This window comes from Tauraco erythrolophus, chromosome 4 (assembly GCF_009769465.1).
Source record: "Tauraco erythrolophus isolate bTauEry1 chromosome 4, bTauEry1.pri, whole genome shotgun sequence".
NCBI lineage: Eukaryota > Metazoa > Chordata > Aves > Musophagiformes > Musophagidae > Tauraco > Tauraco erythrolophus.
Genome location: NC_141468.1, coordinates 41232586 through 41303886, shown reverse-complemented (window position 1 = coordinate 41303886; position 71301 = coordinate 41232586). Strand labels below are relative to the sequence as shown.

Below are 71301 nucleotides of genomic sequence, written 5' to 3'. Positions count from 1 at the left end.
ATTGAGCTGTTCACTGCAACTCTCTGAGTGTGACCATCCAGTTAATTCCTTATCTACTGAGTGGTCCATCCATCAAATCCATGTCTCTCCAATCTAGAGACAAAGACGTTGTGCAGGACAGTGTCAAATGCCTTGGACAAGTCCACGTAGATGATGTCAGTTGCTCTTCCCTTATTCGCCAAGGCTGTAACCTCATCATAGAAGGCCACCAAATTAGTCAGGCAGGATTTGCTCTTAGTAAAACTATGTTGACTATCACCAATCACCTCCTTTTTCTCACATGCCTTAGCATAGCTGCTGGAGGATCTGCTCCATCATCTTGCCAGGCACAGAGGTGAGATTGATTGGTCTGTAGTTTGCTGGGTCTTCCTTTCTATCCTTTTTAAAAATGGGGGCTATGTTTCCCCTTTTCCAGTCAGTGGGAACTTCAACAGACTGCCAGGACTTTTCAAATATGATGGATAGTGGCTTAGCAACTTCATCCGCCAGCTCCCTCAGGACCCACAGATGCAGCTCATCAGGTCCCATGGACTTGTGCATCTTCAGGTTCCTTAGATGGTCTTGAATCTGGTCTTCTCCTACAGTGGGCAGTTCTTCATTCTCCCAGTCCCTGCCTTTGCCTTCTGCAACTTGGGCAGTGTGACTAGAGCACTTGCCAGTGAAGACTGAGGCAAAGAAGTCATTGAGTACCTCAGCCTTCTCCATATCCTGGGTAACCAGGTACCCCATTTCCTTCCGGAGAGGGCCTACATTTTCCCTTGTCCTCTTTTTATCACTACAGAAGTTTTTCTTGTTGCTCTTGATGTCCCTGGCCAGATTTAATTCTATCAGGGCTTTAGCTTTCCTAACCTGATCCCTGGTTGCTCAGTTTCTCTGTATTCTTCCCAGGCTGCATGTCCTTGCTTCCACCCTCTGCAGACTTTCTTCTTATGTTTGAATTGCTCCAGGAGCTAATTGTTCATCCCTTCAGGCCTCCTGGTGTTTTTGCCTGACTTCCTCTTTGTTGGGATGCATTGCTCCTGAGCTCGGAGGAGGTGATCCTTGAATATTAACCAGCTATCTTGGGCCCCTCTTCCCTCTAGGGCTTCATCCCATTGTACTCTACCAAGGATATCCCTGAAGAGGCCAAAGTCTGTTCTCCTGAAACCCAGGGTAGTGAGATTGCTGTGCTGCTTCCTTGCTGCCTGAAGCATCTTGAACCATTTCATGGTCACTGCAGCCAAGGCTGCCCTTAAGCTTTATATTCCCCACTAGCTCCATCTTGTTGGTGAGAACAAGGTCCAGCATAGTACCTCTCCTCATTGTTTCCTCTATCACTTAGAGAAGGAAGTTATCATCAACACATTTCAGGAACCTCCTGGATTGCTTATGCCCTGCTGTGTTGTCCCTCCAATAGATGTTGGGGTTGTTGAAGTCCTCCATGAGGGCCAGGGCTCGTGAACGTGAGGCTGCTCCTGTCTGTCTATAGAGGGCCTCATCTGCTTGGTTGGGTGGCTTGTAGCAGACCCCCACTACAACGTCACCTGTCCCTGTCCTCTATTTAATCCTGACCCATAAGCTCTCAGTTGGTTCCTCATCCATCCCCAGGTGGAGTTCCATGCACTCCAGCTAGTCACTGACATAGAGGGTGACATCTCCTCCTTGCCTTTGCGTGCCTGTCCTTCCTAAAGAGTCTGTATGCTTCCATTCCAACACTCCAGTCAAAGGAGCTATCCCACTATGTCTCCGTGATGCCAATAACAGTATGGCCCTGCAGGCGTGCACACATCTCTAACTCCTCTTGTTTATTCCCCATGAGACTTGCATTTACATAGAGGCATTTAAGTTGGGCCCCCAGTGAAGCTGACTTAGTGGCTGGAGTAACATAATTTAAACGTAAACTTATTCTGTGCTCATGTTTTTCATTGCACTTGCAAAAACGTGTGAAGAAAATAATTTTCAGGCAGGCCTACTTGAATATTGGTGGCTGAAGTGATGAAGGTACCAATAATAGTGTAACCCGTTGCTTCTGCCTTGGGATCTAAGTGATTGAGCTGTGAGACATCTCCTTTCTTCTCACAGGACCATTATTTTGTTTCATTGTGTTCTCTATTTCTATTATGATGCTCCACTTCCTCATCTGGGAAGCAGTTAGGAATGAGCTGGTAGGGGTAATGGGTGAAGGGCAGATGTTTTTTATCGGATCCTTTGCAACAGCATGGCTTCTTCTGAAGTATTTTTATCTGGATGGAGCACTGTATAGGGTTTACTAGCAGAAAGGGACTTTCAGTGTGAAACCGTGAAGCAGAAGTAGTGTATGCCTATCTCCTTCACCTTGGTCTTAATCTACATCTTCAAGGTCTGATCTTGTCCACATGAAGATGGCTGCTGTTGACTTCAGTGGGATTAAGTATTAGAAACATGCAGAGGGGATAATACAAGAAACTGCTTTACAGCCTGTCTGCACGGAAAGAATTGGAAATACCAGGTGCAAGTTCAGGGAGAAGAAAGATGCAGATCTTGCATTTTCTCCATTTAGAAGTAGGCATCCAAAAAATCAATATTCTTTATTCATAGCTCTGAAATATGCTGCCTAAGGTGACTTGGACTCCACAGTGATGTGTGTCCTAGAAATCTGATCAATACAACATCTGCTCCAAAGGTCTTCTTTAGTCAAAACAGGTATAACTCCTGACTCCTCAGAACATGAGCAGCTCCTGCAGAAAGTAAGCACAGACCTTGTCTCCAATCAAGTGTGCTTACTTGGAATAACATTTCAGGTACAGTTTGCCTGGTAACCCACTTACTACAGTAAGTTCTGCGAAGATCAGATCTGTCTGGGAGATTTTCTGTAAGTAGAAAATATATGCTTAATGCAGCAAACTTTGATGATAAATGTATGTTATATTGCTTCATTCAAATGTATATGTTTGTTCTTTTCCTCCTCGAAACCTAAATTCGTTGTATAGATATATGTAACAAATACACCAATTTAATATGGTATCTTTCCTAGTACCTCTTGTTTTCTAATATGGCCTTACAAATTTTTCAAATTGAAATACAGTGGGAAGCAGTGAGGCAGAGTTTACAGATTAACTGTTACGAGGGCAATGGAAAATTTCTCAGGCATTCCCCAAAATATTTCCATGTTCAAAGGAATTCCTTTTATCTTGAAGCTGATACTGTACAAGAACATTCACCATTTTATGCCATTTTTATTTATGTTCATCCAATCACCAGCTTTCCCACGAAACCCACATTTAACACTCGGGGCTAGGTTTGCTAGAACCACAGAAATCATGGAGACTGAACCTGTAGGAGGACACTCATGTGTAAAGCCTTTCTGGCCCCTTGTGTTTTGGGTGAAGTGGACTAAAACAGATATTCTCATCTTCCTATGCCAAAGAAAGAAAAATATGCTAGAAATTCACATAATTGTCGCAATTGTCCGAAAGAAGCAGAAGAGGAATTTCAAAATTTGCCATCAATCCCAACTGGAAGTACACAACCCTCAATTATTTCTACACTACTCTTTCCTTTTTAAAAGATATTTACATCTGAACTCAATTAAAACCAAATCTGATCAGAACACTCAGTTCAAAGGTAGGATTCCTTTACCATCAGTTGTATTTATGGCAACTGATTACAAGTGTTCCAGGTATGCTTGGGATCTCCTTTCAGTTTGTCGTGGTTTTTGGACTGAGGGTCGAGACAAGAACCGAGCGGGAGCACCCACCAAACATGGTCTCGGGCAAAACATGACTCATGCTTTCTTCATAAAAACAAAAACAATTTATTAACAGTTACTAAACAAAAGACAAAAGGGAACGAAACCGGTTACTTGAGAGGAGAAAGAGAAAACAAGGCCCGATCTTAAAACAACACCTCCCCACCCCCTATTTTCCTTTCGTTCCTGGCTCTGTCTTCCCCCCAGCGGCGCAGGGAGACAGGGAATGGGGGAGTACAGGTCAGTTCATCCATGTTGTTCACTGCCGCTCCTTTCTTAAAGGAGGAGGAGTCTTTACACCATTTTTCCCTTGCTTCGGTGGATCCCCTACTCACAAAGAAAAAGTCCCCAAACTTTTCCAAAGTAAGTCCTGCCCGCAGGATTGCAATCCTCCCCATGGATCGCACCAGTTCGGGCTTTACCAGTCTCGGCCTCTTAGGGAGCTGCTGCCACTCGCGTCGGCGTGGGTCGTCCCACGGTCTCCAGATGCCTCCACGACCTCGTCGTGCATTCCATGCCCCATTATCAACAGTACCTGGTCGCGCATCCCCTGCTCCACGACCTCTCCTGGGCTCAGGCATCTCCTTCCCGACGTGGGTTTCTCCACAGGCCACGAGTGGGTCGCTGCTCCGCCGAGTACACCCTGGCTGCAGGGGGGCCGCCTGCCATCTCACACCGATTTGCAAGGGAAGCCTCAGCTCCAGTACACCTCCTCCTGCTCCATCTTTGCTGACCCGGTCGTTGTGGTTGTCTTCTCTTAGATATTAATCCTCTCTGGGGAAGCTCGGCCCGGCGGGCACCCCGGTAGTGGGGCGCTTACCGAGTCCCCCATGCGGCTCCCCTGGCGCCATCTTGAGCACATGGCGCCGGCCCGGGCCCGAGCGGCCGCTCGGCCGGGAGCCGGGAGCGAGGGCAGCGCCCTCCTGCTCTCTCCTCGCTCCTGAGCAAAAAGCCCTTTCCCGCCCCTTTGTCCCAACTTAAATAGGGCAATTCGCAGAGGCGCCGCCTTGGCTCAACCTCCCCCGGGGGGGATGGGACTCAGATCTGGTGGCACAGGGAGCAAATCCCCTCCCCTGCCACCAGAACACCCCCCCACACATCAAACTATCACACAGTTCAATATCTGCTTTCTTTAATTCAGACCTTTCATTCCAGGTCTTGGCACTACCAGCATGCTGTGTAGTGACAGTCCCACACCAGCAAACCCCAAGCCTTGGTACTGAAGGGAATGTCTGGTAGAAAGGAGACATTTTCTGTTAAAAAATTTGGTTTTAGATGTTTTTTTTTTTTGAGGAGGTGGAGAAATGGCCTGTTCAAAGGCACCATTCAAATGCAGCATGATGCCATCTAATACCTCTATATAACAGATCAGCAAGATGGAATAGTTTGAAAGGAGTAACTGTGACTTTAAAGAGTCATTCTACTCTCAGGAACTAAGGCAAATGCATTTGCTTTTTAAAAAAGGTTGCCCTTAACAAGGCGGCAAGGAAGCTGTTTCTGAGAGGGGCATATTTGAGTGCAGCGTTATTATTCCTAACAAATTAATCATATTGCATCATCAACACAAAACAATGAAACTGAAGAGCCAGGGCCCTAATTTGCTCTCACGCACACTGGTGTAACTCCACTGGGCCTGACTTTCTGGCACGCTCAAGCTGGGAAGAGATATATCGTAAAATCCAGTTATAGCCCGAAGACTGCTCCACTCTCCCGAGTCAGAGTAGGTGTCCCTATGGACTGGGTAGCAGTTGGGGAGGGGATGGGAGCACGGTGGGCTCGGCCACCTCCCTCCATGGCTTTCCTCTTCCTGTGCGCTGAGGGGTACGTGGCAGCTCGGTGCCAGTTGGGAGCTCCCTGGGGAGAGGGCAGCCAGCTCAGGAGACTGGCCGTTTCCCACCTCCCTTTGTACTATCGGGATGATGCAAAGGTGGGAAGTAAATATTAAATCAGATGGAATCACTCCCCTTTCCTGGCATAGAAGAGCTGCAGAAGCCCATCATTTCTTACGCCTGTTGAAAAGTAAGAAAAAAATCAGTAGAGTTTGGAGAAGGATGCCTTTCTACTCTGTTTAAATAATACAATGGTCTGTGTCCTGATTGACCTTTGCAGTATTAACATTTTTAAAACATATTTTTTAATTAAAATGGGCTGGAACAAATTTCCATTCTTGGTCCTGGATTGAGCCAGAGTTCACAAGTGGGTTTCTTTCGCAACTCAAATCAAAACATTGAAGACCAAATACACGCACTTTGATTCAAGCTGTGCTCTCAGTGAGGTATCCAACAAAATATTGCATTTGACAAAATGTGGAGCTCCTTCAGATTTTCACGCAGAGAATTAAGATCAAAGTCTGCCCTAGACATTTGAGCGTGCCTCCAGTTTAGATCAGGAGTTTTGACTTGGATCCATATTTAAGACTAGAATTTCAGTCTATTTCTGCTATCAAAAAAGCCTCTACTGTGCTCTTTTTAGCATCTTTGCAACTTTATGCTTGTGTACAAACTGTGGAGTAAAAAAGTAAAACTAGTAACTAAAATAGCAGGAATACGATCTACTAAGCATCATCATCTGAGCAGTTCTTTCCCGTTCCCCCGACATGCCGGCTTGTTCCCAAGTATTAAATCACATCATGAAGCCTGCCCTACAAAAAAGCACCCGAGGAAAGCAGCTGTAGTACTCCAGGGCCAGTTTCATCTTTAGGTGTGTATTTGTAACCGTGGTGGATGAGGGTGAGAAAGCTACGTGGGCAGGGAAGTAATTGGAAGTAATCACAAAACAGACTTACATAAGTGAAACGATGCATACCAGTAGTCTTCGGAGATTAAAGGTATTTGGGTTGGGAGAGGAGCTTTAATTGGAATTGACCTTGTAAAACATGCTCCCTTATGTTCAGGCTTATAATCATGGGTGGGCCGGCTGATCTATTTAAAAATGCCTGGTTCACATTAACCACCCAGTTTTCAGAGACAGTTTTCAGATGCTTGGTGGTATCGCAGAGAACAAATGACCGCGTTGGAATATCGATCCAGCGCTCTAGCAGTTAATGGAAACGAGTACGGATGTTTCGCGTAGCACCTCAGACAGCACTATCGTGTAATTCTTTGATACAAGAAAACACTTTCCTTCAGGAAAATAAAATACTAATAATTCAACTGCTGCTACTAGGACAACAGATTTCCACTTGCTGATCTCTAGATATATTTTTAGAAGGAACAGACATTAGAGAAAAAGCTCTAATAAGCCGAGAGATTCTCCCAGGAAGATTTGGTCAAAATTAGTTCCTTTGTAACAGAGATCCAAACGTTAACAGGCCCAGCAATAACAGACAAGCTGTTCTGCTCAGGAAGGCTGTGCAGAAAAGAAATGCTGTTATCTTTTTGCACTCTGTGTAGGGGCATGTGAAGGGCTGGGCTAGAAAGGGGTAAAGCAGATTTTTATGAAGAAGTCCAGGGCTGCGATTTTTGGGCTCTAGCTGCAGCGATGCGTGCCTCTCCTTGACTTTCTTTTGGCCTCTGAAACAGCACACACCAATTGTGTGCGAAATAGCCCGAATTCCAGGCTCTCTTTAGAAAGGAAGAGCGTGACTACTGCGTGTTTTGAATTTGCAGAGTTTTGATCGTACGTCCCTGATGTGAGCTGGTAAGCTCATTCTTTTATTTATTTATTTATTTATTTTTATTTATTTATTTTGGAAAATACCGAGTCCCATTAATTCACTCTCTGGCTTCGCAGGCACTATTTCAAGGTTTGCTCCCTCAGCTGTTCCCTTGCATCGGCTGTTCCCCCGTAAGAGCCCGGTGCCTCGCAAGGGCTGAGCGCTGCCAATGGGAAATAGGGTGATACCAAGTTCTGGCTCCAGAGAACAGGGGAAAAGGATGGTGAAGCGTCTCTGCCTAAGCAGAAAGCCCGCTCCAAGCAAAGATCCTCCAGCAAGCTCCTGCCCCTGTGCAACCTTCAAGCTTCAGGGCTTCTGTGGCTATTATCATGTGTTTCTAAGCGCTGTCCACAATAAATCTGTAGTTAAATTGCTTCTGATTGACAAGTGCAAGTAAATCGCAGTCCTTCTCAGGCAAGGGACTTACAGTGCGAGAATTCACGTACATACTTTAGAAATGTTTGAAAATTGTTGACTTACTTAAACTTGTGCTGATAAAAAATCGGGTTTTGGCAAAATGAAGATTTTCTCAAAAATAGTTTGTATTCCTCTATGTTATATAAAAAAGAACACTTCCCCCTTTTTTTAACTCATTGGCCAAAATTGAGAACTGTCTTTGTTTTCTGCCAAAAATTAAGTTTCCTGTTAGGAAACTCTTTCCTACCCCTGCACGCAGTTTCTGACTGGCTTCGTGTGTATAGCGTCCGTCACTGTAGTGTCTGGGCGTAGCATCACACTTCCAGGAAACCAAACCAAATTCACATTTGACATGAATGACTCAGGAACTTCTGTAAGAATCATGTATTAAAATATGCTGTCTGTATAAGAAATAGGAATTGTTAAAAGTATTTTTAAAGAAGTAGTCTCTGATCTTTTGCTTCCTGCAACCTCAGACTCCCTTAAAATCCTCTGACATGCCTCGATTTATTTTCAACCAATCTTCTATTGCTAACCTCTGTGCAGGCTTTCAAAGTGGATGCTGTCCAGAAATCCTATTACAATAAATTTACTGTATTAAAAAAATCTGAGGAGGAAATAAGATATGGTCATGTTATTAAGTCTGACTGTTCACCATTGCCAGCCTTTCACCCAGCCCTTTGTTTATTGTCATCTTATCCTGCACTTAATCTCATTTAAAGCATAGGTGCTTTAGTACAAGAACCTTCCATTTTCTCTATTTCAAGTGCCTTCTGCATATATGATAGCACATTTAAAGCACATATTCTCTCTTTAAAGTGCTTTCCACATCTATGATGCTGTAGAAATAAAATTCTGTTATATGAGCTTAACCAAGAGTTCTAAGGCTATCCAGAGCATATTTCTGTAGCTCTCAGTCTCCTGTGTTGTAAACAGCAAGGCCAACTTTCAGATATTTTAAGAGAGATCGATTACCATATTTATCTAAAAATGCTGCTTAAACTAATAGATTAGATATTAGCAAATCTGAATAAAAAAATCAGCAATATAGTAGAGTGCATATCCCTAAAGAAATCTTGAGAATTACTTGCTTTAACTGGAAGTATCTTGGGATTTCTAATACCTATTTAGAGAGACATTCAAGGCTTCCAGATTGACATCCCGCTCAGAGGGCACAGTGAAAGCGGCTGTCCCCAGAGCTGCAGTGCAGTGTCAGCGCTGGCCTGGAGGCTGAGCAGTGCTGAGACACTTCAATTGGCAACCTTGAGGTCTAAAAGCAAGGTTGCACCAAGCCAGCTGTGAGGCCATGGCCAGAGGGAATGGGACAGCAATGGCAGCTAGCTAGACCCATTTTTATGACGCAGTCCTAGCTGTCCACATCACTGGGGGGAATAAAAAGAAAAAAAAGTGTGTGCTTTAAACACCTGGCTGCAGAAATACAGAAAAAAACTTATTAATACTAATGGATTTTCATTTTGCCTGGGAGGAGGAGGCAACACAGTGGTTCTGTTCCAAACACAACCTCCCTCCCCTGCTATCTAGAAGACTGCTGTGCAAACCACAACGAAGTGGAGTTTCCGGGTAAGCCCTGTGCTGACGGCTAGTGCAGCGGTGATAGTCTTTTCACTTACAGGATGGCAGCTGTTCAGCAAAACATTAAATGTTTCAGCATTTTTTTTTTCAGATGTTTTCTGCTGCATCAGGTTCGTGCCACCTAGTGGTGACAGTCCCACCGTGCCGCGTCCCAACGTGGGCTTTCACATCTTTTCATGAAAAACAATAATAATCAGAGTATACTCTCAAACGATAAAGCACAATGCCCTAGGTTATTAATCTGTACCCTGGACGCTCAGGTAAGTTTTGTCTTTCGCCTCCAAACTGCACATCAGCCCTCAGAAGACTGCAGATTATATCCTGGGCTTCGGTGAAAGCTAATGCCAAAGGCAAGCGTTAACATCTGTAACATTTGTAAATTTGCCTGCCCACTCCAGATGGCCTCTGCCTGGGTCTTGAAGCCAGAGGCAATGAAGTAATAAAACAGAAGAACAGAGAAGCGCTTCACTTGGGTGGTTCTCACCCATTGCCACTTCTTCATCTCCCGAAGTCGTCATATGGTTGTCAACAATCCATGAGTTATCTGGAAGCCCTGAAAGGTATATCTTAAGAAATGAATGTTTCTAAATAGCTTTATTTAACTGATCTCGTATTTCACTTTGATTTATGATTGTCTAAACTTAACCTGGAACAGATTGGCTTAACAACCAGTTGTCAGCAAACCTGTGGCAAATTTTAAATTAAAATTCCTCCATTTGTCTTTGTTCAATAACACTTTCAGCCTTGCTTAAGCAAAGTACTTTTGAAGATTTCTCATCTCTTTGATTGTACAATTTAATTCAGAGAGGGAGAAAAAGACAACATCTATCCACACTGCGGCACTGGAGCTGTACCAGGAATGAATCTGGACCAGCAGATTTATTGACCAAAATACAACACGAGAAATTCTTGACTTCCATCTTTCCATGCTGAGCAAGCCACAGAACAGACTGCAGTTTTAATGAACAGACTGCAGCGGAAAATTTCTAGTATTGTGCATTCATGTGCAGTTTAATGGATTCAGGCCAATATTGAAAAGAAAGTCAGCACTTGAGTCTTCAGAGAAACCATCGTGCCATAAAATCTGCATTGTCCCCACTCAGAGATCAAAGAGTCGACTTGCCCTGGTGAGGAGGTTGGAAGGAATCTGAAAGCCTGAGCTGCTTCACAAGTCACCCCCTGCAAGGTGGACATAAAAATACGGCGCTTCTGCCACTCTTTTCTGGAAAGTATTAGGAGATTAGCTTTAAATTAATATTGGGATTCCCTATGAGTTCTTCCAACAAAAACTGTTGATGAAAGCTCTTGTTAATACATAACCTTCACTCCGGCACCTCAGTAGCTGGTCCTGCTCTCTGCATGGTGTGTGATCCCCGGTCTCTGTTTCTGCAGTGCATCCTTCTTCCAGCAAGCCCTTCTGCCATTGGGACTAGCCAAAGTGCCCAGGAAGTAAATTCAACTTCTGAGTCTAATAGAAGTGACACTATGCCAATAAAGGCTTTTAGGCATTTTAGCAGTGCTTCTTAAATAATACAATTCAAAACACAATGAGAAGTATGTCTGAGAGATGAGCTATGGTTCTCAGTGAATGTAAAAAATGGATTAGCAAAGCACCATTTGTTGACAATTAAATATTGTATGGACAGAAGAAATGTGAGAAATACGTCTTCTTAAAGCTGTCATAATACCACGCTTTCAGTGTTCAGTCAGCGTCAGGGGTGGAGTAAGTGCAGATGTAAAAAGATTAGGAGGAAAATCACTTGGAAGAGCTGCTGCATTAGAGTTACATTTTCAAGTTAAAGTAAGGACAGATGCAGCATGTTATGACAGGAACCAATGTGACATCTTCTTTAACAGCAAATCGTTTATTTGACGATGACTACATTTGGGAGGGACATAATGCTGTGAGCAAGAAAAAATATCAAACATTAACTCTCAAATAATTTTTCTAAATTTGAAAAGGCAACGACTTCACAGAAACTGCCAGCATGACCCATGCTTAAAGGAGAGACTCAAATGGAGAGAAAACCAAAAATACTCATTTTCTCAAGCAAGGCCAATATACCTGCTGTGATAATGCAATCAAGCTGGATTGCCTTCTTGGATCCTGTTGCTACTGTTCCATTAACATGTCAAATGATTTTCAAACTTCTGATATTATTTCTACAAAGTCTAATTTCTGATAGGACCAGAGCAGACTGAGACTCTCCTATTTCTTTAAGTTTTCCTCAACAAAAAAAGCAAAGGTTTTTGAAAATCTGAAGCTTTTCAATTGGAAAATTTAGACTTTTTTTCATCAGGTGATTGTGTATTAGATATTTAACTTCCAATTATTTCCACACAGTATTGTATCCACCAGAGAAAATACTCTGTGGGAAGTTAATGTCACACTGGAGACTACACGTGGATACATGGCTAAGTATTTACTACTGTCAGCAATACTTTGCCCTGGACACTTTTTTCCAAATACAAGGTGGAATATAGTCTTCTGCTTGCCTTGATGGCCCCAACAATTTTGCAAATGGGTGTTAATTAGTCACAAATAGCCTGTCTTTACCATGCTGCTACACTGGAGGCCGTGCAGTCAGGGAGGTATTCACACATTAAAAAAAAAATAATTTGAGGACCAATGGGATATTCTGAAAATGTTAACCTTACTTTTTCGTTTATGCAAATCCAAAATCAAATGAAAACACCCAGCATAAGTCAGCCAAAGGAATGAGTTTTTTCCTACGCATTTCTATTTTAAAATTGATCTTTAAAAATCACACGGTTTCTTGCCTGCAATTTTTACATCCTGGTGGGGATGAAGAACTGCTTTATTCTACTGAGAGTATTTCAACTCGGCTATGCTTCCAGAAGTGGTGGAACACCTGCCTGAACTAACCTTTAAAAACAGTTAAGTATCACCACTGTTGGTTTTAACTCACTACAATATTGCTCTTAACATTAATGCTTTCACCGTCCGTGTCTTCAGAGCAGGATGGCTCTTCCTCCTCTTGAGGTGATCAGCAATGTTGTTCCGTACTTCAGCAGAATGGACATGATAGTTGCAACTTTATCTCTTCACTGGACATTGTAATCGAGGGCTGGATTTTGACAGCTTGCTCCAAGTGACAATGGTGAGACCCAGCACATCTGCAGGTGTGGGGGTATACATTTTGATCACAAGACCTTTTGCTGCTGTTCCAGATTTCAGATTACAAAACCACAAAATTTATTCAGATTTTACCTGAGACAGTGTATTTACTTGAGAAAAAGCTTTGCCAGAATTCACACCTACAGACTGCTCCCATGAACGACATCAACCCACTGCTCACACGGGCCAAGTTCAAGCCACTGACTAGACCAGAAAAGGTTATAATTCATAATCCTTTTTAGATTTCTTTCTTAGCAGAGATGAGCAGCCAATGACTCTATGGCTAGATCTGGCCTGCAAAGCAGTTAATCTGGTCTGTGGAAAGAAAAGAGATGCCTTCAGCAGACCGTACCTCTGAGGTCACACCATTGATTTCAGTGGGAGCTACTTATGAGAAGGAAATTGCAGGATTTGGTTCCGGGCACTGTCACGGAAAGAAGAACCCTAGTAAAATTATCTTTGGAAGTGTACCACTGAAAGTCAGGCATTTTGAAATTAATCCAACGTATCATGTTTAACTGCATAAATTTTCTAAAAGCTGTTAAATACTGAAGGCTCTGGTTTATCTGAAACTGAAAAGGCATTCAAGACTAAATTGATTGAAACTTGACTTTTGGGCACCGAGACTGAGCACCTGTGATAAGGATCAGATTGCTGGTTGGATGCCATTTTCCTTTCCAACAGTACTGGGAACATTAGATTTTTCTACGGACTGAAAAAAAATACTAGAAAGCATTATGTTTGTGCAAACCAGGTGTGAACGCGGCAAAGCCCACTGTGCCTGTTTGGTAAAGGCCCTGAGAGCACCCCTCCACTGGGAAGTGTGGCTGCCGGGGTCCGGGGACAAGGCAGGGTCAGCGCAGTTGAGGGAGAGTCCCCAGGCAGCACTGCGGGGAGGCTGCAGCCGGGACCTACCCCTGACTCCAGGGAGCTGCTTCCAGCCGAGGCCATGGTGCTTGGTCCCTGCCTGAGCAACAGCTCCTGCTGTGCCCGTGCCCGGCCTCAGCCCTTCCCCATGCTGTGGTTTTCCTTTAGCTGGGAAAGCGCAGAGTCAGGATCAACCACCCAAGTCTTGCGTTCAGTAAATCTCACTTGCGTTCAGTAAATCTCACGCAAGTCCACAAAGAGCAACAGGGACCATTGGGCCTCTTCTGTGACCACCACAGGTAGGGCCAGGCTCAGCCTGTAGCTCCACGCCTGCCTCCCATGCAGCTGACCCAAAGACTAATGCTACCCTCAGCCAAAGATGGATGATGCCCTTCAGGAACATCCTCAGCTTGCTCAGGTTCTCTGGTGAGCATTATCTGGAGGAAATAATTTGCTCAAGAAACTCAAGATACGTGTGTCACAGCCATGTCACACCTGCCTTAGAAGGAACTTCAGGATTTTTGCCAAGTGCTGTTTACAAAAAACTCTATTAGAATGGTTTCCCGGAAGGCTGCAGAAGGGGAAGGAGGTAGGAAACAGCTGTGCTGGTAAATATTAGATTTCTTTTTGCTCGTATGTATGCCAGACAGAAGAGAGGCTGGGACAATTAATCTGTTTTAGCAAGAACATGCTGACAAGACCATTAAGGTTTGATTTGTGTGGCACTGGATCACCTACCAGTCTAAATGGATGAGGCAGGAGCACATGAGGGCACTTCTGGTGAATTATCCAGAGTACACAATTTGGTATTTATACTGGCTTTATATTGTCTGAGGTGAACTGTCAATATCTAGTCTGGCATAAAACTGGCATTGTATGGACAGAATATACTCAAACCAATATAAACTGGAACATTTTTTTTAGCACATTCAAATCACGTGCCTGCGGCACTTTGCACCATAAGGCTGCAGCGTTTTGGTGCAGTATTCAGTGCCCCAAAACATTCTTGTGTATTGCCTAACATGATCTCAACTGAAAAGCTGAGCTGCAGTAACCGAAGTCTTACACAGAGTGTTCAGAAGCTCTTGTCCTTGTGCACAGCCCATCAGTATGAGGTAAACAGTAAAACAGATTCCTTGGAATACCTAAATACAGCTAAGAGACATATTTATATCCACTGCTGTGTGTACCTAGGGCAGACAAATGCCAGGAGAACACGGAGCTATTCAGGCTGGCAGTAGTCCAGGACTACGAGATCCTGCCTACTTGCAGATTTGTGTTGGGCTGTCTACTAGGGGCAGCCACAGCAGGGCTCATTCAGATGTCCTGCTTACTACCTTTACTGGCGCTCTTCGAGGCGCTCCAAGTTTCCAAATCTGGCTTTCACAACCTTTTAAAGCCAGGTACCATCACTGGCAGGGACCCTGGTGGCAGCAGCAGTGGTGGCCACTGCTAGTGACAACAGGTCCAATCCCTGGCTGCAAAGTATACATACTTGAGGAGAATGCATGAATACAATTTGGGATCCTCTCTGCTACGCTACTATAATCAGTGCCTTCAAATCACCTGATTAGAAGGCACTGGAGCTGGTCAAGTAATTGCACCAAATCTAGTTTTCCTACACACGATGTAGCTGGCACAGTAATATTTAACAATTTTTGTAGTTTGTGTATAAATGTAGGTTTGTGTATGTAACTGCTTTGGAGCATTATTCTTAATTCTGTGGGCTGGCAGGAGTCAAGAGGGAAGAGGCACCCATTGAAAAAGGCTGAAGAATTAAAGTCTGGTGAGTGTTTAGTATAGGTGTATTATCAGGCTGTACTGGTGAAGGCTTGCCATCTGCTCGTATTTTGATGAAAACCGAAAACAAGAACAAGAACATTTGCATTGCAGTTACTGGAGGGTTAATGGATACAATGGCAGGTGAAAAAGTTGGTATGACTCAGAATCTTGAGAACTACTACCACTTCACAAAAATAATTCTGTGCATCTCTGTGTCAGAAAGCCATCACCATAAAATGCTGTGGTGACCCCAAAAATTGGCAAAGGCCAGATGCATACTACAGAGGAATAGGAAACTTCTTTGCCAGATCCCACCAGTAAGGGAGAAAGGGGCTAACAAGCTACCTGTCTGGAGCCAGCCACTCCTGGTATCTACAGTGAATGAGCTCATGATAATCAAGGGGAATATATGATCTACGCAAATAGAGATCTAGCTGGAGAGGGACTTTTTACAAGGGAGTGTAGTGATAGGACAAGGGGCAATGGATTTAAACTGAAAGAGGGCAGATTTAGATTAGATATAAGGAAGAAATTTTTCACTCTGAGAGTGGTGAGGCACTGGAACAGGTTGCCCAGAGAAGTTGTAGATGCCCCATCCCTGGAAGTGTTCAAGGCCAGGTTGGATGACGCTTTGGGCCACCTGGTGTAGTGGAGGGTGTCCCTGCCCATGGCAGGGGGGTTGGAACTAGATGATCTTTGAGGTCCCTTCCAACTTGAACCATTCTATGATTCTATGATTCTATGAAATGCCACTAATGACTTTTCCTGAAGCTGGGTGCAAAGTTGTTTCCCCTGTGATCGTATTGTCCCCTTTCCAGTCTGTCCTCAACACTGTTACAGCTACTGGTACAGTGTATTTCAAGCTATTAATAACGTCTCTTTCTATATTTGTACTATAAACCACAGGGGGTTTACATACTGTTTTTTAAAACATGACTTTATTGCCTTATCATCTTTTTTATAGCAAACAGCTAAGATACAGATATCAGCACAGATGACAGACACTGACAGATCATTATTACCAGAGCAAGAACAATTTTTACAGGTTCCTTTACCACAATGTCACCAGAAGAAAAAAATCTGCCTCTGTGTTGGCCTAGACATACAAAACTTGAACTTGTTTGAACATTTTCACTCTGCCCTACAGGGCTGTTGAAACAGACTTCTGTCTGTCCACCTCCTGAAAGACACCACCAGGAGTGCCAGGGAAGTGGGAGAGCTGCTCACGCTTGGATTCCAAAAGGTAAAGGATGATCTCCTTCGGACTGTGTGGCTAATGGCCACTCCCTTAATGAGCCTTCCCTTCTAAATGCCTATTTGTCCGTTAGAGTCATCATCACAGAAGTGTGATTTGTTATTGATGTATGCATATAGCACCAATAGTGTGACAGTAGATTATTGTTACAGACGGCATGCAGAGCAAAGTAAGAAACGAAAAGAAAAATGACAAAAGTTTCATTTAGCAGAGAGTTCAGTAGGACTCTTACAAAACCTTTTCTTAATACATCATAGAGAGTTTTGGCCATCTAGCAGATGGCCCTCAACAGCGACTATTAGCCTTTTCTCTTTCCCTGTTGAAGTTGAGCTGCATTACCTTGCCAACACAGCTGAGCCCACCAACTCGAGCCGTGAGATACTCGAGGCCAAGCTCATGTTCCCTTTGTTACGGTGCAGTTACCAACGTGTCAGACCATCCTGGGACTACACACATCTTGCCAACTGGAGTTACTCCCTATGGGGTTGTCAATAACAGATCATTCATGCCAGCAATGTGCAATTTTGCTACTGCAGGGTAGCACCTTTAAAATGCACCTTTAAAAACAGAAAGGAGATTATTTCTACATTATGAACAGTCGTGTAAACTGGCAAGGAAGGAGCACGTAGAGCCGCACAAATATTACAAAGTAAAGCCCTGTGCTTCCTACAGAAACAGAGACCACCATTGTTTACAGCTACAAGTTGGGTGTACGCTTCTGTGCTAAAGGATGAGCAGCTGTGGTTTCACTGTGCTCTCCAGGCAAACATCAGATCAAAATTAGATCAAAATGACACATGCTCTCCTACTTTACTTTTTCTTCTCATGTAAGAAATGAAGTTAGCCACTGTTACCCTTGCATCAGCTGCACACGTTTGAGATAGATACCTTGCTCTGTTTCTGAACCTTGAATTCTACACTTTCTAAGAAATATCTCGTGCTTTTATAATCAAAATAAGCTCATGATTAGCACATACCAAACTACGGTTAGGAATCTCATTATTCTCACTTTAGAGAGGGAGGAATGACAGAAAGGCCAAGGATGCTGATTTCAAAAGTGGCCTGATCTGAGACACTTTGGACTTTCAAGATCACCTGGGTTGCCTCAGGCTGACAATCCTTGGTTACGGAAAGCTCTGCAGTGTGTGTCTGGCCTCGAGTGGGTAGAAGCTCAAGTTCTCAAAGGCAGCAGCCACCTTTGACAGTGTTTTGCCCTACGAGATAGTGCACAATACACAAAAAAGTGGATGGTGGGCTGACAGTTGGACCTATCTACCCACATTTCATGTTCATTTTACGACCTCTTTTACTGTTAGAAAGATGAACTACATAGGCTTTTCTGCAATTCAGAATGAAATTGTATCAGACAGACTAGTTTAAGACAGTAGCAGCTAATGCTTTTGCCAAGCTCAAGAACCATTACTGAGGCATGAAGCCAGGATATCTGAATTCACATCTCTGTAAGCAACAAAACACTGCCCTTTAATGGCTGCTGGATCAGCTCTGTAACTTGAAAAAGGGATTGAAACGAGTACTAAAATTAAAGCAGTTTTAATACTGCAGTTTCTAAATGAGTTGTAAAATAAGCTGGAACAAGTTTGCATGAGAAACATTTGCTATTAAGGGTAAAACCATGGGACTTGAGCCAGGCCAGCTGTGCTACTGCTCCTCCTTTGCTCTGTACCAGTAGGTGCCAGAGGCTACAGACTCTGGAGGTAGAAAACACGTTTCATTGCTCTCATTTGATTCCCTCAGGCTGACACATGGAGTGGAGCTGACAGACTCCACGGCAAGCTGTGTCTAGCCTTCTTTGGCTGGAAGGAGGATTGCTGATACATCGTGCTTTGAGTTTTGGCAGGAGAGACCATCAATGTTACAGCAGAAGGAAAGAGACTTTAGGTTACCGACTCTTTAAGGCAGGGTTGCCTGTGGTATACAAGTTTACAAGCAGCATGAGAAATGGCTCATAAAAAGGTACCCTTTTAGTTAGATGCAATAAGACACCTATTCACAGGCTGATGTTCAAGTGAAAAGTGCTCAGGGAAAATTTAAATTAGGGAAAATCTAACTTAATCAAGCACTTGAAGTCAGGACTCAAGAGGGCTGGGGTCAAGGGACAGAGAAGGTCAAAGATAAGGGTCAGGATATGCAGCAAGATGTGGTGATTCTAACAGGCAACCAAATGATGTGAAAAGAAAAATTTATGGGTCACAAATAAACCATTCGAAATTATACACATAAAAAATTAAAAAGAATTTTCATATGTGGTTTAGCAAGAGAAACCACATCTGTTGATGCATCTGAAGAACAGCACCAAGTAGATCTAAATCCGGAGTAAGTATCAGTAAGACAAAATAAAATACCTATATTTACTTTACAGGAAATAAAGGAGGAGGATGGTTGACCTCTCAAGCAGTATAGAAATGTGAAGTCACTTGAGCTCAAAACTATTCAAATGTGTTATGTAGCAACACAGGCTTTAAATGTTTATTTTTTTTTAAACAATGGGATCCAATAAATTATACAGACCAGTTACTGAGGAATGTACATTTACATCAGTCCCAGCTAGTTTTATTTTCCAGAAAACTGGAAACAGTATTTTCCTCTTTTCAAGACCATGAGTTTGTGAATGTACTGTAACTTTTACTACACATGGATCCATTTTTATGATTCCATCATTTATGCTGCACTCATACGAAAATATTCTTACCAGCCTAAGCATTTTAGCATTCTTACATCATATTACCTTGAATAACAGTGTGTTCAGTAATGTATATATATTGAAGTAGCTAGTATACAACAGCAGTGAAAAAAAAGCATGAGGCAAAGATCCTAGTATCTCAGTGGTTGACATATTTACTAAAGTGCTTCCTCCACATCAGCTATTCCTATCTCTTAGCTATAAGAAGAAGATTTAAATGCAATTTAAATCAATCAGTGCATATACAGCACTGTGAATTCCATTGTTTCAGGATAATTTATTTTGCATTATCTTAAAAAAAGGAAAGACATTGGTAATAAATATAATATCCTGCATTTCAGGACGGTGTGGTGTCATGTTACTTTTCTGCACTAAAGAATCAAACCCATCTCTGAATACAGACAGCCCCAAACCATCTATAAATGCTTTATTATAGTTTGGTTAATTGGAAAACACCCTAAAAACATACTGAAATTATGCTTGGCCTGGTTTCCACACATATCAAAGCGAAGAGATTTCTGGCAAACCTGGAATCTACATTTTTGAACAAGGAATTTGCCAGCTGGCTTTTCACATTCTGTAACAAGTTTACGAATTACTTTAGAAAATGTACTGAACTAGACTTGATTGTACATTCTAAAATAAACCATTTTAATAACAAAACAAACTACTTTGCTTGGTGGACCAACCAGTTTCAAGTGTAATCAGCAAACAAATTGTAACAAAATTATTGTCTTGATCTTGAAATTCATTAATAAAGATGTGTGAAACTTGGAAACACTAGCAATGCAGCACATTTCTTCCTTCTTTTTCCCGCTGTTTGCGTTGCAGAAGAACATTTTACTTTGCTCGCAAGCCTTCCATTACAGATTGGTGCTCTCTCCACCCTCGCATCGATGGTAAAAAATTGTTTCTCACCTTTTACACAGGGTTCAACTGGACCTAAAGTCTGCTTCAGTCAGTGAGACTGGCACCAACTCATTCCTCCCGTGTCTGGCAAGGTGCTTTGCAGATGCAGAGGTCACAAAGCCTTTGCTCAAGAAGCTTACACTGCACTAGAGGCAACAGCAAACAGCAACAGGCCCTACTGAGAAGAAAACCAGACAGGGTCAGCAGCTACAGGCAGAGCAAGCGCAAACATTGCCTAAGCCATTTTGTTTAGTACGTCTCTCACCCGTTTTTTACCACCCTCAGTTCTTTTTAATTTGATACACTCAAAGAGAGTCAGGATGGAGATCAGCAGTGGGAAGGCAGTCCAAAATGAGATCCCTAAGGGAAGATCTGAACAAGAAGGTGGATTAGGATCTCCTGACGGCTTGGCGAGGTCGGATGAGGTAGCAAAGGAGGATCAGCAGCTGGCACGCCATCGCACAGCCTCCAGAAAGGTAAGGGAACTTGTTTTTCCTTTTTCTAAATGTTACTTTCATACCAACATAATCCCACCAGCATGGGTGTGTGTTTGTTTTTTTTTTTTTTAACCAAGCGTGCACCATCCCCCTGGCGTTGCACTGCATTAGCGCCAAGTGCCCCACGCTACTGACTGACACGCCGCCGAGCTCACACGCCTCCCTGTCGTCCTTCTCCAGATACGGCGCCCTGGCGATCCAGGGCCGTTATCCCGCCACGGCCAGGGGAAAAGCCTTTTGATATGGACGATACAGCGGCCGCGCGCAGCCAACGCGGCCCCCGAGAGCAGCGCCGTGAGGAGAGGCTGGGCCGCACCCGCCCAACATGGCCCCCGGCGGCGGCGCTGCGAAGGGAAGCTGCGATGGCCGGGGGTGCGCGGGCCGCGCTGCTCCCGCCCCCGCTGGGCGGCCGCCGCGCAGGCGCCCGGCGAGGCGAGGCGGGCCGAAGCGAGGCGAGGCCGGCTGGGCCGGCGGCTTTACCATCGGAACGGCGGCGCTGAGGGCTGCGGCTCGGCGGCCCGCGCTCCGCCATGCCCGTGCGCTTCAGGGTGAGGCGGTGCGGGGCCGCCCGGGCAGCGGCCGTGGCGGTGGGGCTGCGGCGTGCGCGCCCCGGCGGGCCCTGAGCCGCGCGGCCGGGCGAGGCCCCGGGCCTGGGGGGCGGCGGGCGCGGCGGCCCCCGCCGCCGGCAGGAGGAGGGGAAGCAGCCGGTTGTGGGGCGACACCGGGAAAGGGGAAACCCTGGTGCTGAGGAGCGCTGTCTAATAAAGGCAGAAGGAGTTCGGTCGTGTGGGTGACAGAGGGCTCAGGCTGTATCTGTTCCTGAAATTTAAAGACACAAGTTTTTGCATAATTTTTGGCGCATGAAATTATTCGATGCTGTTTACCGCTATTCGGAGAGCAATCGAGTCGGTTTTGCTCTTCGATGAGGGGGGGGTTTGGGAGATGCAGGGCAGCCTGCCAGCGGCCGTGTTGGTGTTTTTCCCCTTGGAGATGCGTTGCCACAGCAGCAGGGAAGCGGGATGTGCGGCCGTCGCTTGACAGACACCTCTCTGTTTGCTGCAGGGGCTGAGCGAATACAAAAGAAACTTCAAATGGAAAACCCCAGAGTTTTGTAGCCCATCCCAACAGCAGAAATCCTTGTGGGCAGGACTTCGGTCGGATCAGTTTGGTAAGCGACCCCCTTGATCGCAGACCCTGGCACTGTCCCAGAAGGCTCTGATGAGGGTGAGCCTGGGCCGGGGAAGGACTAGAGAGATTTGCTGTGATTGAGGGCATGGCCACAGTGAGCTGGTGGTGTTGGCAGTTTGTGCACTTTATACAGTTAAAAGTGTATTCCTGGTCATCATTTAGAATGTGTTTTTGAATGCGTATTCTTTCAGACTACACTGAAGCTTTCTTTTAATGTTAGTGCTATTTATATAAAACATGACAAATATGTGGTTTCTGACGTGCAGCATAAGCTGAGTCCCAAACGTGAAGCACAGATGCAGCGTTAACCCATACAGGGTGTATAAAAGGAGGCATTGGGTTACGTGTGGTGCATGGAAACAGTAAGTAAAACTGTATTTTAGGGCAGTTTGATACAAAGTAAAATTTTTAGGAAGACTTACAGGGGCAGCTAAATAGAGAAAAAAAGAAAAAAAGATGGGCATTAAATGGAAAAGCTTGTGATGCGGTAGTCTAGGAGTTTAGGGGTTGTAGGCGTTATGGCAAAATGTGGGATTGGAAAGTAGAAGACAAAGGAAATAGCACCGGGATTGAAAGACCCGTAGAGAGTTGAAGAAAAAGAGTAAGCTGCAGAGTGATGACAAGTACAGTGCTTTGAAAAGGAGCAGTAAAAGATAGGAATTACTGTAGTGGCACAAAACAGATTAACAAAATTATGCTGTTCAGTGCAACCGCACTGTGCACTCTGTGTAATTAGAGTCCAATATATTAATGCCACAATATGGTAAGTGTTCTAAATTATGGCCTAGTAATTAAGAACCAACTACTGGGAGTATATTTTGTTTCCAGTTGAGATTACTAGAGATTTTAATAAATAATTTAATCTTGCCAAGTATTATGCTTTATATATACTACTGCTTTCTTCCATTACTGCAAAAATACATATTTCTTTAACCTTGCTTTCCCTAGCACATGGGTCTGTGTATGGGCACCTGTATTGAAGAGAATAACTTCCACGAATCCTGAAACACCCAAACATCTAAACACATTAACTTCTTTTTAAAATTGTAAGCTGTGCTTCTTTTCCAGTTAAACTAAACTGCAAATTTTACAAGACTTGCAATAAAGTCAGGAGTTAGCAATACAGCAGTTTCTCCCCCTCCTCACATAGAAGTGAGGTTGTAGCAGTGGTTTTGTGTGTGGTCGGTGTAGTTTTCCTCCACCTTTGCACTGAGTTTTACTCCTGCCTCTTTTCTGGTCATTTAATCATGTGCATCTTCAAATGTCACTCTTGACACCTCATAGGACTTGCAGGTTGTTTTTGATAGTTAACTTAAACTTGTGATTCTTCCTGTTGAAACACGTGGTTGGCAGTTCTAAGAATGATGTGGAACATCACCGCAAAAATTTAACATCTGCAGGTGCTTTGAGTTCCTTCCTGCTACTTTTCCAGTGTTTTTCTACTGAAATTACTTCCTACCACCCGGATGTGTACTTGGACATCTAGACATTCTGTATACCTTTCAATTGTAGGTTGTTTTCTCGTGCTATGTTGCTTTTTATGGGAGTTTCTCCCTTTCCTAGAAAGTGTTTCTTTCAGCCATTTAGGGGCCTTCACTTATGTCGTGGTTTTTGGACTGAGGGTCGAGACAAGAACCGAGCGGGAGCACCCACCAAACATGGTCTCGGGCAAAACATGACTCAGGCTTTCTTAATAAAACAAAACAATTTATTAACAGTTACTAAACAAAAGACAAAAGGGAACGAAACCGGTTACTTGAGAGGAGAAAGAGAAAACAAGGCCCGATCTTAAAACAACACCTCCCCACCCCCTATTTTCCTTTCGTTCCTGGCTCTGTCTTCCCCCCAGCGGCGCAGGGAGACAGGGAATGGGGGAGTACAGGTCAGTTCATCCATGTTGTTCACTGCCGCTCCTTTCTTAAAGGAGGAGGAGTCTTTACACCATTTTTCCCTTGCTTCGGTGGATCCCCTACTCACAAAGAAAAAGTCCCCAAACTTTTCCAAAGTAAGTCCTGCCCGCAGGATTGCAATCCTCCCCATGGATCGCACCAGTTCGGGCTTTACCAGTCTCGGCCTCTTAGGGAGCTGCTGCCACTCGCGTCGGCGTGGGTCGTCCCACGGTCTCCAGATGCCTCCACGACCTCGTCGTGCATTCCATGCCCCATTATCAACAGTACCTGGTCGCGCATCCCCTGCTCCACGACCTCTCCTGGGCTCAGGCATCTCCTTCCCGACGTGGGTTTCTCCACAGGCCACGAGTGGGTCGCTGCTCCGCCGAGTACACCCTGGCTGCAGGGGGGCCGCCTGCCATCTCACACCGATTTGCAAGGGAAGCCTCAGCTCCAGTACACCTCCTCCTGCTTCATCTTTGCTGACCCGGTCGTTGTGGTTGTCTTCTCTTAGATATTAATCCTCTCTGGGGAAGCTCGGCCCGGTGGGCACCCCGGGAGTGGGGCGCTTACCGAGTCCCCCATGCGGCTCCCCCGGCGCCATCTTGAGCACATGGCGCCGGCCCGGGCCCGAGCGGCCGCTCGGCCGGGAGCCGGGAGCGAGGGCAGAGCCCTCCTGCTCTCTCCTCGCTCCTGAGCAAAAAGCCCTTTCCCGCCCCTTTGTCCCAACTTAAATAGGGCAATTCGCAGAGGCGCCGCCTTGGCTCAACCTCCCCCGGGGGGGATGGGACTCAGATCTGGTGGCACAGGGAGCAAATCCCCTCCCCTGCCACCAGAACACCCCCCCACACATCAAACTATCACAACTTACTTGTCCATTGCAGTTGAGCACCTTACAGTTGGATTATGATTTCCTGCTTTAAATGTGTTCAGTCATTCAATCCCCTTCTTAAAATGACAGGGTGATTTTATTTTTGTCTGCACATGTAACGACCAGCACTTCTTTAAAATAACTTGATACCTGATTTTGTTACAAAGCATTTTTTGAATTTTGGAAATGTTTTGTTCGCACTGTAAAAAGTCACCAGCTATCTGAGATAGTTTTAAACCACAGTTGTATTAGATGGATAGGGATCTGTCACTGTCCTGTCACAGTAGGTGAGAACCTGTTCAGCAAGGTGTACTGTGCATGTGCAATGAGGGGGGTGTTTTTGGCATTTTTTATCACTGCGGGTTGGTTATTCTGTATCTGTGTTAACCAGATTCTTTTCACTGGCTGCGTCCATTTTGTTGTTGTTTTTCAACTCCCAGAATCAACTTGCAAAATATTATCCTGTGGCCATATTTGCTTTACAAGGTTTCATATAACATGGTCCTGGAGCACCATGTTCCTGTCTCTCTTTAGTGGAAAGGAAGGGCATTCGCAGATGAGAAAGAAAACAGAATTTCACGGCTGTGGCCATCATTCATAGGCTGTCATTGCTCAAAGATACTAAAATATTTTTTTTAATAATCAGTTGTTTGATAAACGTTCAGTTTGTCCTTATAATAGAGTGATATTATGTCTTCAATGGAATGTTTTTGTTAAATCTAATATGTCTTTTCAGGAATCACAAGAGAACCAAACTTCATTTCCAAGAGAAGGGTACCTTACCATAATCCACAGATTTCAAAGTCCTTTGAATGGACAGCAGATTGTGATTTGAATGACCCACTTGAAACTGAGGCTCTTAAGACTGCAGAGTTGCACACAGACCACAACAACAATGATGTGAATCAGGAAAAAATTGAAACACCAGAAGGACCCAGACTTGCCCCAAAAGTTCAGTCACATGCAGGAGATTCTAAAGGTGAAACAGGTCTTGCCCTTGCAGAAAACAGCATGAAGAGATCACCCTCTGCAGCTCCGCCAAATCAAAATGAAGTTGCATGTCCAAAAAAGGAATTTGAAAAAATGAGTAATGGTGTAAGGGAAGATTTTTTTTTTTCTATAATTGACCAGTATAAAAATTACTAATGTGATTTTTACAGTAGTACACATACACCAGCCTCTGTTGTCTGACTCTCTCCTTAGTTCTATATTTTGATGTTCTTCTATGTTGTAGCTTCTCTGTTGAGAGAACAGTATTTTCGAGACCAGATTTAGGTTCCACTTAGGTCAATAGGCATTTTGCCCTTCGTACGCTGTCTCTGTTGATTTCAGTTAAACAAGGATTTGGCCAATTATAGACTTTCGGGGCTTGTCAGGTATAATGAGAAAATGTACTTTGCATTCATTTAATTGATATAACCAAAACCAAAACCATTGGTTTGAAAGTAAAAGAAAAACGAAAGTTTTGCAAACCAAGCATTAAAAGATGCTTGGTTTGCAAAACATTGTAGGAAAGGGAACAATTGGTGTTAATTTTTTTTTTCTTATGTTGTCAGCTTCACAGAGTCCTTCAGAGGAAGGCAGGCATGAATATTTCACGTTTAAATACTTTGCCTAGAAATTCTGAGTATCAAAGCCAATTTGTTTGGAAGAGTCCTCATGAAAAGTCACCAATACTTGCAGCTGAACAGGTAACTTTAAAGAACCCAAAAAATAAATGAATACTTTTCTTTCATGTGTCAGCAAAATTGTTTACTTTACAAGATTTCCTTTCTTCCTCTTTGGTGGGATGTGTGTCCAAACTTGAATGCTGTTACGGGGTATTTTTTTTTCTTCCAGTACACAGAAGTGCAGTATAATTAGATTTGTCTCCCTGTGATTCTTAATTGTAGTCACGTGTAATTACTTGTTCTCGTTCTCCCTGGTTGTATTCCGTCCTTTCTAACAGGACCATTTTCTTCTGTTTGCATTGGTTTACCTTAGGAGCTCTAAGATTCTACTCAATGTTACCCTTCATTTTTATCATTTTTATGTTACCTAATGCATAGCTAATCAACAGATGAATGTTCAGGTGTTCTGTATTGTATTAATATGTCTTGCCACTGAAATCATTCAGGTTTCACTATTTATTCTCATGGTCTTTTATGGGTTACTAAAGTTTCTTATTCTCCATCTCCGACTCTGTGCACATACACTTCTAAGCCCTAAAGTGCATCTTTGTAGGTTTTTTTCTTTCAAGAGAACTGCTTATATTTAAAAGTGGAATCTTCTCATTTTAAGACACTCTTGTGGCATTTCAATATGTATCATGCGTTTTTGAACTTTGTAGGATTGGAAATGCTGCTTTTTCTAATCAGACCACAAAGAGTAACTCTGATTGTGAGACTGTTTTGTGTTTTCAATTTATTGTTACTGGGATCAGGACTTAGGAGACTCAGTCTATCTTTTGGTCATTTTATAGTATAAAATAGGCACTTCTGCTTTCATTTTGTCTTCTGTTTCTTCACTAGGAGCATATACATTAGTGGGATTATTACAGATGGTGCACTCTTAATTCTTACCCACAGGTAGCAGATTTGTTCAGTAACAGCTTTCAGAGGCAATAAATGTTGGTAACTAGGATAAATCACTGTAAAAATTGTTCCTGTCTTTTTCTTGTTGGAATTTTATAGAGAATTCTGTTTGATCCAATTAGAAATCAGTTTGATAATTTCATTGTTGATGTTTGTGAATGTTGTGCTGTTTCAGAAGAAAGACACTGGAATCTAAAATAGCAAATTTTTTTTTTTGCACAGCTTATACAGAATAGGAAGCCATAAGAATAAGTCTGTAGGCACTATAAATCCTTAGATAAATAGAACTTAGAGAAAATCTAAATATGTATAAATGTTTGCATGTTGTAAACTTCAGATTTGAGTTTCATGATAAAAATTAGATGTATTAACAAACTCGTTTTCTTTTGATTGCTATTGATGTGATGGAGAATATACCTGAATACTGAATAACGACAATACCTTTCTTTCAAAGAGATTCTATGAAACTATCCATGTTAGGTTGTAAGTCAGACCTAAACTCTCATAGCAAAGCTGGGGAAAATGTATACTTGTGACATGCGGCGTGGTCTTTTAATCCAGCACCCCATGAGGACATGATACCTGACCATGTGTTAGGCAAATTCTCTACCTTGGTGTTCTAATACAGTATTGATTGGAAAATAGTGGATAGATTAAATTAAGCATCCAGTTCTAAACCACAGAACTGTTGTCTGTTACTTACGGACTGGATGTGTAGTGAGGACTTATAGGGAATTTTTATGGCATGCGTTTTAAAAATATGATCCTACATGCAACTCTGAAGCTGAACTGTCTTCCCAAATAAAGAAGACCTCTATTAGTGAACTTCAGTATGAACAGTGTTTGACCACAGGTTTAACTGTGTCTGACTCCATCACTTTTAAATGTATTTTTATCAGATTAAGTTTCTCTTCAATTTGTCGTAGAAGTTCATTAGTCTGGACATGCTGTATTTGTACACATGACCATCTCTCTGCTCACGTGTGAGTGTACTTGCATGAATTGGTTAACTGATTTTGAAAATTTAGCCTTAAGGTAAGCAAATCACACTCTTTTTTTTTTTTTCGTTTTTGGTTTTCTTTCCCCAAAGGTTATTTGCAACTCCAGTAAACCCATAGCTCCATTTAAATCTCCTGCAATTACTTCTGAAACTGCGTATGAGAGAAATTTCAAAGAGTCTCCTCCTGTTAACGGTCCACAAGAGAAAGATGGTTCAGAAGAGAAAGAATTGCCGGTTGGTGAACGAGTAAGTATTTCCATTAAAGATAGTGTACTTCTATAATTTTGCTTGTTCTTTTCTGTAATGCAGGGGTGGGTTTATTTTGATTTTTTTTTGGTTACATTTTAGGGCTGTTGCTAATGACACTGGACTCTGTTAGTAATGGTTTTGCTATAAAAGACTGAAAATAACACTGTATAGGTCTGTTTGCTCTTAGGGGTTTCTGTAGTGGGTTCTGTAGTGCATTTGTTCAGTTTACAATGACATTTTAAGTATGTTTTTCTCGTCATCTTAATTTATGAGTTTTCGAGTGGGTTCTTTTTCTTTTTTTAATTGAAACTTTGTTTTTAGTCATTAGGATACTTTTCGAAATCTACATCTCTGATTTATACTCATTGGTACCAGTGTAGTCTCTTGGTATGCAGGAGGGCTGGGTGGGAGGTCTGGAACTTTTTGGATCTCATAAATCAGACATAGTGTCAATTAAAAAAAAATACTTTGTTGTATGGAAGATGCCAGTTGGAACTGATTTTCACCCAATAGTTGTAATTTGAAGTAACATGGAGGAAGGGTTACAGTTCTTTTGCCTTTGCCTTGATAAGTTGAAAGGTAAGTAATTTATTTATTTATTTAAAGTATTTAGCACCGGGCTATAACAGCACGTTGTGTAGCCTACGTAGGCTCTGTTACTCAGTCCAAAACATTAAAATGCCTTTCTGAAAGTAATTCAGCTGTCCGAGGCCTTTGCATTTCCTAGTTGTGCTGTTGACTTGGGCCAACTTAAGTGGACTTTTAGGAAACATGACTTTGGCCGTTTTACCAGATACATTTATAGAAAGGGAATTGTTTCAGACTGAGCCTTCTAAGAATACGTGAGAGCCTTGTAGACTGGATGACAGCTAACCTGTTTTGCAAGATGGACATATGAATGTCTATTTTTGTAGCAAGCTGCCAAGTGTAGTGTTGTCTAAATTCCTGCAGGTTAGCTAACCATCCTTCAGGTAGGAGGATGACATACGAGTCTCCTCAGTATCCATCTCTGTTCCTCGATAAAACAGAAAGAACCATTGGCAGACAACATGTTCACTAGGACCATTACTGAGCAAAACACATGGAGTGCCTGTGGCTCAGTTCTTAAGGACGATTGTTGGCTTTGGAGGCTTTATCATTTAAAACTGAGACCTGCCCAGTGCTTTAAATCTCATCTGGGAATGAGGAATTTTATGTCTCCTTTTGCCTTTAGGCAATGTGAAGAAAGCTTGAAAGGCATGAGACTTTCAGGAAGCATTTCTTTGTTTTTAATATTGGAAATTCAGTTTATGTTTTCCCAAGAGAGCTAATAAAGTGAAGGAAGAGAAGGCATGAAAAGGGAATTTTGTTGAAAGCGTCTAAAGCACTTTTTCTTTACACCGATATCTATTCTCTGATGAATATCTTGAAAAATTTTTGGGAGATTTTGTTGGGCTTTTTTTTCTTTCCTTTTTTTTCGCTTGAGTTTGAATAATATCTGTGAAGATCTCTAGCAGAATCAGAAATTATGTGTGAGATTTCCAAGAGGATAAAATAAGTAAGAAAAAAAAGTGTCTCTGATGTGGAGACTTGAACAAGTCAATCTGACCCTTTATAAACCAGAATGGCAGCAAATTAAAAATTTGCCTTTTGGTTTATTATAAATTGGTTTATGTTACTTGGCTATAAGGCTAAGAGTTTGGTGTGGTTTTTTTTAAATTTTATTTATTTATTTGTTTATTACAAATTCCAGAAATATACATGTTAAGTCTTACACAACTCAGGTTAGAATGCACAAGTATCATTTTATTTCTGTGTTTCATGTTGAATTTATTTTGTTAAGCATACAAAATGGATCATCTAACTAACTGAATGTTGCACTCCGAATCTTAGCTTTGGCGTTTTGCTGGTTTATTTTTGTATTAGCAAAGGAATGTAATATTCTTGTTTGTATTTAATACGCAAAACAGCTAACATGAAAATAAAAGTAGCTTTTTGCAAAAGCTTGACATCGAAAGGAGTATGAGGATTTTCAGATTGTTAGCTAATGTGGTATTTTTAAAATTATCTTTACCTTAGAGTAAGAGGGAAGAACCATTTCAAAAGCCAGCAGAAGATGCAGCAAAACAAGGGAAATCAGAACAGAAACATCCTAAACAAAAAAATAAGCAACATATCAGTCCAAAGCCCCCCTCTTTACATACAAGTCGTGGGTATGTATAAAATAGGAAAACCTAGCCTAGTGAATAGGTGTGCAGCAGCCTAATGTTTAGAATGCCGGATGATGGACCTTTAATCACACCATGATACAGCTGCAGGGGCACATGCCTCCTTGCAGTGCTGGGGTGGAGCTTCCTGGGGCTACATCTGAAAACCTGATGTTAGCTTCCATTCCCTTCTCTGGGCGGCAGAAGTGGAGGCTTTGTAACCATACTCATTCAATTGGATCATCTAGTGCAATAATAATATTATTAATAAATTTAACATGAATGAAATTAAATTGGTGCAGTGCTCCTACTAAACGTTCAGTGAGTGCTTTGGAAGTTGTAGTCACCTTTCAAACTGCTCTCCTGTGCTTGCTCCACGCCTTAAAACTATGATGATTGTACTTGATGTCTGCTTTTTCTAGTCCATACCACCTTCTGTCCCAGAGTAACAAAAGCAAACACAAGGTAAAGAAATCTGTCCCATTTAGGGTAATCTGACGAGCATGGAAATTAAATTGGATGTTAGAGGGCTATCCAAGCATCTTTTTTTCTTCTGCCACATACCTACATTGCAGGAACTGAACTCATGTTTCCATTTTCTACACATCCGAGATATGCCAAGAGAGATGAAAACCCGGAATGGATGTAGGTTTTAATATGCATGAATTAATCTGTCTCTGCTGTCTTTGTGCTTAATGTATATCCCAGTGATTGCTTTCATTCACGTGACTTTCTGGCAGTGTTAAGGCGTTGGATTAAAGATGGGAGAGGAGTCTTACCTAGGTCTGAATGCTGGTGGATTTTGGGAGATAATTACAAAGTGATCACCCAAAATTCTATGAAATAAAATTGCTTTATGAAAAAGTGATTTGATATAGTGTAGTTAAAACCTCTAACTCTTTGGATTTGATAGCTCTTTGACATAGTAGATTGTAGTCAGTTTTGCAGTGAGTAGTGTGTAAAATTCTTGATCATTTGCTATGACTGTTTTATTCAAGGACAAATTTCTGCTTCTTATGCCTTCAGTGTGGTAGCACAAGACAAAAATTTCCAAAACAGTCACTGGGCAAATAGCTGTCAAAATGTGCAAGTTCTCAATGTGCAGACAAGACTGTCACTTTATATGCAAGCTGCATTGCATGGCCTGATTTTGCAGCAGAGTGACTGGGATCAAGGCACAGCAGTGGTGTGTTTTTTGAGCTAATCCATTAGTTTCCCAACCAAAACTGAAAGAATTCTGTCAGTTTCAAAAAAAGCGACATAACAGAAAGAAATTTTAACTGTAAAGGGTTTTTTGCCTTGGTATTTTTCTTTTTACAAGGTGCGTTTTATGTTCTATTTCTGAAGAAGGACTGAAAAAGAAGGCTTTTTCACCAATGCTGAATATGTTAAAACAAAGTCAGTAATGTTCTGAAGCAAGATTAGAAACAAAAACCTCTTTAGATTTAAGCTGATAACTCCACAGTTCAGTGCCTAAGGACTTGAAGTATTGCTTGTTGCCTGCTAGATGATGTTAATTTTTCTATGTATGTATGTGTGTGGCAGAAGGGAGAACGAATCCATCTTTTCAAGTACTGAGGCCTTTTGAAGATCAAAGCCGGTAGGACACAGATGAATTATACTGACCATTGTTCTGGTAGTCAGATGTTTTTATCCCCAACAGTTCACCCCACCCATATGCAGAGTGCCTTTAGAGTGGAGTTCATAGAAGGAAATGTCTCAGACACATTAGTGCCAAACTGGGCATTTTTGCTTAAATGCGTCTTCATCAGTGACGTAAACCAAGGTGCTGCACTTTGCATTGACGTAATTGAGGCTCGTATGTATATTATGTTCTGCTGATTGGGCTGTCAGGGCAAAAACTTTTGGCAGAAGGATTGTGGGGAAAAACCAACAGGAGTAACTACTTGAAAAGCCACCAACTGTGAATGAGCTTTTTCACAGCTTTCCGAGTTGTGTTGGTATGGATGAGCTGTGTTTCAAAGCATGTGATTTTTCACATCTCAGCCCTGGCATTTGAGTGTGATTATACTTATGATTGTTGATACAACTTTAAAAGTGCTTTTAAGAGTGTTCTGGATATCAAACTCTACTCTTTCTGTCTTTTTTTCCTCCCCTTATTTTTGGTTTCTTAGGAAGATGAACACTGAATATAGGTCAAAATTTTTGTCTCCAGCCCAGTATTTCTACAAAGATGGAGCTTGGTCTCGTATTAGGAGTAAAGTTCCCAATCAGGTGAGTATTCTTAAAATATGTGAAACCTGAGTATGCTTTGTATTTTGATTTTTAGATGCAAAAAACTTTGAATTGTGGTGTTTTATACAGTTTTTGAGATTGTAATGCTAACAGCTCAAGCACCCAAAGGTGAGCATACAAAGATTATTGCATGCAGCCTGAGTTAAGTGGTACACACAATGTTTCTGTAGAATATTATGTAATTTTTCTGGCATGTAAGACTTTCATTTGAAGACTGAATGTTGCATCAGTAACATTGAAAACAGTCAGGAACAGTGCTAAGCTTCAGGAGCAACTGACTGACAGGCAAGTAAGGGAAAGGGACCTGTTGCCTTGGAGTATATTGTGTTTGTTGCACAGCCAGCTGGGAGGAGTCACTGCAGTACAGACAAGAGAAAGAATGAGGAGACTGCAAATGGTGGATGGATGTTCTGCTTTACCATGCAGGATCCTTTATGGGTCATGTTTCAGATAGGAAGTAAGTATGTACGGCATTTAATTAGAGTATATGAGAATCCAAGAAATTCCCACACTGTAGGTAAGTGTTTTGGATGTGTCAGACTTTTCCATGGAAATTTTCTTGCTGACAAGGGAATTGCAGGAAGCTATAAAGTAGGCATGAAGAATTCAAAAAAGAATTATTGGGATTTTTAGGGCCTTCTAAATGAAGGAGTTGTGCTGGGTAGCTGGAAGAGCGGAATTCATTTTAAGACTGTAATAACAAATATTTTATTGATAACAAATGTGCTTGGATTACGTTCACAATTTTGATTACATACACATTTTTATGTGTGCATATTTACGTTAGATCCTAGTATGGGTTCATATAGAAGAGACTTTTATAATTGAAATTACCTGAATTTCTGCTGTCTCTGTTAGACTTTAAATCACATCTCTGTGAGCATATGTCGTGGCTTAATCCCAGTAGGCAGCGGAGCCCCACACAGCCACTTTTTCACTTCTCCTCAGTGGGATGGGGGAGAGAATCAGAAGGGTAAAAGTGAGAAAACTTGTGGATTGAGGTAAGGACAGTTTAATAGATAAAGCAAAAGCCGTGTGTCCAAGCAAAGTAAAACAAGGAATTCATTCACTGCTTCCCATTGGCAGGCAGATGTTCAGCCATCTCCAGGAAAGCAGGGCTGCATCACCTGTAATGGTTACTTGGGAAGACAAACGCTGTAACTCCAAATGTCCCCCCCTTCCTCCTTCTTCCCTCAGCTTTTCTCGCTGGGCATGATGTCGTGTATATGGAATATCCCTTTGGCCAGTTGGGGTCAACTGTCCCAGTTGTGTTCCCTCTTAACTTCTTGTGCACCCCCAGCTTACTCGTTGGTGGGGCAGTGTGAGGAACAGAAGAGGCCTTGAAGCTGTGTAAGCACCTTTGAGCAATAGCTAAATCATCTCTTTGTTATCAACTCTGTTTTCAGCACAAATCCAAAACATAGGACCACAGGAGCTACTATAAAGAAATTTAACTCTGTCCCAGCCAAAACCAGTACAGCATATCAAACTAGTTTTGCTGGTAGACAAATAGTATTTAGCTTCTGTAAATGTGTTACTGTGTGGGATTTTTTCTATATGGAGATTTTTTTTTTAATTTGCTATTGTCTTGTTAATATTTCCATATGTATCAGTGAGGGTTGTAATTCTTAATAAGAAGGGTTTTGTGGGTGTGCTGAAAGCAACGAGCATGGTTAAAGCTTGGAATTTTCTGGTCTTCAAGACAGGTTGGAAGAAAACCAAGGTTAATTCTTAAAATCTCTGTTAATACAAGAATGAAAATCCTGATAGACCTGATTCTTGGCCAGGCTTTGTTGTTGTTTGGTTTTTTTTTGTAGCATCCATCAATATTTTTGTTCTAAGAACTACAAGATGGGATCCAGCATGGCTAAAATAGTAGGACTGAATTAAAACATCTCATTCACAGTTGAGACATAAGAAAGAATCTAGCCTTTGAGAAATATGGTGATGGCAGATTAATGAAAATATGCATAACTTGGAAAAAGCGTCATGAGCATTGGTTTTATTTTAAAGCAACAAAGATGCTTTGGCCCTTCACAGTATAGGCTGCCCAGTGGTCCTTTTGGTTTCTACATGATTCCGTACCTGTTTCCATACTAATGCACTGATGTGAAGAGAAATGTTCTTCAAAGCTGTGTCTAACCTCTGTGTCTGGTGGGTAGTTGAGACTCACTGCTGCCAAAGGTGCCTACAGAACATGTCTTGCTTAGCATAAGTGGTTAGATGATAAGCTCTGACTGATCCAGTCTGGTTTCTCCCTTAGTTGGGTCTGCGCGTGGGTAACTTTGGGTCCAAAGCAGGCTTTCTGAAGTTCTGAGCCCAAACAGGCAAATACTGTAGTAGAATCCTGGTACGACCTTAGTCGTAGTGATTACTCCTAGACTGCTACTCTGCAATATATTATTAAAGGTTGCTTTTCAGCAGCTGAATGAAAAAATCTCTTTGAATTATGCTTTTGAAAAATTAATGTGGGCAATTCATAATCACACTAGGACTCTCCGGGGCCTGTGTCCTGCTGAGATAATGCTGCCTGCTGAGTCACTGAAGGAGGCAGTTGTCCTTTGTACTTCTTTATAATTCACTGGAGACATAGTATTCTTCCTCCCCCTGCAGTGTCCTGTTGCTCTGGATTTATATTCCCTCTGTTGTGGCTATCATAAATAATTTTTCATTCTTCTACTTAAAGTGAATAATGCAGTAAATCACTTGCACCTCAAACTTAAAACTTTTCTCTTAAAATGACAAGCATATATTTTTAATGGGCTATTCTTTGGAAATTTAGTGGGTCAAATTGTGGGACGTTAGCTGATGTGGGCTAAGCGGTTTTCCATCTGCTACATCCAGTTACTTGTAGTGAGTTTAGCAGAATTTGCCCCATTAACTCTGTCCCTTACAGGAAGAATGATGCGAAGTCTATCATGAAAGAAGAATAAATAAGAAAAGCTATGAAAATGTACTAGAGGAAATGTCAGTATTACTTTCCGGCTCTTTGACAAAATACTTACTTCCTGTGAACCATTTTTTAGTGAGCCAGAATTCACACAACAGTATCACAAGGTTATTTTTAATAATTTAAACATAAAAGTGCTGTTGTTTCTTTTTCTTCCTGCACTTTAATTGTGTGTGGGTGAAGGACACAAAGCAGTGTGAGTGTTTAAATAGTTTTAACGATAAAAATAATAGTGTATAATCGGCAGCATAATGTCTGAAGAGGGGCCTTATCACTTTTTTTCTTTTAAGACTAAACCTGACATCTGAACAGTTTTATATCTCAATCTTATGCTTACTAATAGCCTAGAAGGAATGATTTTGATGTTGTGTCTTACATACAATAGCACCAAGAGTTCTCATGTAATCGTCAACTGCTCACTGAGATAAGATTAATGTAGCTAGAGACAGTTGGAGTGTTCACAGCATACGAAATCAGTATTACACATGTACATAGATCTGTTGACTTGACATAATCATAAGTTGCTGGTGAATATATTTTTGAGTGTTAATGCTTAGAAATCTAAATCAGTTTCCTTAAGCTTGGCAAAAACTGGTGAAATACCAGTGCTGATGTATTTGTTCTACAGCTTTTTACTGGATCTCAGGGAGGCAGCATAGAGCTACGTTGACAGATTTTTAGTATTTAATTTCTTGCTTAGACTGAAATAAAATTACAAGGGTGATAATAACAATTCAATGTTGAGAGAAAAGTTAGAAATTTAAAAGTAATTCTGTATTCCTCTCCTTAGGTGTCTCAAAACACCCTAAATTTCATGTGGTATATGGAGGTTGGTTGCACCTAAGTTCCTGTTTCAGTGTTTGGAGCACTGTGTCTGAGTGCTGATGGAAAAACTAGAATCCAGCACTAAACTTATTCATAGTTGCTGCATTACTTCTTGTGCTTATTGAATGAATAATTGAGAATTTTGCTTTGGCTTCATGGCTCAAACATGCTTTAACATTACTAAATACACACTTTTGTTATTTTTGCTTTCTTTTTGTTGCATTTATTGTGGCATGCGATGTTTTTGCTGTGGGTAGCCCTGTATAATGAGTAACTTGCCTTTCTCCTCTAGTTGCCATTAGCTATTGCAAACGCTTTATAATAGCCTGTTAGTGCAATTAATGCAGATATTCAACTTATGAAACCTTGATGTGTAGGTAAGAGAACTTCGAGAAAGAGCAAAGGCTTACAGGCAACGCGTAGAGGGAACACACTTCTCCCGATACCATCTCAATCAGATCCTGTCCGATAATAACAGTCTCTGGGATGTGTCCTCAAATTCCAGTTCAGAAGAAGGCATCAGCAATAACATCAGAGCACTAGATCTTGCTGGGTAAGGTCATCATTCCTGCCTGTTGTTTTGCAGCTTTGAAACAGAGCAAAATGCTGAATATAGGCTTAGCATAGCTGTGAAATCTTGAATGTTTTACTGTATTCAAGATGCATTTGGACAGGGTGCTCAATAATCTTATCTAGGCCCCCTTTCCCTTTGGAATGCTGGAGCAGATGATCTTTCAAGGACCCTTCCAACCTGAGCTGTTCTGTGGTTTGGTATGTAAATTCTCTAGAACAGGTGAGGGTATTTACCTTTTCACAGATACATCAGTTGATGTGTGCTCAAATTGAAACCAAAGCACAGTCCAGTCTTCTGAAAGAAGAGAAAGTTAATCCTTTATGATTCTCCACAAATGCATATTTAGTGTGGCAACCTTAGTCACATCAAGTCTGGAGGAATTTCACACTGAGTCATACTGAAGTAACATTCTTCTTTCCACTGGAATGATAGGAAGTATGTTTTGCCTACTTAGATGTTATCAATGTTCTTGTCAGGATTAATTAATCTTGTGGTTGAGTTTTAAGACACTGTTTAGTTCTGAGATGAAGACTTGGGAACTGGAATAGTGTACATCTATTTTCTGCTTTCTTTGAAGGCCATCAGAATTGGCAGATATAAAATCCCTTGCTAGGAAAATTCAGAATTAGTATTTTAGTAAAATGTGCAGACAGCTGTTGCTGAAGCAAGGAGGGGGAAAAAAAAAGCAATTTGTATCTCTTCTGAGATGTTATATTTAAAAACAGTGCCTTGGGTGCCTCTGTCTGTAGTCCACTTAGACTGCTGTATGCGCATTGCTTGTCGTGTGTTTGTGTGTGTGTGTGTGAGGGATCTACTCATTTGCATGACTGTAGGTCTAATAAGGGTGGGGGGATGACATGTAGAAGAGTATTTATTACACTATATTGTGTGGTATGAAGTATGGTGTAAATTTTTTGGCTTAGTGGTTTGTTTTTATGCCTCTAAAATACAGATCCTCGTACTGATCTCGTTTCTGTGCGCTGGGCTAATTTGCACTGATTTCTGTGAGCAGTTAAGAGTTTAAGACTTTCAAAAGTTGTCTCTGAAGAAGAGTCTTCTAAACTGCTTCACTTTCAAAATCGTGCCATCAGACAGTCCCTGTGCATGGAACCAGTTATTTTTTCAGCACTTCTGATAATCTAACTTGTCGTTTAAATTGGAAATAGGGCCCTAATTTTACATTACATTTTTGGAAAGGGTAATCCAAAGAATTTTCATAGAATCTAGTTTGAAAATGGGTCGGGCTTAAACATCAGTTAAAACTTAGTGGAAATTTAACCATTCATTGTGTCAGCTGTACCATTTTTTAATATCTGAGCTGTACTTTTGGCAAAGGACTGAACTGGATGAATATGTCCTACATAGACAACAGGTATATCATGCAAATCAATGGTATGAAACACTGCTTTTTTTGTTACATAGGGTTTCTGAAAAAGAGGCTGCACCGAGCCCCAAAATGCTGCAGCAACCTGACTCCAGAGAACAGCCACACCAGCCCAGCACTGAGAAGACAGACATGTCAGATGCTTTAACTGTTCCAGTAAAAAGGCGTTTAGCTTGGGGTGAACAAGAAGGTACTGAAGAAAGGGAGAATTGGCAGTCAACGGAAGAGGAAGTAAAACAAGATGAACAGGCTGCAGTTGTGGCTCAGCAGTTAGATGGAAACACTAAGGTTGCCAGTGAAGATAAGAAAATTGAAGGGTAAACCTGAACATTTTTGTGGTGTACATATGTAATTTTTTCCTCTAGCATCTCAGAAGTTTGTAGGTTAACTACTTTCTGTTTTTAAGCCAGATTTACTTAAGAAAGTATAAGTTGATGTGACACCACTTTTGCTTTTAACAGTATGATAAGGAATGAAAAACTCCAAGACATTGGGCTGGTTGACGGAAATGGATCTATCATTAAGAATACGGGATTTCTGACTTCAAGAGAGAAGTTTGTAGAAGCGTGAACAATTCTGACTTTTTTTTCCAAAACTATAAAATTTGCAGTGTGAGCCTCTCAGAACAGACTGCTGTTGGCGCAGCAGCCAAGTGCAGTGAAAATTAAAGCTCACAATTTCCTTCAAATTGACAGCATAGGATTGAGAGGACTGAAGGGATAGAATATGTGCTAATCTTGTACTTAAGCATCTGTTTTTCTTAAAAAAAATCGTGTACGAAGATAAAAGACTTAGGAGAAAAAAATAACTAGCATACAGTAATCACTGGTGATTATTTTCCTGAGCACAGGTGGGGAAAAGGTGGAGGGGTATTTAGAAATAATGAGATCTCAATTCAGTATGTGCATAGTACGGTGCATAGTACTGTATTTGACAGTTGAAAGATCCAAGTTATATATCTGCATGTTATCTAAGCCTGCTTCAGAGCTAGCAATGAGGCATTCTTTGCTTAGATGTCCTCAGAGTGTGTCTAGCATGCACTGATAGGATCAGGTTCCTTGCACGGTGTGGGTATGCCACCACCTCCTTTTGATATGCATCTGGAGGAAGAAGACAGAAGTAGTAGTGCTGATTTATTTAATAACCTGGGGGCTAGAGCGGTTACATAAATGTGGGATACTTGGTTTCAGTTCCACCACATTGACTGAAAAGAGTCAAACCCACATTCCCACCTCTAAGGTGGCAACCAGGTTCGAAGTTTTTCTGGGTGAGTACTCTTTCCTGTCCTTCTGTTGAGTCTCTGCTACTGTGCAACAATACATTCAAGGTTTTTTAGGACCGAGAGAGCCTGAATTTGCAGCTTGAGACTGTTTATGTATTTTATCCAGTTACATAATAAAATTAAATACAGAAACTGAGGCTTAAGGGCTGGAATCCAGGACTCCCCATTGCAAGCAGATGTTTTAGCTACAGGCTGTTGGTGTTTTATGGCCCTAACTAGCCTTAGCCTTAGGCTTCATTGTAGGAATGTATTGCAAACAAAAAGCTTGAGTGCAAGACTCCTGAGTCCTTAGCTAATCCTTTAATTGTTTTTCATTTTTTGCAGTGAGAATGCCTTAGCATTGAATTCTTCTGCAGCCGCGTCAGATTCTTCTTCTGTATCCTCGAGGACAGGTGGCAGGCTTCCTACTCCGAAGCTGAGAGCGCTTGGTGGAGCTCAGAGGACTCATCATGATCTCACTACCCCAGCCGTTGGTAAAAAGACTTTTAAATGCAAAGCAATATTTCAAGAACTAAATAAAAAAAAGACATGTATGAATGAATTTATTAGATTATTTAAGGTAATAAAGCATTTTTTATCTTCTCCACTACTATAGGAGGTGCGGTTCTAGTATCTCCTCCTAGATTCAAGGCTTCATCTTCACAGCAGAGAACACGAGTTTTAGAACCAGACTCTTCTTCAGCTAAGCAAGGTGCAAGGGAAACTTCAAAAAGGAGGTCTTTCCGGGTGAGCCAGAAAAGAGACTTACCATAATGCATGTTAGGAATGTGCTTTTTAAGTAATCGAGAATAATTTATTTAATAGACCTTTTTCTAGAGTTGTCATTTACTATTCTAAAATTCTCAGCATCTGTGACTAAAAAAGGCTGATATCTGAATAAATAATTTTTTTTGGGGTGTCAGGCAAAGAAGTTGAGGCTATTGGAGTGAGATTAGATGAGCTCCATTTTGGCATTCCCAACCAAATGCACAGGATCTGTTTTGTTTTGTTTTGTTTTTTTTTTAAGTTGCCACCAGGAGCTGTTGATTTCCCTGTTAACATTACTGTAGCTTGCCACTGACATAGGGCATAGCTCCAAATTCCTTGACTTGAAAGAAATTGAAGAAGGAGAGGTTGGGTGCCTATGTACAAGATAGGTAAATGTGCCATAGTAGTTTCATTCTCCCTTTACTTTTGTGCTTCTTTTACTTTGCAGCTTGCACAGTTACTAAAAGAATCATTTAGCAGTTGTTTAACTGTCTTCCTCTCAAAATCGTGGGTTTTTTTGTCAAATTGTGCTTAGACTGTGTTCTACAAAGACAGCTAGCATTTCACTGCATACATCCTCTGTAGTAAGTTCTATAAAAGAAGCAGAAACAATTGCATGATAAGTTGGTTATGTTGGTTTAAAATCTAAGAATGCATTTTTTTTGCTGTGGAGAAAATAAGCTTTTGGTTTGACCTGACTAGATTACTTTCAGATCACGTTAAACACTTGCTATTAGGCACAGATTTTCTTTAAGCTGTCTCACAATCTTGAAATGGTTGTTCTTCCAGTACCCTCATGAGACGTGTAACACTGTAAAGCCAAGGTTTGCTGCATATGTGAGGATCTGTACTGGAAGACTGTATATAAGATGTTGGGGGTTTTGTGTGGTTTGTTTTTTTTTTTTTTTTTTTTTTTTTCTGTTGTGTTTTAGCCTGATGTGGAAGTGGAAGCTGTTTCACTCCTTACTTCTCCACCTGCTGGGCTGGGAACTTTGGATCCTCTGCCACTTAGGCAGGATCTGCAGCCTCCTAACAGTGTTTCTGATGAGCAAGTTCCTCTTGCTTCAGCCCATCAAGAGCGTTCCTCTACACCTCCTGTGCTGAAGTCAGCCAAAAGCTGCCCTATGCCTTGCTGGAGTCCCTCTCGTCGTATTCAAGGGACTCTCAAAGATCCAGAATTCCAGCATACTGGTGGGTTTTGTGTGTTAACTGGCTGTGTTAGAGAGCTGCAGGATGGAAATGGCTACCGTGCAGTGTTCAGGCCAAGAGAGTGCTGAGCTTGCTGCCTTACAGACTCTACCAAGAATGTGTTGCTTGTAAACAAAAGCTTTTCTTCTATATGTTTACTCTTGTGGAGGAAATGTGCACAACTCTCCACCTTAGTTTCAGATTCCACTAATATAATTGTATTCTAATGGTCTGTTGTCTAATTTTGCCTTATTAATTTCAATAAGTATTTACCCATTACGAGAATAATTTGATTTAGCGTAAACAGTTGTAATTTTTAAACTTAAACATCCAGGCTACAACTGGATGCTGTGACACTTTTACAGCTGCAATTACATATAATGGTGTTTATCTGGGGAATTTTATAGTGTGATATTATTTTGCAGGAGTTGTGGATTTCTGAGAGATAAACTCCTTAAATATTTCTGCAGGATATGGAATCAAGCCATCTATAAAAGATTTGGATATTGAGAAAAGCCATTTCTTGGCTGAGGAGGAATTTGTACTGGAGCATTTCGAAGATTTTTAACAATGTTGGGGACATAAATTTGATTAAGAAAAGAATCTTTCACCTCTTAGTCAAAATAAAATTTATGTGCGTTAGTCTCCATTCCAAAAAGACCTTCTAGAGCTGCTTAAGGTCCCACAATTCTTAGTCCTTTTATTATAAAGATTAGCTAAACTAAATTAGTATTTCCATTCTAGAATGGAACAAGTAGTTGTCAGGTTAAGTGGGATGGTGAAATGCAGAGAATTTCCTTGGAAAGAGGTTAGAATTGGTGCCATGTTCTAGCTCTGCACCATGAGTGAAGTTCACTAAGTAACTTGTAGCATCTACCAAAGATAGGTGCCTTCAGAAGAATACAGTGAAGTAAATTTATTTTATCACAGCTTAGATTAAATGAGTCTTGTGGAGTTTTTGGTGTATTTGCTATTTATAAGACTCGTGTTTTGGGAATAATGTTGTAACATTTTTAAATGTTCTAAAATGAAATATTATTCTCTATTTTGAAATGATTCAAAACTGTGCCTTTGACTTTTTGCCTTAGGGAATGTTGGCAATCCAAAAACGAGACCTTTCCAGTTACCCCTTCAGGAAAGAAACTATAATGATGAAGGTACTTCTTGTCCAAAAGTTTTATTGTATATGATACGTATATTACCTAGATTAATTTTAGCTTTTGCACTAATATGAGAGGTTTCTGAATACAGTAAGTAATACTGGTTTATGTGTTTGCTTGAATAACTACTGCATTGTTTCATCAAAATAATTTGAAAATGTTCATCCTAGTAATCTGGAGTATGAATATGAAGGTATTCTAGTATGAATAAACCATTAAATGCATCTGAAAATTAAATAGACCATTGTGGCTCAAAATGGTTACTATAGCTTGCTCAGTTCCTTACCTAAAATGGTTTCGTCCCCACACGTTTTTTAAGCCTTAGTGTTGATAGCAACAGAAGCAAACTGCAAAATGATCACATCCCTGGTTGCAGCTGCAGTAACTCTGGATGCAACTTGAAAGGTACTAAAAATCTTAAGACAAGGATTTTGCTTGTGGCACTTCAGCACCAGATGGGTAGCATAAAATGATTCCTCTGACTTCAGTTTTCACGCATGTTCTTCTGCTCAGTGTATTAGGGGTACTTAACGGCGTCCTGTTACTCTGATTGCTGTTTGGCCTTTTTTTTTGTTTACTGTAAAGTTAGTCTGGGGGAGCAGCCAGTGCTCAGCCTGCCAGTGCATGTTCTTGGCCCTTTTGTGGGCAGACACAGACACTACTCTTTCAGTAGTGTGAGTCAACCAAAGTCAACCAAAGGCACTTGTAGCCTCATTAGCTTGAGCTGCTGTACATTGTTTCTTAGTGTGGTGCATGAGGTTGAGCTTGGTGAGGTGCTGTGCTAGCTGCAATCACCTGTGTTTGGTTCAGATTAGAGTATGGGCAGAGCAAGTTTATATCTGATTGCAGTTTATTTATAGATGTACCCCAGAGCAACCAAAAGCTTTTTTCTGTACCCCTTACGCTTGTTTGCTCCTTGGTTTTAACCAAGGTTCAGGCCAGTTCTCTATTTTACTCATAGCAGTTGGCTGGAAAATGTGTGGGTTGTGCAGATGGCTCAGCCAAGCATCTGTGTATCTACATAGAACATGCAAAATCCTATAGTATTGTGCAGCTTCCCACAAGCTTGCTGCACACCGATTAAATGCTGTAACTGCTGTTTATTTTTTTTTTCCTGTGAGCTGAGTGATGATATATGAGCTTTCAGAAGCAGGTGCAATGTGCCAGCTCGCAAATATTTCATACGCCCATATTTGTTCATGTCCGTACAAACCTGGGAGTTACTCCAATGACGTGTGTTTGCAGAAGGGCAGTTAGCAGTTTTCTCATACATGGGACTATAGTTATGCATAGTGTGCGAGCCTGTTATGGGCTGTTTGGATCACTGTAGTTTGAGAATTTAGAAATGCTGAGGAAATGTTAATTGAAACGCTGCCAAAGTACAGGTCCTGTTAGGATTGAGTTGTGGATTTTTTTGTTGTTGTTGTTGGGGGCTGGAAAGTAGTGGTACAGTTCTTTTTAATCCATTGCAGGAGAATGAGTGTAATTAAGGTCATTTTTCATAGAGAGCGTCTTGACAGAGCTGTAGCAACATTTTAGTAATGATGTTAAAGAAATATAATGTGCTTTATCAGAGAAGCAGGATCCAAGCTGCTTAATTTTAAGAGTTCTGCTGGGTGTGAAGTGGACCTTGTATTCAAAAGGAAGACCTTCCAAAAGTACATGTTTAAAGCATGCTTCTCGTTGTCTTTGTGTTAAACTTCCTGTTTTCTTCAGAAGACACATTTCTTTTAACAGCTTGTGGCACACATACTAGCTGGTTTTGGCACAGAAGAGCTCTTTCAGCAACATAGGTTTTGGTATTTTAGTCATGTGTTATTCTAAGGTTGTCCGCTTTGCTTGAAGCTGTGGGTTGCTTTTATGAATATGTTGTTATCAGAGTCTAGTCTATACGGGCTTCAGTGGCAGAGGAATGATTTCTGAGATCTTCTGACACAGAACAGTAAATGTAAAGATGACTTGGGAGAATTGGGCAGTTGCCAGGATCTCATTCTGGAGTTTGTCGAGAGTTGGGCATGTAGCTCTCTTAAACTTACCTAGCATCCTAGTAGCTTTCTAATGAGATTCTTGTCCAGCATGTCAGTTACCGAGTATTAGAGTTAAAGTGTATTGTGGTACTATTTTAGCATCCATTATGAAAGAGAGCACAAAAATATTTACACTTGCAAAGCCTGCCATGAATGTCAACTGTGTTTTAATATGTATATTTAATCTTCCTATTTAATTTTCCCCTTATTGCTTTCCTCACAGATGACAGGTTGTCTCAGATTTCTGCTCACTCAGCAGCATCTAGCTCGCTTGCATCTCAGATACTGGAACGAGCTCAGAAGAGGAAGGATTTCTGGGGCAAGACATAATCTCTCCCACCTGTTGTATAGAAACTGTGCTGTAAAATGTTTTAAGTTTTATAGTTTGTAGTGTACATTTTAAAAAATTGTGATTGTAGATATCATGCAGCATCCTTTCACTTATCACTAATATGGCCCAACTTTTAGGACTTGCCATCCCAATTTAAAATTTTGATATGTAAACCAATGTGGAAAATGTAGGTCCTTTATATCTGAGAGTTATGTCTTAATTCGCTATGTCACAACAGCCATGTGGGGGTTTATGTTTTTTTACAGTGGCACCTCTTGAAACTGAGACAGTTATTTATGCAGCCTGTGTGTTACTTTTCAAGGTATTCTGCTGCAGTTGTGAAGTATGACCTGGCACAGTATTCAGAGACGACACCATCATTCACCAAACACCTCAGTTGCTTGATTTTAACCAGCTATCTTAAAGGCAACTGTGGTATGTTGTTTGTGTTACTGTATGAATTGTCAGTACAACACAGTGCTGTAACAAAAAGTTACTTTTACTACTTACTGCTTTTAACCTGTTACCAAAAAAATTCTTACTATTTCTTAATGAAGCTAACAAGGAACATATGGGAGGTAGAGAAAAGGACACTAAGCATTAAAGTTTGTTCGTTGTCCAGTTTTTTGGCCAGGATGACTATTCAACTAGTTCAACGTGTACAGTACTGCAGTTCCTCAGATGTACTGGTGTGAACGTTTGTAATTTTGTGAGCAAGACTTATGTTTAGTGTTAATCTCAACTTCTCTAGAAGAAGCAACCTCAGCCACCTTAAACAATGGCTTTCCCCAGCCCCACTTCAAACTCAGGTATTTAGGAGTAGTTGATCTCTTAAAGTAAACTCAGAAGAATGTTTTTTCTTGACATTTTAATTACCTCTCCTAGTTGCCTGTTGCTGGGAGACAGGCACACTGTTATGATTGTCACAGTGAAAAATGTTTGTCATTTATGCTGACAGCTTGTTTTGTCTTTCCAAGCAATGAAAACAAGTTAACAGGTAGTAGAGGAGATAGGTGACTAGCAGGCAGTTTTGTGGTTCTTGTGTGGCTTCAAGTTTTAATATTACCTCTTTTGGAAATTTTATACAAGAACAGTTTGAATTTTGTACACATTTGCTTACATTTTGATTTTGTACACAATTATGTATGCATATTACTGAAAATAAAAAAGGTTGTTTGATTTGTTTCTATTCAAGTTTTGCCTGTTAAATTGATAAAACCTATTACGTTGGCACTTCTTGGTTTAGTTCTTTTCGCCTGTTCAGCTGGAACACCTGCGGCCTTCTGAAAGACAAGGTGATACCTCGAAACTGATCTTCAGAAAGAATAAGTTACTAAAGCCAGATATGTTGATACTTGGAATTGTGACCCAGAGCAGAAGGGTGCTGCGCAGGCGGGAAGGCTGCAATATCCAAAGGGCCAGGCCCCAACAAGTGAGGGTTTGATTTAAAGAGTGAGTGCTGTCCTGCACTGACCATGTTAGAAAACAGCATCCACTTTTTCCAGAAATTGTGCATTGCAGTAGCTTCCTACAAGTGGAGCTGTTTAAAACAAATTAAGGTATTTTATCTCTGGGCCTTCGGGGTTTATTCTGTGACATGCACTTAATACATAAGTTATAATTGGTCAGAAAGTTTCTACTGATAGGGAAACTCTATTCGTGTGCATCAACCTTTACAAAAATTGCTGTTTTTTCTCTAAAATGATAGTTTTATAGTGGAGAACTTAATGGCTAAAATGGAAATATTTTTATTTAGGAGGGAATGTTGCTGCAATGTATTGTGGGGGATTAATTTGAGTGTCTTCTGTCCACATTCTTCATATGGTTCAACATATTCTCATGGTCAAGAGCTCGCATCATCCATTACTTCCCCTCTGCGGTACCTGTAATTTGAGTTTTCTGAACTGTGTCCTCTTTTTAAATCTCTTATTTTTGCTTTTCTAGGTTTGCTGGGCATCCCTGGCTATCCAACAGCTCTGTCAGAGTTTCTGTGCAGGCCTTACTTTGAGGACTGCAAGTCATAGACCTTATAACAGCCTATGTGCCAATTCTGCTTACGGTATCGCACCATGAGTCTGGTGCATCTTGGTAGCTCAGAGCTTTTTAGATGTGTGCTGTGTGGTACGTGTGTACTGATTTCTGCTGGGGAGACAACAGGTGTGGTAAAGGAGGGAGATGGTTGTGTTACATGGGGATACAAACGCAGTTTAGAGATGAGAATGGAAGCCCCTGGTGTCCCACACGTCATCACGACGTTATTTCTCTGAACAAATTTTAGCTTTTGCCTGAAATGTTCTAATTGAATTTACTTTTTGGACAGAAGTATTTAAGGGAAATGTAGACAAAATACCTTTTTTTCTTTGGGCAACCTGGTGTAGTGGAGGGTTTCCCTGCCCATGGCAGGGGGGTTGGAACTAGATGATCTTCAAGGTCCCTTCCAACCCTAACCGTTCTATGATTCTATGATTCTAATAATGCTAGTACAAAGCTCCTGAAAGGTTCTCTTCTGTAGTCTTCAAGGCAGACGTAAAATTATTTATGCCTGCTTTCTGCTATTGTTTATCTAGTTCAAGAGGGTTTTTTGTTTTGTTTTTCTGAATGTTTCAGACCAACCTTCAGCATGTTTCCTGTTGTGTTTTCCAGCAAGCTGAACTTGGAAAAAAGGTTCAGAAGTGCACCCTTTATTAATAATTACAAGTGCGTGCTGTACAGTGAATGTGTATTGTTTTCTGTCAAGGAAATCTTAGAAGCCTTGAAGTGGAGGGACCAAGTAGATAAACAAGGAGGAAGGCAGTTGCCAATAGGAGATATATCTAAGGAGTAAACAACTTTGGGAACTTGTTCACTTGCAGTCAAGATTTACAAAAACTAGCATATTAATAATGAACTCCGTCAATAAGTGTTGAATTGAATGTCTTCAGCTGCTGTTCCCTAGTTGGGTATAACCTGCTGTGTGAATCCCATTGCTTGGAGTTCACAGCTCGCAACCACCTGTACAAACAAATAAGCTGATTCTTCCTTACCGACTGCTGCCAGCTGGGAAAAGGCCTTCCTTTACCGGTATTCCTGCCGATGAAGCACTCCCCCAGCAAGCCCACAAAGAGCAGGCTTGATTCCAGTCTGTCACTTCTCGAAGACTTCCTGTCTTGCTAGATAATAAGCCTGTTGCCTGTCTGTGAGAAAGAGAAGCGAGCTCACTTTCTTCTATTGAATCTTTTTTTGGATAAAAATGGTTGGTGGCCTAAGGGTTGGAACTAAGGTCTCTCTGTTCCCAAAGCTGTGCTCACTCTAGCATCCTCCTCCTCTCTCCGGCCAAACAACTCAGGGTGGAATGACTTCAGCAGGAGGATGAAGCACCTTTTTCAGCACTTAGGCAGTTCCTCCAGGGATGTTTGGGTGCCCCTGGGCATGAGGAGAGTTTTGAGGATTTAGCTAAATGCCTACAGTAGCAGCAAGATGGTATTTAGGCACTTGCATCCTTCTATGGCTCTGGGCTTTAATTTCTTTACAGAGTCTTGATTTCCAATGCCTTTCACAATGCATCAGCCTTCTCTACTTAAAATGCTGAAAATACCCCTGAAACCTTGGCTTGAATAGTTTGAGGAGAATTGATTGGGGCTTTCCAGCTCTGCAGGGAAGTTTGGGAGAACATCTGGGATTGTGGGTAGTCCCATCCAGTTGAAAAATCCTGCTAAAATGCCATAGTTTTGCAATAACATTTTGTTGTTACTTTCAGATTTTAATGCCTTACTGAGGTGACTTCTGAAACAATGTGAAGTATTTAAATGTCGTTAACCTTACAAGTGTAAGCAGTCAGAGCTAGATATGCTTTTAAGGAAGATACAGGCAACAAGGCATGTTTTTGGGACATACAGTCTAGATTAAGTCCCCAAGGCTGCCCAGTGCTCTTCCAGTGATACTTCAGTCACTATGGGTATGTTGTTTTATAGGGATTTTTCAGCCTTTTTTGATTAATAGATCCATACGTCTTCTCTATCGCTCATATGGATCCTTATGTAGTGAGTAACAACCTGCTGAAAACAGGTTTGCCTTCACTGATGCCTTGCAGGTAGCCTGAGTTCCCCCTGAACCTAAGGGCCACAGCCTGAAACCCAATGTGTGTTGCAGAAAGGTGAAAGGAAGAGAAACTACTTACCAGCCACCAGCTTTCTCCTTCACTTACAAATTCTTCGAGTCCAGGTACTAAGATGTTTTCTTTATCTGACTCTTGGCATCATCGCTTTCTGGCAGATAGCAGTGGAGGAAAAAGGGATTTCCAAATACTATCTGTAATACCTGACAAGCAAATTTGTAGTTCTTGAAGACAAGGCAGGAAGCACGGCTTCTTTGAACAATTTAGTGTGTGCTTACTTGTGTAATGCCATATTGTTTCATTACATCTGCCTGTTCCTGCAAGGCTGAGCTGGCACCTGATGTTCTGGTATCAGAGCAGTTCTTACTGTCTGGTAAAATTTGTCAGCAAAGGGCCCCATCACCACCTGATGTAAGTGGAAGTTTTGCTGCGTCCTTTTTCACCAATTTTTAGCGTAGCCTGAAGAAAAATTGTTCCATTACCCAGATGCGCGCAAATGTGTGATAAAAAAACCCAAGCTGAATGGTAATTTTCGTTTGAAGTGACCTAAATTAATGTCCTGATTGCAGCAGTTATTCAAACCTTTGCAGACGGGAGCCTTGGGAAGAGAGGGGAGGACAGTGGAGCTGTGGTTAACTCTTTGAGGTGCAGTCAGTTCTTTGGCTTTGCTCTGCACCAAAACCCGGTGGGAAAGTGTTAATCAAAGAGCAGCGTTCACACTGAAAGCAAAACCTGGTGAGCAGTGGACAGTAGCTAACCAGAAAAATCCAGTTTCATAGAGATCTAAGTTTTATTTTGCTTTTTGATCTGACTTTAATATTGTGTTGAAGTAGGATGTCAGGAGTTCTGTGTTAAAAATGTGAATGAGCTTCCTAAATATTCTGGTATGTACTACAGTTCATGGGTGTTGGATGTGAGCTGACCCTGCGAGGTTTCTGTTTTGCAGGCCGTGTACTAGGGAAGCTCGTGGAACTCGGCGTGCCAAACGTGCTGCACGTGGGAAGAGTCCTGAGAAACTCTGAAGGATGGTGCTTGGTGGTCCTGCAGCGTCTTGTTAGGGTGGAGGACTGGGAACTGCAGAAGATTCACCTGGAGACTGGGAAGACGAGCAAGTCCTGATAGTGTTTACTGCTTAAACACCTTTTGTTGGATCGTTTATCCCATTCGTGGGGCTGAATTAAAAGTGTAAGAGCAATAGCACTCATTTGCTGGTATGAGCTTGCTCTTTGCAGGGAGAGTTTGGTGGCACAGTCGTGACAGCAAACTCCTTAGTGCAAAAAGTTCTCAAGAGGAAAAAGAACTGAAGCTTCTTACTCCCCACTTTCTTCAGAGGTCTAGATAAAGTCTTCTGGTAAAGGACATGTCAGCTTTGTAAATGTGACTGATTTACATTTATCCCAGTTTACCTTTCCTGAGGTAACTGAGGGAGTGACCTGTGAAGGTTTCAAGTGTGCCTCAAAGCTTTTCCTTTTAACTGTGTTGGTATCTGATATACACACGTACTGCATGTGTCTCTGTGCGTGTGAGTGTATGTATATGTGTGTGTATATATAAAAACATTTTTTTGCTCAAGGTGACTTTGTTTAACACTGTTGTGTACTGAGGTGTCTCAAAAGCACCTACTTTAAGACCTGAAGTAGAACAGGAATGGCTGACGGGATCTAGAAAGCCCATACTCCTGGATTTCTCTCTTCCTAGGTCCCTTTCTGATCACTGGGTCGGTGTGACACACATGTACAGGCATCTGCAGATGCTCCCTATTCTGAAGAGCTGGGTGCCCAGGTCTCGCCCCAAGGTCTCTTGTGCAGATGGGAGAAACCTGCCAAGGTTCCGTGCCTCCTGGCTAGAGTGAGTCTGTGAGTTCCTGGAACAGTGCACTCGTGAGGAGCGTGCTCTTTGTGTTTCTAGTGGGAAGCTGGCTCCAGGCTGTTTACGTATTTTAGCTTACACGACATGTGGCTAAAAACAGATAATCCAGGAAAACAGCATGCTAATTGCTAGGCTGTCGCTATTTTGTTTGGTCTCCTTTTGGCCCCATAAATCGCATGTTCTTGACAATAGTCTCACTCCAACAGGAAACCCGCCGACTCAGAGCCTCTCCTGGGAGATGGCCAATAGCATAACCTTGGGCTGGGGAAGGGTTGGGGCATGGGCTGTTGATTTCCTAGGGACAGATACTAACTAGAAGACTGTTGTCAACAACATGGGAACTGTCACCTTCTCTAGCAGCCCTGTTACACAGAATAACTGAGTGGCCAGAGGCTCACTTTCAGGAGATGATGCTGAGCTCAGAGCCTCCATGGAAGTGCTGGAGTACGGGCAGTGTGTGGGTACAAGTACTTTACCTTAAATAATGTTGCTTTCCTTCAAAATGGCTTTATTTAATTACTCAAGATAGGTGTGGACTTTTTACATGATAAAACTGATGGTACTTGGTAAATCAAGCTGCATAATGCTGGGGCTATTTCTTAACCTGAATAACTGTTCATCACTGAATTTTGGGTTACAATTGGATTATAAACCAGCTTGCAAAATTCTGTTCCCAGTTAGAGTGGTTTTCTTTAAGATACACTATGTCAGTAATTCCACTTTGCCATGTCACTGAGTCACTGCTGTGCAACCACACCACATTAACAGGAAGCACAGAAGTTTCAGTTTACCTGATCTGACTATTTGCAAGACATAGCTGGATATGTAGGTCACTATGTAAAGTGGCAGAGTCTCATAATACATGCGTGATTTTACACTCTGAATTAAAACAACTAGCTGTCTGGAGGAAGGGGTAATAGTGGTGCTTTTGGTGGCATGAGGCTGCGTGCACTCGATATTTCTGAGGAAAGAATATAGTTATTTAAATCAAGGAGGCTTTTTGTCCCAGAATGTAATTTAAAACTGAGACCACAATGAACTACTCGTTCTCTTCCACGTAGATTTTTTTATGATAAGAAATACCATTTTTACAAAGTTTATTATATAGCATCTTACACTTAGGAGACCCAAAAATTATGTAACAGAAGCAAGCAAAGGTCAGAAACAAATATGTTTGATGAAACATCAGATATATAAGCAAAAGTGTCACTGCCAGAGGAAATGTGTTATTCACTGTGTAACAAAAGTGTTACTGTCAGGGGAGGTAGGTGAATCGCACATCCTCTGCAAAAAGTCTGAGTCAGCAGTGTCTGTACTGAGGTCTGACATAAGCATCTTTTCCAAAGTCACCCAACACTCCCAGGCTAGGCAATTTTATTAATAATATTACTTCTCCTTCCGAAAGATTCACAGTGTCTTACACAACATCCAACCTATCATAAAAAAACCAAACCAAAACAAAACATCAAAAGCTATATGTTCTGTCCCAATCCATGTTGATTTAATTTCCTCCATAGAAAATTAATCTCTTCTGCCATTCCTAATGATCATGCCCAGAAGACACTTGCCTCTGTACTAGGATGTTTCCATAGTGAATGGCTGAATTGCAGAAAAGCTTATTTTCATGTTTTATAAAGAAGAATCAACTTCCGTTACTGACGTTTTCATTACTGGGCGGAGAGCAGACTAAAATAAGTCTTTACTGGAGCTTGAGCTGAAACGTGTTTTAAGTCTGCTTTAATCTTTTCAAGCTAGAAAGTGTAGGCAAAAGCCGAGAAGAACTCAGATAAAACACCATGAACTAGCTCACAAATGAGCTGGAACGAAGTGAAGGGGATAAGCGTGACCTGAAAGTTGAGGATGTCTCCAGATAGATTCCCTGTTCAGTTTTAGGCGTTATGTGACCTGTTGTGCATTCATACAGATGTTTCACGGAGAAGAGTTTCATCGCCAGGTAAAAGACCCAAGACGATGACCCACAGGCTCGCTTTTCCACATGCCTACTCTTTACAATGTTTCTGGCGTGGTGTCCGATCCTGAAAATGTCTCTAATGATGCAATATAATCCCAGCTGACTGAAAATGTATTAAAGCTCAAGAAAATTCCTGCATGCCAGCATGCTGGTGGTGGTACGCAACAGCTGAACGTTCAAGTACAGTATTGGTTATTCACCTGTGGCCTCATTCAAAGCAAGAAGGAAGTGTCTGTGGCTTTTGAGGCAGACGTGATGTAGAGTTCCAGTCCTCCTCAGAAAATCCTCTGTCTTCAATATGGGTCAAGAAGTCATTGTCGAGAATATTCAACCGCTATGGTTTCTTAATGAATTAGGGAAACTCCGTGTAATTACGCTTTAAAGGTTTATTGCTGAGGTCAGTGATGGGATAGACGTTTAACTCTTGGGACAGCACTGGGGAGAAAATACAATCTGTGAAAAATTTCAAATTTTTTTTTTTTAAATCAGTTATGCTTAAAAAACAATGCAGAGGGTATTTTACAGATGTTCAGAGGTCTTTGGTAGTTTTTAATTAAAATAAAAGCATAGCAGGTATGTTTTATTGTAAGAATTTTGTATTTTAAACAGTGTTACTAGCCTCAAACATTAAAAATAAGATTAAACCTAGGAAAAGTCATAAAATCAAAAAGGAAAAAACACTTTTTCTCCTTCCCCTCTTCTTCTTCGCGCCCCTCCCCCCAAACTTGGAGAAGTCTTTCTTGTTTTGCCTTTTTTTTTTTTTTTTTTTCCAAGATTACATTGTTTTATAAAGAAAAGCTTGGGACTATCACATATCATACAGCATCAGCAGTTCAGGCTCAGAGAGAAATTACCAGTTCTCACAGCATTTCCTAGAACACTTGGCAAAGTAAGAAAGAATCCTTGAGAAAGGCTGCTGTTTTAAAGCATGTTCTTCAGACGTGTTTTTTTTCACTTTATTCTTTCTGCCCAAAGTAAGACCCATCAGTGATGGCTTCAGCCAGGGTTTCACATTTCAAATTAAATGCAGCTGTCCTTCCACTGATCTCTTCTGCCAGCTCTACAGGTCAGAGCAACCTGTTTGGGGAGGGGTGTTCTAGGTAAGCGATTTCCCTGAGGTTCACCTTCAGTGCTGCCTTAAGCCCTTCTTTTTCAGAGGTTTATTGTATTTCCTCCTCAAACAAGAAAAAAGAGAAATTTTTCCTCAACTACAGCAGAAGAGCCTCTGATTCCTTCCTCTCTCTCTGGACTTCAGCTGAGGACTGGAGTAAAACCCAGTGGTAGTGCAGTTTTTTAGCCCCATATTCCCATAGGATGTAATGCAGGATGTGTATCTCCCACCCAGCGTGTGGTGAGCTAGTCAGAGGAGGTGATAGCAGTGACCCCTCACACCCTTGTTCAATGCAATCTCATAAGAGCAATAACAGACCCTGGGAATGGGAGGCATACCTCCACTTCCAGAGAAATTCTCTTGACATGTTACAGGGAATAACTGCAGCCACAGCCCTGGCTACACTGTAACTCAGTGGTACATGGAGGGCCAGTAGTCATCTGGTGGCAGGTGGCTGGGAAGAGGTCAGGAGTGGATTGATGAGCAGGGGAACCATACAGTCTGCTACAATTAGTGTCCAGCAAGATTTTGAGTGTTCATTTTTGGGCTGGACCATACTCACAGCAAGCTAGAGAGACAGAAGATACGTTGTTGATAACTTACAACCACAAACAAAAGATTAAATCATGGGAAGGCTTTAGGAATGTGCTAAAAAGAGATTCTGTGAAATATGAATTAACAAACTTACAATGGGCATTTCAGCATTTCAGTGTCATACCAGAGGCAGGGAGGTAAATTAAACGAGTGAAATCAAGCTTTTTTAAAGCGTCAGAAGGAGGACATCATGGAACAGCCAAAAAGTAGTATGACTGAGAGAGGTGACTAACAACATAGATGGGAGAAAGAGATCCTTATCAAGTCCAGCAACGTTTTATATGAAAATAGCTATGTCCCAGTGTATGGTTTCTAATACTAGAGAAGACAGAGAGAAGAGATCCTATAATCACTGCATAAGAGGGCAGAAGAAAAATTCAGCCTCTAATTCCTCATCCCTCTGCCTGATGTTGTTTAAATATCCATCAGGAGGTTGTGGGAAGCTTGGGACCAGGTGGGCTCCTTGCAGCAGTTTGAACAGCTGTGAGTGGCACAGCACATTTACCTAGGTCACAAACACTTTCCGTGGGATCGGAGCCACAAGAAGAGGTCAGGCAAGCTGAATCCGTGTCTGACAAGAGTAAGTGACCAAAGGGCAGAAGGACAGAGAGTGTAGACCAGGATGGGAGGCTGCGATCTCCCCTCTGGGAGGGTCTGAATGCCCATTCATGGCTTTTGTTCTGGGGCTGGGACTTCTGCTGGATGAGCTGGTGGACAAGTGTGAGAAACCTCAGTCAGAAGCAAACTTTGGTTATCAGACTGTGTTTAACACCTGGAGAGGAGTTTGTGCGATTGCATTTCAGGGAAGGCAAATCCTTCAAAACAGCCTCTCTGTGTGGATTTGTCTCAGTTTGGTCTCTAATGTCTGTCCTTTGACCAAGTATAACTCAGCCTCCCATCTTCTCACTAACTTGCTGCCCCACTGGGCCTGTTAGCCTGGCAAATGAAAAATTTATGGAAAAGGTTTATAAAAATGTTCTTGTACAGCTTTGTGGTACATTTGGGGTGTGAACCAGGTTGCTGACATCCTGAGTCCAGACTTGCTTTCTGCTGCCTGCTGCAGTCAGGATACTGTTGGAGGCTGGGCATAGGAATGGGTGGGATACCCTGAGAGGGGCACGGAAAGGGACGTGGTGATGACCACGTTCCAAGGTGAGAGCGTGCATCTTCAAGGGCACAGAGCTGTGCAGAGCTGATGTGGCACGTATCTGAGGGCAACTGAGGCAGGACTGAGGCACGGAGAGATGAATTTGTGCTGCGGAGCATCAGGGGAGGCTGAAATGTAAAGCTGTTGCCAGGCAGCGTTTAACTGCTTCCTTTCATGTATAAGCAAATGAGCTGGGCATGTCAGCCCATGAGGTAAAGCTGGTTATGGCTCTTGCCCCGAGAGCCTCAGCCACAAAGGGTGAAGCCCAGCTCTGGACATGCTCCTGTTCACTCTCAGAGGCAGAGCTGGAGCTTTGGTTTCCCAGGTCAGATTTCTTCCACTTGTCACCTGTGCACCCTGTGGGCATTAGACAACTAGGAGTTTGCATTTGTACCAGTTCTGCGTCCTCATGCACTACCAGCTCAGCTGGGTTGCAAATTACCCTCTAAAGAGAGCACAGTTTCCCTTTAGCACTCCGCATAATATTTCAGGCTGAAGGTGCAGCACTGCCTTTACGTTAGCAGAACAGGGTCGGGAACATGGAAATCACCTGGATAAGTAAGTTCATGACCACAGCTCTGGTCATTACAGTTGCAGCCTGGAATAGGGGGATAATTTTTTTGGAAAATGGGAATTTGGAGATCAAGGATGTGATAAATGCAGTGTTGGTCCTGCCGAGTTTCTGATCTCTCCTAGAGGATTGCACAATGATGAGCAGATGGCTGGTGACTCCAGTGGGCCACTGTGTGGGAAAGAGTATCTGCAGGGTAGGAACACTTGCAGGGTGGTCAGTGCTTTGAGTCTAGTGCAGTCTTCGACCATTTGTATGTACTAGTCAGCACTAGTGGAGCACTAGTTTTTTACCACAGAAGACAAACAAAAATTTATACAAATTGCATTATCTGCCATCAAATTGCCAATCCAATTAGTGTGTTACAATCAGGTCAGAAGGCACAAACCTGTGAACTTCTCAAATATTTTTATGCAAGAAGAATTCAGGATTCCTGCCCTGGTAAAAGCCCCTGCTTTGCCCTGCATTAAAATTTGGTTTATTTTATAAGAAACTAAAGACTACAATGGCCTCGAAGTTATATTTGTGGGTTTTGTAGTGGTTAGGTAGTTCTCAGAAGAGGATACTGGAAAGTAAGAGACTTGCTGATGTCATTTTTAATTCACCACCTTTACCCGAAAAAAAAAAAGCTGAGAGAGATGTTGGTAGCCCTATATAAGATGCACCTCACCTCCTGCAGAGCACATCAAGAATCACAGCAAAGGTAAGGCTTGCAGCCTTCGTGCCTCTCTCACTTTGCCTTGACCGCTCTCCCTGATGCTAACACGACTCTCTCCCATCAGTGCTGAGTGCTGTAGCTGCTGGGACGGACGACTTTGGATTGTAAGCCATGGCCTCCCTGCAAACCTTGACCAAGAGCTTCTCAGGATGGGTCTTCTGTTGCTGCTGTTGCTGTCTCCCTCTTCTTCTCACCAGTCCTCTGCCTCCGAAAGGGGCAGGGGTGGCTTCTACCACCCATCATGCCTGCAGGCTCAGGAAGATCAATTTCCAGCAGCCCTACATCAGGAATCGGACCTACACCTTGGCTAAAATGGTACAGTAACCCATGTGTCCTTCATGGCAGGATCTGAGGACCTCCTCCCCTGCCAGTGCCCTGGCTTCTTGCCTTTGGCATTTCTCTCTCTTTCTCATGCCTTTCTCCAGAAAAATGTGTATTTGCAGTAAGGCAGAGCTTGGGCACGTGGAGCAAGTCTGTTGTCTGCTGGTTGTGTAGCCGGGGAAAGCTGCTGCCTCGCATGCTCCTGCTCCCCAAGGGAAAGGCAGCCCCTGGCACAGCACAGCTCATTCTCTCACGGAGCTGCTGCTGGACTGGGACAATTGTGAAATGTAAGCTTAAATTTCTCTGTTTGCCCAGTCCATTTGGAGCTGGGCCTTTCCATGTCTCCAGCCATGGACAGGCAGCTCCTCAGGCATCTTACAGTTAAGAAACCTTACTTAAGAAGGTTTCTTGGCTGCTCAGGTGGGTCCTCCCTGGTGCACACTGTCGAGAGCTGCAGCACCTCCCTCCCACCATGAGGTCGGCCACCTGAGCATCTGGTTTAGTCATCATAACCACTATGACATCTGATGCTTAAGAGCGGGACAGGAATTGAGACTTCTGCTTACTTTTTTTCCAGTGATACTGACCTTAAATCTCACCCAGTTAAGGGGAGAAACAGACACAATGTCCAAGCTTATCTACCTGTAACAGGCCATCTATGGTGCCCATTCCCTTGTTGCACCTGCACTATTATTGATGAAAATCTTAGGGTTTATTATGAATTTTTAGGCAAAGTTCTTATCCCACCTGGCATTTCCTTTTTTTCCTCTCAGGCCAGGGTCTCGGACCAGGACACGGACAACAGGCTCATTGGGCAGCAGCTCTACGTGAATGTCAAGGTAAGCCTGCTCTTTGCACCCCTCTGCAGCCCTCATTGATCTCTTGCCATGATTTAGCATGACCCCTTACTTGTATATGCAGGAAAACAACCGCTGCTACATGATGAAGAAGATTGTGGAGATTGTAGTGAAAGATGTCCTCCTCACTGAGGCCAAGGACCAGTACCCGTACGCTGAGGAGGTGGCACAGTTCTTGGCATCCCTGACCTCGGAGCTGAGTAGATGTGTGAGTAGCATTGGGTTTCTTTCCCTTCTCTGAGTAGTGACTCTTGTTGCTGCTCCTCAATCTCAGAATGCTGCAAACGGCAGCAAAAGGCAGAGGTATGAAAGGAAACCTCAGATCAAAGATATCAAACTCGAGGTTGGTAGAAAGGTGTGAAAAAGAAAAAAAAAGCACATTGTTGTGTACAGCTGCCAATGTTATGTCTGGATGTTTTCTTTTTTTAGAAATCATCAGGACCCAGAGAGCACATTGAAAAGAACCTGGAAGAAATGAAGAGCAAAATGGAACAGGTACATGTTTTTCCCCAACACTTAAAAAGAGCAGTTCCAAACCCCAGCCATTTGGTTGGATTAAGGCTGACCTAATTATAAAATAAACTCTGGCGATTATTTAGGAGGTGAAGCCTGCAGGGGCACTAAAGGGGATTAGTGATGTTTACACTTCCAGCCCTCCTTCACTTGTCCTCTTACCTCTCTGCATGTATTACAATAATTTAAAATTGTCCTTCAGAAGTCAGGTTGCAGGTAACTGTATATCTAGTTTTGATTTGAATGAGCCAGTTTATATTTTATGGCATAATGACTCCAATAGAACTACTTGAGAGAACAAGGAGATTAAATTCTTGATTCAGTTTCTATGACAAGCCTTATTCAATTTTCTGAGAAATAATGAGATGCTGAACCTTACATTCTGGTCTTTTCTAGTTGGGAGAGAATGGAAAGACTAAAGCCATTGGAGAACTGGATTTACTGTTTGACTACGTAGAAAATGCCTGTACTGATTCGCCAAAGAAAGGAGGGAACAAGAAGAAAAACTGAAAGAATTTCAGATCAAACTTGAAGAGATATCTCTGAAAAACTCTTGCTATTACTCAAATTGATTAACTATTGCGGAAAAAACCCCCTCACCCGTAGATGCAGTATGTTTTCCACCTGTGCCAAACGTAGCGCATTAAGTGGGCAAAGACAAGATAAATATTGCTGCCTTCTTTGAAAATGGAAACTCCAGGACAGCGTTTGCAGCTCCATTTCAACACAGGGCATTAGTTATTTTCAAAGGCGCGCTCCTGCCCTCCTCATCCCCATAAAAATAAGGAAACTGTTTCTATATTTTATATGCTGAAATTTGACACCTATGAATCAGCTTTGGTGAAGGTAGGCAGTGGTGCGTAGCCAAGCTGTTTTGAGCCTTTTACTTGGAAATCTCTCTTGCAGATGTTGCCCCCTTCTGACCTTTATCTGAAAAGCTGATATTTCAGACTAATTAAGAAATTATTTTTCATATTTAATGGTAACTTATTTTAAGGTAATAATTATACAGTACTTTTATTTATATAGATTAATTGAAAAATATGCAAGGAAACGTATTTATGAAGATGTACTACAGGCTTTTAAGTAAACTATGAAATTAAAACTGCTGTGTGGTATTTATATGTAGATGGATTGTTCTATAAATACTTATTCTTTAATTTATTGTAATAAATATTTTGGTCCTCAAACATTGCTGTTTACAGAGCATTTCTCTTTTACTGAAACACAGGGGAGATGACACATATGGTGTCTATGGGGCTGCTGGGCCAGTGGCTGTATTCTTGTATCCAGAAAAGCTGCAAGCTTGGTCTGGGAATGTGCTTCTTCACCATAAGGCTACAATTTCAGCTTATGAGAGGCCAGGGCTTAGTGGGGAGTTGGTGGGTTAGCCTTTCTTGTGGGAGGTGGTGGGGAAAACAGCATCACTCCTGAGAACCACCAGTTTGGTTCATTGATTCTGCCCCAGTACACCTGTAGACAAGATCCCATCTTGAATAGCTGCTGGTGAAAAGTCCCAAACTGTGCCCACTGGGTCAGATGAGACGGTGACAAACAGTCAGGCAGCAGTTGCGGCTGAAAAGTCAGAGTGCTGCGTTCTCACTGCCCCGTAGGCACGCTGAGCACAAACGGTGCTCTGCAGCATGAGGGATTTGAGAGCATTTCAGAAGAGACATTCTTGGTGCTTATTCTCAGTACAAGCTCCCAGATAGAAAAAAAACCCCAAGCCACTGAAGAGCAGTTTAATCAATCAGTATCATGTCCTTCAGCAATGTACCCTGGGCAAAGACAGGAGTTGCTCTGGTACAGCCAGGGACATTGGTGGCTGGACCAAGGTTAAAGAGGTGTAAACTACTACCCAAATAGTGAGAAAGCCAGAGCAAATATGTAATAGCGGATTGGCAGCAACTGGCGAAAACTTCTTGAGCAAGGCTTCGCCATTTACTCATCAGGGCAACAGGCATCTTGTCTGCATCTAAAAAAACCCAAAACACTATGAACGGCCTCAAATAAAAGACTCAGGGTTGCAGTGCAGGGGGGTGAAGTTTTGCAAACGTAGCGTATCAGGGACATTCATATGCAAAAATGCTTGCTAAAAGGATATCTAGAAGACACCCCATGAAAAGATACTGTAATACGGCAAAAATATTGGCAGGAAATCTACCTTGATCAACTTTGGTAGCTTCATTAATTAAATTCGAAGAGAAATCAAAGTTAGTCCAAAACCAGTTAGGCTCAACAGTCTTAGTTAGACAGCACTGAAGTGGGATTAAACTATCCCATGTTGCTCCTGAACCAAAGTGATTTTGAGATAAAATCATCCATCCATACCTAATTTGAACGAGGTTTATCTGGACTGAAATTATAACACTTTGTTGTGGGAACTCACATGGTAGACTGTCATATGATCCATCTAGGTGATAGATGCCTTTTACCTGTCAAACTAGCTGCAATCAACGTGGTTTACTTTGCTCCACACTCTCATTTGCATCTCACAACATATGAATTACATGCCTGTTCACAATCAAAGCAGAAAGTGACCAAACAGCGACATCCAGCCAGGCTTTGATACGACATTACAGTGCTGGGCTTTAACCTTTTGCTATATTCAGTAGGATATTTATTTTCTTTCTTGTGGGATAAGCAATAATGTTGTCAAGAGCTGCTGACTGACATCCTTTCTCTTGTCACTTGAACTTGCAAGAGCTGACAGCGAAGGGAGGGAGGTTAAGCACCAAACAGGTAATTCATCTCAATGACCTTGGACAGACACAGTCTATCCTCAGGCTACACCCAGCTCCCTTTATAGTCAAGGGAGAGTAATAGGAATTATCCAGGTGTCATTTATCTGATCTACGTTAGAGGTTTATAAAGATTGTGCCTTTGGACAGAATAACATGACTTTGCCCTAAAAGTACCTGTTTTCTTCCTTGCTTATAAACAGACTAGACCATGAACCACACACATGCTGTTCCTCCTTGATATCTCTTCATGAACGGATAATGAACTTATTTCCTTCTTCTACTTCCTTTAGGCCTCTTCCACATTGTCCTTGTTGAGCTGCCCTACCCAGAAATATGAAATCAATCTCTCAAGCTTTCCACACTGGGGCTAAACCCAGATGAAAACCCATTTGTCCACAAAAATGTAAAAACCAAGTCAACTATTTATTAACTTGTTCAACCTTGAAAACCACCAGCTGGCAGTCTACCACGGAAACCCCACTAGCTGAAGCCCTGGAAATGCCACACAGCAAATTTTTCAGTTTCCTTCATAGGTTTTCTTGTAGGGCATGTGTGGCTTGTGGGTGTGTGAGGGATGGTGGGTGATGGTCAATTCTGAACAGACAAAGGAAGTAGAAGTCAGAGGGAGTTTCCCTTAGAATCAGGGGAAATGTCTGGGACAAATAATTACTGACCAAAAGAAAATAAAGATGTACTTTCAGTCAGGCAAGCTGGGTTTCAATTCAGTCAATAGTTACAGCTCAAAAAAGGAAAATCATGCTGAAATGTTTTGATCTGATGTTTTCTAAACAAAATATTTCAGTTTTAGGCTTCAAAATAGTGTTTTGATTTAGAATTTTAAATACATTTTCTTCCAAAGGTTGAAAAGAAATTTGAAAGCAAACCAAGTTGTTTCATTTTGAGTTAGACAAGTGCTTTAGGCTGACCCAAAATGAGGTTTTTTGGTTTAATTTTTCAGTTGGGTCACCAAAGAGAAATTGTTGGTCACGTAATTCTAATTTCCGTTGCTCTATTTTTCTTTCCTCACACTGCCTTCAAGTCATGGGCTATTTGTAATTCCAAAGGTCCTTGACCTGATGCTGTTAGGGAAGGCACCTGCTCCACATCCTTCATCGAGGTCACCTCCATTGTAGAGGCTGGAGGAGCTCTTCCTGAGCAAAAATTGACAGAGCTGCCTACTGCCAAATTTGCGTTTTGTTGGCTCTTCCTCCCCTTCACTTACATTAGGTGACCAGAACAGGCATAGTTTTTTTGCTACATAGACAATTATAAAACATTTAAACTACCTCTGAAACTCCATATTGTGAAGACAGGGGAACCCAAAGCATGAACAGAAGTTTCCACATCCTGCTGAGTAAGTATTGGTGACAGTTTAAGAAACATCTCTTAAATACACTGCATGGAGTGTTACTAAGTTGAGATTTACATATTCCATGTCTGAATATATACTCCTTAAGTGACCTAGAATAATAAAGGGTTGATCTTTCCAATTTGCTGCTGGAAGTATATTCTAGACAATGCAAAGAGTTGAAGCTATCCTGATGGTAAACCAGTGGCACGTGATTATGTCAGCCTGTGCTTTAGAGCACAATTAGCTAAACGATTAGCTGCTTTGAAGAAGCTATGAACTGCACTGAACAACAGTAAATGCCTCATAACTTTTTCGGTAGCAGCCATCATCAGTACCCAATGGATGTTTGTAAAATTGGTGCAATCTGGAGCAGAACTGACCTGCTAATGTGAAACAGGATTGGCAGAGTCATTACAGTCAATCTCAGGTTTACAAATGATGTTGCCAGGAAGAAAGTAATGACCACAGAAAGAAGGAAAACCTACAATGCAGTTTCATAGGATCCAGTGTATTTTTGACAGTCTACTACCCAATGACATGTTCCGTAAAATAAGATATTTAGGATGGAAAGTAACGCAATCTCTCAGGGGATCCAGACCAGGATTCTACGCCATTCAAGAATTTATTAGGAAGTCTTATTTGTGTGAGGTCAATTACAAAATACAAACTATGCTAAGGCTGATGGCATTTCTGGGGCTACACATGCTTCTTAACACATATCCATTTGTAACATCTTTTTCTTGGTTAACACACAGCTGCAGACCTTATCAGATGAACTGTATGAATTTCACTACTAGCAAAAGTGTTAAACAACTATGTAAGTGAAAAGATTTCTTCTGAAGTCTAGGAAATCACTCTATTTAACCTTTAAATTCCAAATCCCTGACCGAATTCACATATATTAATTGCTATGATTTAATCTGGAATTCACTGATGAATGGTTTAGTAAAGAAGATACTCCTACACCTTTCCTCCTCTAAGGAGAAGTTAAAAAAATTATTTTGAGAAGAACTGTCCGTTTATCATCAGCAAATTAACTCATGAGACCCAAATGTAAATATTTTTTGAATATGAAGGATTAAGGCACAGCATTAAATATTTCCAAGATCAGGCCATTTTTCTTCTCCAGGATTGAACAAAAAAAAAGGGCAAATTTTCTAAACTAAAAAAATTTCTATTTTGCTCAGGGCAATATGAATCGAAATATTTTGAAAAAACAGTCTGAAAAATGTGTCTTTGACTAGCTGACTTGAAACTGTGGTATGGTTGTTTCTGTAAGAATCAGTAAGGTTCTTCAATGGAAACTGTAGCCCTAGTTTCAAATGACTGAATGCAAAATGATATTGTTTTCCAAAACCTGCAAAAATTGCACAGATGTAAAGTTTATTTTGTCCTATAGTTTTCCAAAAGAGAGCTGCTTCCCACTCTTACAGCACATTTAAGGAATGATGATGGTGTTCATTAAACTGTGAAATGAATGGGACAATCATACATCTGTGGTAAAGTCTAAAAGCTACGCAGTCATGAAGATTGACTTTCTCATTTGTCTTTTGCATTAGAACTTGACATATAAGAGCTCCCCAATGGATTGGCTCATCATGTATCTCGTACTGCTCCACAGAAGATAGAAAGAAAATTCCTGTTGACTTCAAAGTGTATGAGATCAAGCTGGTAATTTGTGCATGTATCAAGTTAATTATACTACACAGAAAAGACGAAAGATTTCAACACAGATGTTAAGATGGAAATGATGAATTGGACTGCTCCACTGAAAGGCTTTTTCCAAAAAGTCCAATGTATTGACACTTATTTGGGAAGCAGCGTTTCCAAAGTAAAGATGAGACACTGCTTGTCATTGCAGTGACCTCTTTTTTTTTGTCAGTCTAAAACTATCCAGGCTTTGTGTTAGGTGAATACTTCTTATCAAACACGTCTCTCAAATTTCTAGTTTGACCAACCTTTCTCTTTTAGTAGTTCTCCTTTACAGCGTAACTCCTGCCAGTCTTGAATAGCAGAAGAAAATTCAAATTCTCTCTCTTTTCTTCATATTTTACCATCAAAAAAGAAGAAAAAGAAAAGGATAACAGATTTTAGGCATGTAATCCCAGATTTAGGGATTATCAACTCTGATGCTCATTTTCAGTGTGGTAACTCAAAAACAGAGAATACTTTTTTATCAAGCACAGCATTTGGCAAATGATATGGTTATTTTGTAGGCATTAACTTGTCAACTTCAACACATCACTCCTGCATGTAATCGAGGTTTCATAAATTTAGAAAAGCATCTTGGTTTAGGGGGATCCATGAGTGTTTCAGAAAATGCAAGACAGTTACTTGCAAATGAAATGTCTGGTTTAACTTGACATGTGAGATTGAAGCCTCCAAAACAAGGAGTTGCTCAACCTTGGCCTCATGCTCTCATTTTTAATCTGTCAATGATTCAGTTGTTACAACAAGGACTTCTGGGCAGTGACTGGGAACACAAAAAAAATCAGTGACCAAGACTCTGATCCTTCAAATTGGTAAAACACCACAAATTTTCCTCTTTTTGATAATAGCCTTGTATGAGTCATCTGCCCTAGCTTTGGTGCCAGAAAACTAGCTGGTAAGTTCTGAGGTGTTGCCCACAGGTCCACATAGAGCCTGCTTTTAGCTCTGTCAGCAGCGGGGATGTCAGGCAGATGAAAGGAGGTGTCCTCTGAGGGCCTGGTCCCCTCCATCAGCCCCAGGTGATGAGCACAGCCTCAGACATCCAACCTCCAGTGGTCTATGGTTGGGCGCGACAAATCCCAGGTGTGGACTTCAGTGTGTTGTGTTGCTCACGGGTGGAGCTACTAGCAAGAGAAAGAACCAGAAACAGGCAGATTTCTCTGTGCCATTTTACTGTGGAAACCTTTTGACAGTAAGAACCTAAATTTAGATTTTGTTTTTCATTTCTTAACTGTTTTCCATTTGTACTCTTTACACTACTTGCAGTTACAAACTTCAGTTTATGTTGGTAACCCAGTGACATTGGAAACCAATAAATAATAAAGAATGTGCTTTAGGTGAGATGAACATGTGAGGTTTCTCTGAAAATAGGAAGAAGGGAGCAACTCATCTTTTCTATACTTCTGAAAAGTAAAACAGAGAATTTCTTAGAGCTGCAGTATGAAGTTTTGGCTGGAGGAGTTAGGTTTATGCTGTAACCTCATTATCAGAACCGAGATAAGAGAGACGTTGTAGATGGATAAATTATCTCCTGTTCTTTGCTGTGTGGTTACAGGAGCATATGATAAATAAAATGTTTGTTTTTCAGAAGTGACAGATCAGTAAAAATAAACCTCAGTATGTTCAGAGGTTTGGGCAAACATTTCAGACCTGGGATACTTTCGGGGCTTGCCTGCAAATTTTGGAAAAGGTTGGTTGAATATAAAGGCAACAAAACTTCTGATTTTTATGGACCTGCCAAACTGAACGAAGGAAAATCTGCTAGAAAAATGGTCCTTCCCAAAGAAAGCAATTCCCATGTGGAAAAATTTACTTTCAGATAATCTAATCTAAACCCAGAAATGTGAGGAAACATTTTACAACCCCTGAAGAGGGGTTTTGATGTCTGGTATTGTGTCAAAATTCACTAAAGTTTGCAGTGAGATTGATAAAAGCTTCTTCCCAAAAGAATACAAGTACTGAAAGTTTTTGTTAGAGATGGGAAAAAAGTCATTAAAATCAAGGCTGCCATGCAAATTTCCCAGCCTGTACAGAGGGCTATAGATTTAACCTCTTTCTGCTTGTGTAACAAATACAAAAAATCACAAGAATGATGGCAAAGGAATTTTTTTTTTTTTTTTTTTTTTTTTAGCAAATTGTAGTTCTGAAGCTGGAAGCCTTTTTCCATTGATTTTTTTTTTTTCCCTGCTGGTAGAAAATGGCTTTTGTGAATAAATTAATATATTTGCTCCTTTTCTACATAATTGTTGATTTTTCTCCTGGAAACTCAAAAACTGAAAAGCCCAGTACCGATATTAAATTGTAAAAAAAGAAAAAAGTTTTCATTGGTTGTTCACTGGAAACTATGGGTCTATATCTCAAAAAATGAAAAGTAGCTATTTTCATAGGGAGAACATCAACAACTTTCTAATTAGTTTCACTTCACTCCTACAAGCATATTAGGTGATTTAAACTTCTGTCACAGTCACAAAATTAATTGCATGTATGGGAGTTTGTAAAGTCAATGCTCGGGTCTCTAACTGCAATTCTGCACATAAGGATTTTTTAAAAACTTTACTAAATCTACCAATATTAAGAGATTGAATCTTCTGATTTATTTAAGAAGATTTTAAAGGTGTTTGTAAAACATCTCTTCCGTAATTTAAATTATTGTTCGTGTTTTCACATATTGGTCTACAGACTAACTAAAGAGTAAAGCCTAAAAATAGGCTGAAGAGTAAAACTTCAGATAAGAAAGCAATCCAAAGTTAGATATGATCAGAATGCTACTTTTTTCTAAGTTCCTAAAATGAATTACAAATAATGTAGGAAAGGTGAATGTCATTATTATCTCCTGGGTTTCTAGACCTAATCACTACCATTGTTACTATAAGCTGAATTAGATTTAATTATATTAATTACATTAAGCAATGCTATCTTTTAGATGGTAACACAAAGTTTCCTCATTTTGATTGGAAAAAAACCACAAAATTTTCCCAATCTGAAGTGAAGATCTCAATGCATATTTTGACATGTGGCATCTGTTCATTGCCTGTAAGTGATATTTACATTTTGTGATATTTTGTTTTTCTGTAATTTTTAGGAGTCTTTACAACACAATCTCTTTTTATAAATACTGCCAACAAGAAACTCAGGTTTTCCTACACCCTCAGTTACTTTTCTAGTGGCCTGTGCCACAGGATTTTACATGCTTTGGAAAATTAACCTCTCATAAGTAATTAATTATTCAGCTCCTATATCTTCTCTAGCATAAAAGTGCCAGATACGATCATATCTGATAATTAAATAGGTAAATTTTCCACAAAAAAATGCCCCTACTGATGAGATTCATGAGAGCAGCACTTCACAAAGAAGGCAGTTACACAGTGGGAGAAGTCCGGAGACATGAAGGAGTTGTTGAACAAAAGCTGGGGAGGTGGCACCATGGTAGCAATCTCTGACTGAAGGTCATGGACTTCTCAGGGCTTGAGGGCTACTTGCAAGGGAACTGCAACTGAGGGAAGCATCTTTATTACCCAGAGGTTTAAGTTCACCAGTGGGAGAAAGGCACTTCCAATGGAAAAATGTTCTGGAACATCATCATGTTGCCTACTGCGCTGTTGCTTCCCTCGCTTCTATTTTCCAGTGCTGCTGTTGGAGAATCAAGGTCACAGTCGTTCTGCAGCAGTCAGTCCAACAGTGGCCAGGATTTTGGCACAAATCTCACTGGAGAGAGAGAGATGTCCCGAGAGATGACTTGGCAAATATTTCCCATTTTACTGTGCAGGAGGTTTTTTTGGTGTTCAAAAGCGGCAGGCTAAAACTCGTTCAGTTTTTAGCAAACAGAAGACCTTTAGCTCCAAACCAAATGGATGACTTCAGTTCTTTACTGAAACTATGGAAATACACTGCAAGCAAACATTTCCTACATAGTTTTGGATTTATTTGTTTAAAAAAATGAAAGACTATTCTTGCCAATAAAGATCAACCTTAAAAATTTTTCTTAATGTGATTTGTTTTGCTGCCTGCCGTTAATATGGCCATGCCAGCTGAAAGATTTAATGCTGGAATTGTTCACCAGTGTTTGGTCAGGTACTTCTGTATGTCCTAACTTATCACGTGGTTTCTGAAAATTGTCCAGAAATTCTATTTCATTACAACTTTATATTACATTTCAAAATTTTTTTCTCACGGGACTTTATTGAGAAGACATCAGTGACACAGCCACCTCTGAGGGGTCTGCTCAATTCATGTCTTAAATAATGTCCTTTTCCAACACAAAGAAATCTTTCCAGGACAGAGGCTGTATTTTCTGCAGCCTCATAATCTTCTAGCCCAGCTCCCACTGACATTAATCAGAGAGCTGTACGGGCACCCTGTGTTGGCATTGTCAAGGTGCTCAGGGATGTCCTGAGTTAAGAGAACAGAAGGGAAAAATCTTTAAAAATTAAATTTGAAAACAGAAGCAAGCAGGAAGGGTAAAAATAATCAGGGGGAGAAAGAAAACTGAAAAGTGATGCACAAAAGTAGAAGGAGAGAGAAACTTTTCAGCATGAGTGGTGTCATGCAAACTGACCCACTTCTACACGCCTAGAAGCTGTGAGCATCCTCCACTCCCAGAACTGGGCCCAGGTTTCCATCCAGTTTACTTTTTCCTTTCGTAATTTTAGTACAACCATTTTATAAAGCCATGACAAAATTACAAGAGAAAGCAGGTCACAGACTCTTGAGTGCTCCTCTATGTTGCAAGAGAAAATGAGGCAAGTTTGGAATAGCCGCCTGCCTATGTGGGCGAGCTGAGCTGTCTGTTATTGCTGAGCAGTAACACCGCTGCACAGGGATTTCCTAGTGTGAGTTTGGTGGTAGCAGACTAACGTTTTCTAAAGAGTTTGGGGACTGAATCACCGGCATTAAGTGAGATCACTTGACTGGTTGATGGGAACAATTGTGAATACACTCGAACACTTTTTCGTATCTCTTTCTTTCATAATCTCTTCTCAAATAGTGGTCTACCCATCAGACTACAAGAATGTGACTAATAAAGGCTATGTACATAAAGGGTTTATGCCAAATTCAGCTCCTTGTCTAGCCACCAAGTGATTAGTGATTTTAATCACACAGCTGGAAACATTCAAAGATATTCAGGGAGTGCTGAGCATTCTTTCAAAGTAGCTAATCGTTGGCCATAAAAATTGCTACTGCTTCGAAAACTTAAACTCTTGTCTATTTTCAGTGCACAGAGGGAAAATTTTAGGTTTAGTACCTTGATGATTTCAAACTGGACCCTGAATATGCTCTGTAATCTATCTCTGAAAAGACTGAATGTGCTGAAACGTTCCTATCAGATGGCTGAAGTAAAACTAGCTTGACAAACAATTGTTGTCCACCTGTCACCAAGCTAAAACACAGAACCAGACCAGTAGCACAGAGGCATCCACCACTTGAACCAGTCTGTGCCATTTCTTGAAGATGATAGCAGATTAACAGTATGTTTTATAGCAATTCACATCTGAGGCTTAATCAAAAGATGTTACTCATAAAGTGCAAAGAGATGTAAATGCCCAGAGGAAATGTATTTGTTTTTTTGTTTGTTTTTCCTTTTATTGTTTGGTTTGTCTTCTTTGTCTAGGTTTGAGTCTGATTTCTGCTTTACTTAATGTTATTTTTATGAAATTTGCCTAAGACATAGAGTGAAAAAACTCTGAGTGTGGTGGATACGTGGCCCTGGTGGTGGAGGGCCGTAGAGATAATTAAGGGACTGAAGCATCTTTCATCTGAGGAGAGGCAGTGAGATCTGAGACTGTTCAGCCTGGAGAACAGAAAGGTCAGGGAGATCTTAAAAATATGTACAAAATACCTGCAGCGAGGGAAAGGAGAGTAAAGAAGAGAGAGCCAGGCTCCTCCCAGTGGTGCCCAGTAGAATCATAGAATCACAGCATCATAGAATCGTTAGGGCTGGAAGGGACCTTCAAAGGTCATCTAGTCCAACCCCCCTGCAAGGAACAGGGATATCTCCAACTAGATCAGGTTACTCAGGGCCTCATCCAACCTGGCCTTGAACGTCTCCAGGGATGGAGCATCCACCACCTCTCTGGGCAACCTGTTCCAGTGTTCTACAACTCTTATGGTAAAAAATTTTTTCCTAATATCCAACCTGAATCTACCTCCCTCTATTTTAAAACCATTACCCCTTGTCCTATCACAACTGGCCCTCCTGAACAGCCTCTCCCCATCTTTCTTGTAGGCCCCCTTGAGGTACTGGAAGACCGCAGTAACAGGACAAGAGGCAACAGGCACAAATTAAACCACATGAAATCCCATCTGAACACCATAAGACAGTTTTTATTGTGAGGGTGACCAAACACTGGCACAGGCTGCCCAGAGAAGTTGTGGAGTCACATCTTTAGAGATATTCAAAACACAATTGGACATAACCCTAGACAACCAGCTCTAGGTGGCCCCACTTGAGCAGGGGCGCTGTACAAGATGATCTCCAGAGGCCCCTTCCAACCTTAACCTTTGTTGCTCCTCAACAAAGGCAGTTGAGGAG

General features: G+C 41.4%; 2 protein-coding genes across 4 annotated transcripts; both read left to right on the top strand.

The window, feature by feature from the left end:
* Positions 1-20344: 20344 nt before the first annotated feature.
* SAXO6 (stabilizer of axonemal microtubules 6) lies at positions 20345-46300 on the top strand. 3 transcript variants are annotated; one of them, XM_086609898.1, is made up of 15 exons: positions 20345-20500; positions 21584-21689; positions 25206-25564; positions 26026-26160; positions 28133-28276; positions 30350-30483; positions 32613-32712; positions 36474-36512; positions 36886-37061; positions 38505-38783; positions 40073-40221; positions 40344-40474; positions 41428-41686; positions 42772-42840; positions 45094-46300. In XM_086609898.1, the coding sequence occupies exons 1-15, from the start codon at positions 20345-20347 to the stop codon at positions 45198-45200; spliced, it is 2343 nt and encodes a 780-aa protein (XP_086466024.1). In that variant the 3' UTR covers positions 45201-46300. The 3 variants fall into 3 exon arrangements, with proteins under 3 accessions (XP_086466024.1, XP_086466026.1, XP_086466025.1); XM_086609900.1 differs by lacking the exon at positions 20345-20500 and adding an exon at positions 21039-21069; XM_086609899.1 differs by lacking the exon at positions 20345-20500 and adding an exon at positions 21039-21069 and having other exon boundaries at positions 28133-28288.
* An 11087-nt stretch (positions 46301-57387) lies between these two features.
* IL22 (interleukin 22) lies at positions 57388-59477 on the top strand. Its single transcript, XM_009979743.1, has 5 exons — positions 57388-57591; positions 58371-58436; positions 58519-58662; positions 58884-58949; positions 59364-59477. Exons 1-5 carry the CDS (start codon positions 57388-57390, stop codon positions 59475-59477), a joined length of 594 nt encoding a protein of 197 aa, XP_009978045.1.
* Positions 59478-71301: the final 11824 nt, after the last annotated feature.

What these genes read in the sequence shown, in the direction of transcription:
- IL22 (XM_009979743.1), top strand. Translation starts at nt 57,388, where the DNA reads ATGGCCTCCCTGCAAACCTTGACCAAGAGCTTCTCAGGATGGGTCTTC. An exon ending in AGCTCTACGTGAATGTCAAG is followed by an intron (nt 58,437 to 58,518) that starts GTAAGCCTGCTC and finishes TTGTATATGCAG; the next exon opens with GAAAACAACCGCTGCTACAT. An exon ending in TGAAGAGCAAAATGGAACAG is followed by an intron (nt 58,950 to 59,363) that starts GTACATGTTTTT and finishes GGTCTTTTCTAG; the next exon opens with TTGGGAGAGAATGGAAAGAC.
- SAXO6 (XM_086609898.1), top strand. Translation starts at nt 20,345, where the DNA reads ATGGAGATCAGCAGTGGGAAGGCAGTCCAAAATGAGATCCCTAAGGGA. An exon ending in TTGAAAAAATGAGTAATGGT is followed by an intron (nt 25,565 to 26,025) that starts GTAAGGGAAGAT and finishes TTATGTTGTCAG; the next exon opens with CTTCACAGAGTCCTTCAGAG. An exon ending in CAATACTTGCAGCTGAACAG is followed by an intron (nt 26,161 to 28,132) that starts GTAACTTTAAAG and finishes CTTTCCCCAAAG; the next exon opens with GTTATTTGCAACTCCAGTAA.